The 72,089-nt window shown below is 28.7% G+C and overlaps 1 protein-coding gene and 6 long non-coding RNA genes across 11 annotated transcripts; 1 reads left to right on the top strand and 6 right to left on the bottom strand.

Moving 5' to 3' along the window:
- Positions 1 to 26,123: 26,123 nt before the first annotated feature.
- On the bottom strand, positions 26,124 to 27,665 carry LOC136079615 (uncharacterized). 3 transcript variants are annotated; one of them, XR_010638083.1, is made up of 7 exons: positions 27,519 to 27,665; positions 27,231 to 27,296; positions 27,021 to 27,109; positions 26,831 to 26,936; positions 26,477 to 26,581; positions 26,287 to 26,375; positions 26,124 to 26,207 (listed from the first exon to the last, which is right to left on the bottom strand). It is a non-coding gene; the product is annotated as an uncharacterized LOC136079615 (long non-coding RNA). The 3 variants fall into 3 exon arrangements; XR_010638082.1 differs by having other exon boundaries at positions 26,180 to 26,375; positions 27,519 to 27,652; XR_010638081.1 differs by having other exon boundaries at positions 26,202 to 26,581; positions 27,519 to 27,642.
- Positions 27,666 to 34,630: 6,965 nt separating this feature from the next.
- LOC136079616 (sentrin-specific protease 2-like) lies at positions 34,631 to 36,823 on the bottom strand. 2 transcript variants are annotated; one of them, XM_065795666.1, is made up of 8 exons: positions 36,688 to 36,808; positions 36,570 to 36,615; positions 36,181 to 36,355; positions 35,950 to 36,036; positions 35,658 to 35,723; positions 35,448 to 35,536; positions 35,258 to 35,363; positions 34,631 to 34,992 (listed from the first exon to the last, which is right to left on the bottom strand). In XM_065795666.1, the coding sequence occupies exons 1-8, from the start codon at positions 36,758 to 36,760 to the stop codon at positions 34,909 to 34,911; spliced, it is 726 nt and encodes a 241-aa protein (XP_065651738.1). In that variant the 5' UTR covers positions 36,761 to 36,808; the 3' UTR covers positions 34,631 to 34,908. The 2 variants fall into 2 exon arrangements, with proteins under 2 accessions (XP_065651738.1, XP_065651739.1); XM_065795667.1 differs by lacking the exon at positions 34,631 to 34,992 and having other exon boundaries at positions 35,130 to 35,363; positions 36,688 to 36,823.
- Positions 35,030 to 36,179, top strand: LOC136079617 (uncharacterized). Its single transcript, XR_010638084.1, has 2 exons — positions 35,030 to 35,547; positions 35,932 to 36,179. It is a non-coding gene; the product is annotated as an uncharacterized LOC136079617 (long non-coding RNA).
- A 1,661-nt stretch (positions 36,824 to 38,484) lies between the features above and the next one.
- LOC136079618 (uncharacterized) lies at positions 38,485 to 39,079 on the bottom strand. The gene is made up of 3 exons (XR_010638085.1): positions 39,043 to 39,079; positions 38,830 to 38,901; positions 38,485 to 38,702 (listed from the first exon to the last, which is right to left on the bottom strand). It is a non-coding gene; the product is annotated as an uncharacterized LOC136079618 (long non-coding RNA).
- A 6,070-nt stretch (positions 39,080 to 45,149) lies between these two features.
- LOC136079619 (uncharacterized) lies at positions 45,150 to 46,469 on the bottom strand. Of its 2 annotated transcripts, XR_010638087.1 has the most exons (8): positions 46,338 to 46,469; positions 46,140 to 46,198; positions 45,992 to 46,045; positions 45,866 to 45,919; positions 45,750 to 45,794; positions 45,620 to 45,676; positions 45,502 to 45,547; positions 45,212 to 45,287 (listed from the first exon to the last, which is right to left on the bottom strand). It is a non-coding gene; the product is annotated as an uncharacterized LOC136079619 (long non-coding RNA). The 2 variants fall into 2 exon arrangements; XR_010638086.1 differs by having other exon boundaries at positions 45,150 to 45,547.
- A 6,979-nt stretch (positions 46,470 to 53,448) lies between these two features.
- LOC136079012 (uncharacterized) lies at positions 53,449 to 54,118 on the bottom strand. The gene is made up of 3 exons (XR_010637860.1): positions 54,074 to 54,118; positions 53,685 to 53,859; positions 53,449 to 53,539 (listed from the first exon to the last, which is right to left on the bottom strand). It is a non-coding gene; the product is annotated as an uncharacterized LOC136079012 (long non-coding RNA).
- A 39-nt stretch (positions 54,119 to 54,157) lies between these two features.
- Positions 54,158 to 55,037, bottom strand: LOC136079013 (uncharacterized). Its single transcript, XR_010637861.1, has 6 exons — positions 54,906 to 55,037; positions 54,707 to 54,765; positions 54,560 to 54,613; positions 54,436 to 54,489; positions 54,320 to 54,364; positions 54,158 to 54,246 (listed from the first exon to the last, which is right to left on the bottom strand). It is a non-coding gene; the product is annotated as an uncharacterized LOC136079013 (long non-coding RNA).
- Between the last annotated feature and the right edge of the window lie 17,052 nt (positions 55,038 to 72,089).

The raw sequence follows: 72,089 nt of genomic DNA on the forward strand, positions 1-72,089 counted from the left end.
AATACTTTGCAGTATTTTAAATGTTGCATAGGGGGATGTAATATTTTAGAAGCCTGAATAAGGGGGATAAGATATTTTACGTAGGAATTTCAGCTTCTTATTGTGATATATATACAGATTACACATGGGGGATATGATATTTTAGATACCAAATACTATTACCTTGCAGTATTTAAATAGTAACATAGGGGTATGTAATATTTTAGAAGCCTAAATAAGGGGGATGTGATATTTTACGTAGGAATTTCAGCTTCTTATTGTGATATATATACAGATTGCACATGGGGGATGTGATATTTTAGATACGAAATACTAATACCTTGCAGTATTTAAATAGTAACATAGGGGTATGTAATATTTTAGAAGCCTAAATAAGGGGGATGTGATATTTTACGTAGGAATTTCAGCTTCTTATTGTGATATATATACAGATTGCACATGGGGGATGTAATATTTTAGATACGAAATACTAATACTTTGCTGTATTTAAAAGGTTACATAGGGGGATGTAATATTTTAGAAGCCTAAATAAGGGGGATGTGATATTTTACGTAGGAATTTCAGCTTCTTATTGTGATTTATATACAGATTGCACATGGGGGATGTGATATTTTAGATACGAAATACTAATACCTTGCAGTATTTAAATAGTAACATAGGGGTATGTAATATTTTAGAAGTCTAAATAAGTTGGATGTGATATTTTACGTAGGAATTTCAGCTTCTTATTGTGATATATATACAGATTGCACATGGGGGATGTGATATTTTAGATACGAAATACTAATACTTTGCAGTATTTAAAAGGTTACATAGGGGGATGTAATATTTTAGAAGCCTGAATAAGGGGGATAAGATATTTTACGTAGGAATTTCAGCTTCTTATTGTGATATTTATACAGATTACACATGGGGGATGTGATATTTTAGATACCAAATACTAATACTTTGCAGTATTTTAAATGTTGCATAGGGGTATGTAATATTTTAGAAGCCTGAATAAGGGGGATTAGATATTTTACGTAGGAATTTCAGCTTCTTATTGTGATATATATACAGATTACACATGTGGGATGTGATATTTTAGATACCAAATACTAATACTTTGCAGTATTTTAAATGTTGCATAGGGGGATGTAATATTTTAGAAGCCGGAATAAGGGGGATGAGATATTTTATGTAGGAATTTCAGCTTCTTATTGTGATATATATACAGATTACACATGGGGGATGTGATATTTTAGATACCAAATACTAATACCTTGCAGTATTTAAATAGTAACATAGGGGTATGTAATATTTTATAAGCCTAAGTAAGGGGGATGTGATATTTTACGTAGGACTTTCAGCTTCTTATTGTGATATATATACAGATTACACATGGGGGATGTGATATTTTAGATACCAAATACTAATACTTTGCAGTATTTTAAATGTTGCATAGGGGTATGTAATATTTTAGAAGCCTGAATAAGGGGGATGAGATATTTTACGTAGGAATTTCAGCTTCTTATTGTGATATATATACAGATTACACATGTGGGATGTGATATTTTAGATACCAAATACTAATACTTTGCAGTATTTTAAATGTTGCATAGGGGGATGTAATATTTTAGAAGCCGGAATAAGGGGGATGAGATATTTTATGTAGGAATTTCAGCTTCTTATTGTGATATATATACAGATTACACATGGGGGATGTGATATTTTAGATACCAAATAGTAATACTTTTCATTATTTTAAATGTTGCATAGGGGGATGTAATATTTTAGAAGCCTAAATAAGGGGGATGAGATATTTTATGTAGGAATTTCAGCTTCTTATTGTGATATATATACAGATTGCACATGGGGGATGTGATATTTTAGATACGAAATACTAATACCTTGCAGTATTTAAATAGTAACATAGGGGTATGTAATATTTTAGAAGTCTAAATAAGGGCGATGTGATATTTTACGTAGGAATTTCAGCTTCTTATTGTGATATATATACAGATTGCACATGGGGGATGTGATATTTTAGATACGAAATACTAATACTTTGCTGTATTTAAAAGGTTACATAGGGGGATGTAATATTTTAGAAGCCTGAATAAGGGGGATAAGATATTTTACGTAGGAATTTCAGCTTCTTATTGTGATTTATATACAGATTACACATGGGGGATGTGATATTTTAGATACCAAATACTAATACCTTGCAGTATTTAAATAGTAACATAGGGGTATGTAATATTTTAGAAGCCTAAATAAGGGGGATGTGATATTTTACGTAGGAATTTCAGCTTCTTATTGTGATATATATACAGATTACACATGGGGGATGTGATATTTTAGATACCAAATAGTAATACTTTGCAGTATTTTAAATGTTGCATAGGGGGATGTAATATTTTAGAAGCCTGAATAAGGGGGATAAGATATTTTACGTAGGAATTTCAGCTTCTTATTGTGATATATATACAGATTACACATGGGGGATATGATATTTTAGATACCAAATACTATTACCTTGCAGTATTTAAATAGTAACATAGGGGTATGTAATATTTTAGAAGCCTAAATAAGGGGGATGTGATATTTTACGTAGGAATTTCAGCTTCTTATTGTGATATATATACAGATTGCACATGGGGGATGTGATATTTTAGATACGAAATACTAATACCTTGCAGTATTTAAATAGTAACATAGGGGTATGTAATATTTTAGAAGCCTAAATAAGGGGGATGTGATATTTTACGTAGGAATTTCAGCTTCTTATTGTGATATATATACAGATTGCACATGGGGGATGTAATATTTTAGATACGAAATACTAATACTTTGCTGTATTTAAAAGGTTACATAGGGGGATGTAATATTTTAGAAGCCTAAATAAGGGGGATGTGATATTTTACGTAGGAATTTCAGCTTCTTATTGTGATTTATATACAGATTGCACATGGGGGATGTGATATTTTAGATACGAAATACTAATACCTTGCAGTATTTAAATAGTAACATAGGGGTATGTAATATTTTAGAAGTCTAAATAAGTTGGATGTGATATTTTACGTAGGAATTTCAGCTTCTTATTGTGATATATATACAGATTGCACATGGGGGATGTGATATTTTAGATACGAAATACTAATACTTTGCTGTATTTAAAAGGTTACATAGGGGGATGTAATATTTTAGAAGCCTGAATAAGGGGGATAAGATATTTTACATAGGAATTTCAGCTTCTTATTGTGATTTATATACAGATTACACATGGGGGATGTGATATTTTAGATACCAAATACTAATACCTTGCAGTATTTAAATAGTAACATAGGGGTATGTAATATTTTAGAAGCCTAAATAAGGGGGATGTGATATTTTACGTAGGAATTTCAGCTTCTTATTGTGATATATATACAGATTGCACATGGGGGATGTGATATTTTAGATACGAAATACTAATACTTTGCTGTATTTAAAAGGTTACATAGGGGGATGTAATATTTTAGAAGCCTGAATAAGGGGGATAAGATATTTTAGGTAGGAATTTCAGCTTCTTATTGTGATATATATACAGATTACACATGGGGGATGTGATATTTTAGATACCAAATAGTAATACTTTTCATTATTTTAAATGTTACATAGGGGGATGTAATATTTTAGAAGCCTGAATAAGGGGGATAAGATATTTTACGTAGGAATTTCAGCTTCTTATTGTGATATATATACAGATTGCACATGGGGGATGTGATATTTTAGATACGAAATACTAATACCTTGCAGTATTTAAATAGTAACATAGGGGTATGTAATATTTTAGAAGCCTAAATAAGGGGGATGTGATATTTTACGTAGGAATTTCAGCTTCTTATTGTGATATATATACAGATTGCACATGGGGGATGTGATATTTTAGATACGAAATACTAATACTTTGCTGTATTTAAAAGGTTACATAGGGGGATGTAATATTTTAGAAGCCTGAATAAGGGGGATAAGATATTTTACGTAGGAATTTCAGCTTCTTATTGTGATTTATATACAGATTACACATGGGGGATGTGATATTTTAGATACCAAATACTAATACCTTGCAGTATTTAAATAGTAACATAGGGGTATGTAATATTTTAGAAGCCTAAATAAGGGGGATGTGATATTTTACGTAGGAATTTCAGCTTCTTATTGTGATATATATACAGATTGCACATGGGGGATGTGATATTTTAGATACGAAATACTAATACTTTGCTGTATTTAAAAGGTTACATAGGGGGATGTAATATTTTAGAAGCCTGAATAAGGGGGATAAGATATTTTACGTAGGAATTTCAGCTTCTTATTGTGATATATATACAGATTACACATGGGGGATGTGATATTTTAGATACCAAATAGTAATACTTTTCATTATTTTAAATGTTACATAGGGGGATGTAATATTTTAGAAGCCTGAATAAGGGGGATAAGATATTTTACGTAGGAATTTCAGCTTCTTATTGTGATATATATACAGATTACACATGGGGGATGTGATATTTTAGATACCAAATAGTAATACTTTGCAGTATTTTAAATGTTGCATAGGGGGATGTAATATTTTAGAAGCCTGAATAAGGGGGATAAGATATTTTACGTAGGAATTTCAGCTTCTTATTGTGATATATATACAGATTACACATGGGGGATATGATATTTTAGATACCAAATACTAATACCTTGCAGTATTTAAATAGTAACATAGGGGTATGTAATATTTTAGAAGCCTAAATAAGGGGGATGTGATATTTTACGTAGGAATTTCAGCTTCTTATTGTGATATATATACAGATTGCACATGGGGGATGTGATATTTTAGATACGAAATACTAATACTTTGCTGTATTTAAAAGGTTACATAGGGGGATGTAATATTTTAGAAGCCTGAATAAGGGGGATAAGATATTTTACGTAGGAATTTCAGCTTCTTATTGTGATATATATACAGATTGCACATGGGGGATGTGATATTTTAGATACGAAATACTAATACTTTGCTGTATTTAAAAGGTTACATAGGGGGATGTAATATTTTAGAAGCCTGAATAAGGGGGATAAGATATTTTACGTAGGAATTTCAGCTTCTTATTGTGATATATATACAGATTACACATGGGGGATATGATATTTTAGATACCAAATACTAATACCTTGCAGTATTTAAATAGTAACATAGGGGTATGTAATATTTTAGAAGCCTAAATAAGGGGGATGTGATATTTTACGTAGGAATTTCAGCTTCTTATTGTGATATATATACAGATTGCACATGGGGGATGTGATATTTTAGATACGAAATACTAATACCTTGCAGTATTTAAATAGTAACATAGGGGTATGTAATATTTTAGAAGCCTAAATAAGGGGGATGTGATATTTTACGTAGGAATTTCAGCTTCTTATTGTGATATATATACAGATTGCACATGGGGGATGTGATATTTTAGATACGAAATACTAATACTTTGCTGTATTTAAAAGGTTACATAGGGGGATGTAATATTTTAGAAGCCTGAATAAGGGGGATAAGATATTTTACGTAGGAATTTCAGCTTCTTATTGTGATTTATATACAGATTACACATGGGGGATGTGATATTTTAGATACCAAATACTAATACCTTGCAGTATTTAAATAGTAACATAGGGGTATGTAATATTTTAGAAGCCTAAATAAGGGGGATGTGATATTTTACGTAGGATTTTCAGCTTCTTATTGTGATATATATACAGATTGCACATGGGGGATGTGATATTTTAGATACGAAATACTAATACTTTGTTGTATTTAAAAGGTTACATAGGGGGATGTAATATTTTAGAAGCCTGAATAAGGGGGATAAGATATTTTACGTAGGAATTTCAGCTTCTTATTGTGATATATATACAGATTACACATGGGGGATGTGATATTTTAGTTACCAAATAGTAATACTTTGCAGTATTTTAAATGTTGCATAGGGGGATGTAATATTTTAGAAGCCTGAATAAGGGGGATAAGATATTTTACGTAGGAATTTCAGCTTCTTATTGTGATATATATACAGATTGCACATGGGGGATGTGATATTTTAGATACGAAATACTAATACCTTGCAGTATTTAAATAGTAACATAGGGGTATGTAATATTTTAGAAGTCTAATTAAGGGCGATGTGATATTTTACGTAGGAATTTCAGCTTCTTATTGTGATATATATACAGATTGCACATGGGGGATGTGATATTTTAGATACGAAATACTAATACTTTGCTGTATTTAAAAGGTTACATAGGGGGATGTAATATTTTAGAAGCCTGAATAAGGGGGATAAGATATTTTACGTAGGAATTTCAGCTTCTTATTGTGATTTATATACAGATTACACATGGGGGATGTGATATTTTAGATACCAAATACTAATACCTTGCAGTATTTAAATAGTAACATAGGGGTATGTAATATTTTAGAAGCCTAAATTAGGGGGATGTGATATTTTACGTAGGAATTTCAGCTTCTTATTGTGATATATATACAGATTGCACATGGGGGATGTGATATTTTAGATACGAAATACTAATACTTTGCTGTATTTAAAAGGTTACATAGGGGGATGTAATATTTTAGAAGCCTGAATAAGGGGGATAAGATATTTTACGTAGGAATTTCAGCTTCTTATTGTGATATATATACAGATTACACATGGGGGATGTGATATTTTAGATACCAAATAGTAATACTTTTCACTATTTTAAATGTTACATAGGGGGATGTAATATTTTAGAAGCCTGAATAAGGGGGATAAGATATTTACGTAGGAATTTCAGCTTCTTATTGTGATATATATACAGATTACACATGGGGGATGTGATATTTTAGATACCAAATAGTAATACTTTGCAGTATTTTAAATGTTGCATAGGGGGATGTAATATTTTAGAAGCCTGAATAAGGGGGATAAGATATTTTACGTAGGAATTTCAGCTTCTTATTGTGATATATATACAGATTGCACATGGGGGATGTGATATTTTAGATATGAAATACTAATACCTTGCAGTATTTAAATAGTAACATAGGGGTATGTAATATTTTAGAAGCCTAAATAAGGGGGATGTGATATTTTACGTAGGAATTTCAGCTTCTTATTGTGATATATATACAGATTGCACATGGGGGATGTGATATTTTAGATACGAAATACTAATACTTTGCTGTATTTAAAAGGTTACATAGGGGGATGTAATATTTTAGAAGCCTAAATAAGGGGGATGAGATATTTTATGTAGGAATTTCAGCTTCTTATTGTGATATATATACAGATTACACATGGGGGATGTGATATTTTAGATACCAAATAGTAATACTTTGCAGTATTTTAAATGTTGCATAGGGGGATGTAATATTTTAGAAGCCGGAATAAGCGGGATGAGATATTTTATGTAGGAATTTCAGCTTCTTATTGTGATATATATACAGATTACACATGGGGGATGTGATATTTTAGATACCAAATACTAATACTTTGCTGTATTTAAAAGGTTACATAGGGGGATGTAATATTTTAGAAGCCTGAATAAGGGGGATAAGATATTTTACGTAGGAATTTCAGCTTCTTATTGTGATATATATACAGATTACACATGGGGGATGTGATATTTTAGATACCAAATACTAATACCTTGCAGTATTTAAATAGTAACATAGGGGTATGTAATATTTTAGAAGCCTAAATAAGGGGGATGTGATATTTTACGTAGGAATTTTAGCTTCTTATTGTGATATATATACAGATTGCACATGGGGGATGTGATATTTTAGATACGAAATACTAATACTTTGCTGTATTTAAAAGGTTACATAGGGGGATGTAATATTTTAGAAGCCTGAATAAGGGGGATAAGATATTTTACGTAGGAATTTCAGCTTCTTATTGTGATATATATACAGATTACACATGGGGGATGTGATATTTTAGATACCAAATAGTAATACTTTTCATTATTTTAAATGTTACATAGGGGGATGTAATATTTTAGAAGCCTGAATAAGGGGGATAAGATATTTTACGTAGGAATTTCAGCTTCTTATTGTTATATATATACAGATTACACATGGGGGATATGATATTTTAGATACCAAATACTAATACCTTGCAGTATTTAAATAGTAACATAGGGGTATGTAATATTTAAGAAGCCTAAATAAGGGGGATATGATATTTTACGAAGGAATTTCAGCTTCTTATTGTGATATATATACAGATTGCACATGGGGGATGTGATATTTTAGATACGAAATACTAATACCTTGCAGTATTTAAATAGTAACATAGGGGTATGTAATATTTTAGAAGACTAAATAAGGGGGATGTGATATTTTACGTAGGAATTTCAGCTTCTTATTGTGATATATATACAGATTGCACATGGGGGATGTGATATTTTAGATACGAAATACTAATACTTTGCTGTATTTAAAAGGTTACATAGGGGGATGTAATATTTTAGAAGCCTGAATAAGGGGGATAAGATATTTTACGTAGGAATTTCAGCTTCTTATTGTGATTTATATACAGATTACACATGGGGGATGTGATATTTTAGATACCAAATACTAATACCTTGCAGTATTTAAATAGTAACATAGGGGTATGTAATATTTTAGAAGCCTAAATAAGGGGGATGTGATATTTTACGTAGGAATTTCAGCTTCTTATTGTGATATATATACAGATTGCACATGGGGGATGTGATATTTTAGATACGAAATACTAATACTTTGCTGTATTTAAAAGGTTACATAGGGGGATGTAATATTTTAGAAGCCTGAATAAGGGGGATAAGATATTTTACGTAGGAATTTCAGCTTCTTATTGTGATATATATACAGATTACACATGGGGGATGTGATATTTTAGATACCAAATAGTAATACTTTTCATTATTTTAAATGTTACATAGGGGGATGTAATATTTTAGAAGCCTGAATAAGGGGGATAAGATATTTTACGTAGGAATTTCAGCTTCTTATTGTGATATATATACAGATTACACATGGGGGATGTGATATTTTAGATACCAAATACTAATACTTTGCAGTATTTTAAATGTTGCATAGGGGTATGTAATATTTTAGAAGCCTGAATAAGGGGGATGAGATATTTTATGTAGGAATTTCAGCTTCTTATTGTGATATATATACAGATTACACATGTGGGATGTGATATTTTAGATACCAAATACTAATACTTTGCAGTATTTTAAATGTTGCATAGGGGGATGTAATATTTTAGAAGCCGGAATAAGGGGGATGAGATATTTTATGTAGGAATTTCAGCTTCTTATTGTGATATATATACAGATTACACATGGGGGATGTGATATTTTAGATACCAAATAGTAATACTTTGCAGTATTTTAAATGTTGCATAGGGGGATGTAATATTTTAGAAGCCTGAATAAGGGGGATAAGATATTTTACGTAGGAATTTCAGCTTCTTATTGTGATATATATACAGATTGCACATGGGGGATGTGATATTTTAGATACGAAATACTAATACTTTGCTGTATTTAAAAGGTTACATAGGGGGATGTAATATTTTAGAAGCCTAAATAAGGGGGATGAGATATTTTATGTAGGAATATCAGCTTCTTATTGTGATATATATACAGATTACACATGGGGGATGTGATATTTTAGATACCAAATAGTAATACTTTGCAGTATTTTAAATGTTGCATAGGGGGATGTAATATTTTAGTAGCCGGAATAAGCGGGATGAGATATTTTATGTAGGAATTTCAGCTTCTTATTGTGATATATATACAGATTACACATGGGGGATGTGATATTTTAGATACCAAATACTAATACTTTGCTGTATTTAAAAGGTTACATAGGGGGATGTAATATTTTAGAAGCCTGAATAAGGGGGATAAGATATTTTACGTAGGAATTTCAGCTTCTTATTGTGATATATATACAGATTACACATGGGGGATGTGATATTTTAGATACCAAATACTAATACCTTGCAGTATTTAAATAGTAACATAGGGGTATGTAATATTTTAGAAGCCTAAATAAGGGGGATGTGATATTTTACGTAGGAATTTTAGCTTCTTATTGTGATATATATACAGATTGCACATGGGGGATGTGATATTTTAGATACGAAATACTAATACTTTGCTGTATTTAAAAGGTTACATAGGGGGATGTAATATTTTAGAAGCCTGAATAAGGGGGATAAGATATTTTACGTAGGAATTTCAGCTTCTTATTGTGATATATATACAGATTACACATGGGGGATGTGATATTTTAGATACCAAATAGTAATACTTTTCATTATTTTAAATGTTACATAGGGGGATGTAATATTTTAGAAGCCTGAATAAGGGGGATAAGATATTTTACGTAGGAATTTCAGCTTCTTATTGTTATATATATACAGATTACACATGGGGGATATGATATTTTAGATACCAAATACTAATACCTTGCAGTATTTAAATAGTAACATAGGGGTATGTAATATTTAAGAAGCCTAAATAAGGGGGATATGATATTTTACGAAGGAATTTCAGCTTCTTATTGTGATATATATACAGATTGCACATGGGGGATGTGATATTTTAGATACGAAATACTAATACCTTGCAGTATTTAAATAGTAACATAGGGGTATGTAATATTTTAGAAGACTAAATAAGGGGGATGTGATATTTTACGTAGGAATTTCAGCTTCTTATTGTGATATATATACAGATTGCACATGGGGGATGTGATATTTTAGATACGAAATACTAATACTTTGCTGTATTTAAAAGGTTACATAGGGGGATGTAATATTTTAGAAGCCTGAATAAGGGGGATAAGATATTTTACGTAGGAATTTCAGCTTCTTATTGTGATTTATATACAGATTACACATGGGGGATGTGATATTTTAGATACCAAATACTAATACCTTGCAGTATTTAAATAGTAACATAGGGGTATGTAATATTTTAGAAGCCTAAATAAGGGGGATGTGATATTTTACGTAGGAATTTCAGCTTCTTATTGTGATATATATACAGATTGCACATGGGGGATGTGATATTTTAGATACGAAATACTAATACTTTGCTGTATTTAAAAGGTTACATAGGGGGATGTAATATTTTAGAAGCCTGAATAAGGGGGATAAGATATTTTACGTAGGAATTTCAGCTTCTTATTGTGATATATATACAGATTACACATGGGGGATGTGATATTTTAGATACCAAATAGTAATACTTTTCATTATTTTAAATGTTACATAGGGGGATGTAATATTTTAGAAGCCTGAATAAGGGGGATTAGATATTTTACGTAGGAATTTCAGCTTCTTATTGTGATATATATACAGATTACACATGGGGGATGTGATATTTTAGATACCAAATACTAATACTTTGCAGTATTTTAAATGTTGCATAGGGGTATGTAATATTTTAGAAGCCTGAATAAGGGGGATGAGATATTTTATGTAGGAATTTCAGCTTCTTATTGTGATATATATACAGATTACACATGTGGGATGTGATATTTTAGATACCAAATACTAATACTTTGCAGTATTTTAAATGTTGCATAGGGGGATGTAATATTTTAGAAGCCGGAATAAGGGGGATGAGATATTTTATGTAGGAATTTCAGCTTCTTATTGTGATATATATACAGATTACACATGGGGGATGTGATATTTTAGATACCAAATAGTAATACTTTGCAGTATTTTAAATGTTGCATAGGGGGATGTAATATTTTAGAAGCCTGAATAAGGGGGATAAGATATTTTACGTAGGAATTTCAGCTTCTTATTGTGATATATATACAGATTACACATGGGGGATATGATATTTTAGATACCAAATACTAATACCTTGCAGTATTTAAATAGTAACATAGGGGTATGTAATATTTTAGAAGCCTAAATAAGGGGGATGTGATATTTTACGTAGGAATTTTAGCTTCTTATTGTGATATATATACAGATTGCACATGGGGGATGTGATATTTTAGATACGAAATACTAATACCTTGCAGTATTTAAATAGTAACATAGGGGTATGTAATATTTTAGAAGCCTAAATAAGGGGGATGTGATATTTTACGTAGGAATTTCAGCTTCTTATTGTGATATATATACAGATTGCACATGGGGGATGTGATATTTTAGATACGAAATACTAATACTTTGCAGTATTTAAAAGGTTACATAGGGGGATGTAATATTTTAGAAGCCTGAATAAGGGGGATAAGATATTTTACGTAGGAATTTCAGCTTCTTATTGTGATATTTATACAGATTACACATGGGGGATGTGATATTTTAGATACCAAATACTAATACTTTGCAGTATTTTAAATGTTGCATAGGGGTATGTAATATTTTAGAAGCCTGAATAAGGGGGATTAGATATTTTACGTAGGAATTTCAGCTTCTTATTGTGATATATATACAGATTACACATGTGGGATGTGATATTTTAGATACCAAATACTAATACTTTGCAGTATTTTAAATGTTGCATAGGGGGATGTAATATTTTAGAAGCCGGAATAAGAGGGATGAGATATTTTATGTAGGAATTTCAGCTTCTTATTGTGATATATATACAGATTACACATGGGGGATGTGATATTTTAGATACCAAATACTAATACCTTGCAGTATTTAAATAGTAACATAGGGGTATGTAATATTTTATAAGCCTAAGTAAGGGGGATGTGATATTTTACGTAGGAATTTCAGCTTCTTATTGTGATATATATACAGATTACACATGGGGGATGTGATATTTTAGATACCAAATAGTAATACTTTTCATTATTTTAAATGTTGCATCGGGGGATGTAATATTTTAGAAGCCGGAATAAGGGGGATGAGATATTTTATGTAGGAATTTCAGCTTCTTATTGTGATATATATACAGATTACACATGGGGGATGTGATATTTTAGATACCAAATAGTAATACTTTGCAGTATTTTAAATGTTGCATAGGGGGATGTAATATTTTAGAAGCCGGAATAAGCAGGATGAGATATTTTATGTAGGAATTTCAGCTTCTTATTGTGATATATATACAGATTGCACATGGGGGATGTGATATTTTAGATACGAAATACTAATACTTTGCTGTATTTAAAAGGTTACATAGGGGGATGTAATATTTTAGAAGCCTGAATAAGGGGGATAAGATATTTTACGTAGGAATTTCAGCTTCTTATTGTGATATATATACAGATTACACATGGGGGATGTGATATTTTAGATACCAAATACTAATACCTTGCAGTATTTAAATAGTAACATAGGGGTATGTAATATTTTAGAAGCCTAAATAAGGGGGATGTGATATTTTACGTAGGAATTTCAGCTTCTTATTGTGATATATATACAGATTGCACATGGGGGATGTGATATTTTAGATACGAAATACTAATACTTTGCTGTATTTAAAAGGTTACATAGGGGGATGTAATATTTTAGAAGCCTGAATAAGGGGGATAAGATATTTTACGTAGGAATTTCAGCTTCTTATTGTGATATATATACAGATTACACATGGGGGATGTGATATTTTAGATACCAAATAGTAATACTTTTCATTATTTTAAATGTTACATAGGGGGATGTAATATTTTAGAAGCCTGAATAAGGGGGATAAGATATTTTACGTAGGAATTTCAGCTTCTTATTGTTATATATATACAGATTACACATGGGGGATATGATATTTTAGATACCAAATACTAATACCTTGCAGTATTTAAATAGTAACATAGGGGTATGTAATATTTAAGAAGCCTAAATAAGGGGGATATGATATTTTACAAAGGAATTTCAGCTTCTTATTGTGATATATATACAGATTGCACATGGGGGATGTGATATTTTAGATACGAAATACTAATACCTTGCAGTATTTAAATAGTAACATAGGGGTATGTAATATTTTAGAAGACTAAATAAGGGGGATGTGATATTTTACGTAGGAATTTCAGCTTCTTATTGTGATATATATACAGATTGCACATGGGGGATGTGATATTTTAGATACGAAATACTAATACTTTGCTGTATTTAAAAGGTTACATAGGGGGATGTAATATTTTAGAAGCCTGAATAAGGGGGATAAGATGTTTTACGTAGGAATTTCAGCTTCTTATTGTGATTTATATACAGATTACACATGGGGGATGTGATATTTTAGATACCAAATACTAATACCTTGCAGTATTTAAATAGTAACATAGGGGTATGTAATATTTTAGAAGCCTAAATAAGGGGGATGTGATATTTTACGTAGGAATTTCAGCTTCTTATTGTGATATATATACAGATTGCACATGGGGGATGTGATATTTTAGATACGAAATACTAATACTTTGTTGTATTTAAAAGGTTACATAGGGGGATGTAATATTTTAGAAGCCTGAATAAGGGGGATAAGATATTTTACGTAGGAATTTCAGCTTCTTATTGTGATATATATACAGATTACACATGGGGGATGTGATATTTTAGATACCAAATAGTAATACTTTTCATTATTTTAAATGTTACATAGGGGGATGTAATATTTTAGAAGCCTGAATAAGGGGGATAAGATATTTTACGTAGGAATTTCAGCTTCTTATTGTGATATATATACAGATTACACATGGGGGATGTGATATTTTAGATACCAAATACTAATACTTTGCAGTATTTTAAATGTTGCATAGGGGTATGTAATATTTTAGAAGCCTGAATAAGGGGGATGAGATATTTTATGTAGGAATTTCAGCTTCTTATTGTGATATATATACAGATTACACATGTGGGATGTGATATTTTAGATACCAAATACTAATACTTTGCAGTATTTTAAATGTTGCATAGGGGGATGTAATATTTTAGAAGCCGGAATAAGGGGGATGAGATATTTTATGTAGGAATTTCAGCTTCTTATTGTGATATATATACAGATTACACATGGGGGATGTGATATTTTAGATACCAAATAGTAATACTTTGCAGTATTTTAAATGTTGCATAGGGGGATGTAATATTTTAGAAGCCTGAATAAGGGGGATAAGATATTTTACGTAGGAATTTCAGCTTCTTATTGTGATATATATACAGATTACACATGGGGGATATGATATTTTAGATACCAAATACTAATACCTTGCAGTATTTAAATAGTAACATAGGGGTATGTAATATTTTAGAAGCCTAAATAAGGGGGATGTGATATTTTACGTAGGAATTTCAGCTTCTTATTGTGATATATATACAGATTGCACATGGGGGATGTGATATTTTAGATACGAAATACTAATACCTTGCAGTATTTAAATAGTAACATAGGGGTATGTAATATTTTAGAAGCCTAAATAAGGGGGATGTGATATTTTACGTAGGAATTTCAGCTTCTTATTGTGATATATATACAGATTGCACATGGGGGATGTGATATTTTAGATACGAAATACTAATACTTTGCTGTATTTAAAAGGTTACATAGGGGGATGTAATATTTTAGAAGCCTGAATAAGGGGGATAAGATATTTTACGTAGGAATTTCAGCTTCTTATTGTGATTTATATACAGATTACACATGGGGGATGTGATATTTTAGATACCAAATACTAATACCTTGCAGTATTTAAATAGTAACATAGGGGTATGTAATATTTTAGAAGCCTAAATAAGGGGGATGTGATATTTTACGTAGGAATTTCAGCTTCTTATTGTGATATATATACAGATTGCACATGGGGGATGTGATATTTTAGATACGAAATACTAATACTTTGCTGTATTTAAAAGGTTACATAGGGGGATGTAATATTTTAGAAGCCTGAATAAGGGGGATAAGATATTTTACGTAGGAATTTCAGCTTCTTATTGTGATATATATACAGATTACACATGGGGGATGTGATATTTTAGATACCAAATAGTAATACTTTTCATTATTTTAAATGTTACATAGGGGGATGTAATATTTTAGAAGCCTGAATAAGGGGGATAAGATATTTTACGTAGGAATTTCAGCTTCTTATTGTGATATATATACAGATTACACATGGGGGATATGATATTTTAGATACCAAATACTAATACTTTGCAGTATTTTAAATGTTGCATAGGGGTATGTAATATTTTAGAAGCCTGAATAAGGGGGATGAGATATTTTATGTAGGAATTTCAGCTTCTTATTGTGATATATATACAGATTACACATGTGGGATGTGTCATTTTAGATACCAAATACTAATACTTTGCAGTATTTTAAATGTTGCATAGGGGGATGTAATATTTTAGAAGCCGGAATAAGGGGGATGAGATATTTTATGTAGGAATTTCAGCTTCTTATTGTGATATATATACAGATTACACATCGGGGATGTGATATTTTAGATACCAAATAGTAATACTTTGCAGTATTTTAAATGTTGCATAGGGGGATGTAATATTTTAGAAGCCTGAATAAGGGGGATAAGATATTTTACGTAGGAATTTCAGCTTCTTATTGTGATATATATACAGATTACACATGGGGGATATGATATTTTAGATACCAAATACTAATACCTTGCAGTATTTAAATAGTAACATAGGGGTATGTAATATTTTAGAAGCCTAAATAAGGGGGATGTGATATTTTACGTAGGAATTTCAGCTTCTTATTGTGATATATATACAGATTGCACATGGGGGATGTGATATTTTAGATACGAAATACTAATACCTTGCAGTATTTAAATAGTAACATAGGGGTATGTAATATTTTAGAAGCCTAAATAAGGGGGATGTGATATTTTACGTAGGAATTTCAGCTTCTTATTGTGATATATATACAGATTGCACATGGGGGATGTGATATTTTAGATACGAAATACTAATACTTTGCAGTATTTAAAAGGTTACATAGGGGGATGTAATATTTTAGAAGCCTGAATAAGGGGGATAAGATATTTTACGTAGGAATTTCAGCTTCTTATTGTGATATTTATACAGATTACACATGGGGGATGTGATATTTTAGATACCAAATACTAATACTTTGCAGTATTTTAAATGTTGCATAGGGGTATGTAATATTTTAGAAGCCTGAATAAGGGGGATTAGATATTTTACGTAGGAATTTCAGCTTCTTATTGTGATATATATACAGATTACACATGTGGGATGTGATATTTTAGATACCAAATACTAATACTTTGCAGTATTTTAAATGTTGCATAGGGGGATGTAATATTTTAGAAGCCGGAATAAGGGGGATGAGATATTTTATGTAGGAATTTCAGCTTCTTATTGTGATATATATACAGATTACACATGGGGGATGTGATATTTTAGATACCAAATACTAATACCTTGCAGTATTTAAATAGTAACATAGGGGTATGTAATATTTTATAAGCCTAAGTAAGGGGGATGTGATATTTTACGTAGGAATTTCAGCTTCTTATTGTGATATATATACAGATTACACATGGGGGATGTGATATTTTAGATACCAAATAGTAATACTTTTCATTATTTTAAATGTTGCATCGGGGGATGTAATATTTTAGAAGCCGGAATAAGGGGGATGAGATATTTTATGTAGGAATTTCAGCTTCTTATTGTGATATATATACAGATTACACATGGGGGATGTGATATTTTAGATACCAAATAGTAATACTTTGCAGTATTTTAAATGTTGCATAGGGGGATGTAATATTTTAGAAGCCGGAATAAGCAGGATGAGATATTTTATGTAGGAATTTCAGCTTCTTATTGTGATATATATACAGATTGCACATGGGGGATGTGATATTTTAGATACGAAATACTAATACTTTGCTGTATTTAAAAGGTTACATAGGGGGATGTAATATTTTAGAAGCCTGAATAAGGGGGATAAGATATTTTACGTAGGAATTTCAGCTTCTTATTGTGATATATATACAGATTACACATGGGGGATGTGATATTTTAGATACCAAATACTAATACCTTGCAGTATTTAAATAGTAACATAGGGGTATGTAATATTTTAGAAGCCTAAATAAGGGGGATGTGATATTTTACGTAGGAATTTCAGCTTCTTATTGTGATATATATACAGATTGCACATGGGGGATGTGATATTTTAGATACGAAATACTAATACTTTGCTGTATTTAAAAGGTTACATAGGGGGATGTAATATTTTAGAAGCCTGAATAAGGGGGATAAGATATTTTACGTAGGAATTTCAGCTTCTTATTGTGATATATATACAGATTACACATGGGGGATGTGATATTTTAGATACCAAATAGTAATACTTTTCATTATTTTAAATGTTACATAGGGGGATGTAATATTTTAGAAGCCTGAATAAGGGGGATAAGATATTTTACGTAGGAATTTCAGCTTCTTATTGTTATATATATACAGATTACACATGGGGGATATGATATTTTAGATACCAAATACTAATACCTTGCAGTATTTAAATAGTAACATAGGGGTATGTAATATTTAAGAAGCCTAAATAAGGGGGATATGATATTTTACAAAGGAATTTCAGCTTCTTATTGTGATATATATACAGATTGCACATGGGGGATGTGATATTTTAGATACGAAATACTAATACCTTGCAGTATTTAAATAGTAACATAGGGGTATGTAATATTTTAGAAGACTAAATAAGGGGGATGTGATATTTTACGTAGGAATTTCAGCTTCTTATTGTGATATATATACAGATTGCACATGGGGGATGTGATATTTTAGATACGAAATACTAATACTTTGCTGTATTTAAAAGGTTACATAGGGGGATGTAATATTTTAGAAGCCTGAATAAGGGGGATAAGATGTTTTACGTAGGAATTTCAGCTTCTTATTGTGATTTATATACAGATTACACATGGGGGATGTGATATTTTAGATACCAAATACTAATACCTTGCAGTATTTAAATAGTAACATAGGGGTATGTAATATTTTAGAAGCCTAAATAAGGGGGATGTGATATTTTACGTAGGAATTTCAGCTTCTTATTGTGATATATATACAGATTGCACATGGGGGATGTGATATTTTAGATACGAAATACTAATACTTTGCTGTATTTAAAAGGTTACATAGGGGGATGTAATATTTTAGAAGCCTGAATAAGGGGGATAAGATATTTTACGTAGGAATTTCAGCTTCTTATTGTGATATATATACAGATTACACATGGGGGATGTGATATTTTAGATACCAAATAGTAATACTTTTCATTATTTTAAATGTTACATAGGGGGATGTAATATTTTAGAAGCCTGAATAAGGGGGATAAGATATTTTACGTAGGAATTTCAGCTTCTTATTGTGATATATATACAGATTACACATGGGGGATGTGATATTTTAGATACCAAATACTAATACTTTGCAGTATTTTAAATGTTGCATAGGGGTATGTAATATTTTAGAAGCCTGAATAAGGGGGATGAGATATTTTATGTAGGAATTTCAGCTTCTTATTGTGATATATATACAGATTACACATGTGGGATGTGATATTTTAGATACCAAATACTAATACTTTGCAGTATTTTAAATGTTGCATAGGGGGATGTAATATTTTAGAAGCCTAAATAAGGGGGATGTGATATTTTACGTAGGAATTTCAGCTTCTTATTGTGATATATATACAGATTGCACATGGGGGATGTAATATTTTAGATACGAAATACTAATACTTTGCTGTATTTAAAAGGTTACATAGGGGGATGTAATATTTTAGAAGCCTGAATAAGGGGGATAAGATATTTTACGTAGGAATTTCAGCTTCTTATTGTGATTTATATACAGATTGCACATGGTGGATGTGATATTTTAGATACGAAATACTAATACCTTGCAGTATTTAAATAGTAACATAGGGGTATGTAATATTTTAGAAGTCTAAATAAGTTGGATGTGATATTTTACGTAGGAATTTCAGCTTCTTATTGTGATATATATACAGATTGCACATGGGGGATGTGATATTTTAGATACGAAATACTAATACTTTGCTGTATTTAAAAGGTTACATAGGGGGATGTAATATTTTAGAAGCCTGAATAAGGGGGATAAGATATTTTACGTAGGAATTTCAGCTTCTTATTGTGATTTATATACAGATTACACATGGGGGATGTGATATTTTAGATACCAAATACTAATACCTTGCAGTATTTAAATAGTAACATAGGGGTATGTAATATTTTAGAAGCCTAAATAAGAGGGATGTGATATTTTACGTAGGAATTTCAGCTTCTTATTGTGATATATATACAGATTGCACATGGGGGATGTGATATTTTAGATACGAAATACTAATACTTTGCTGTATTTAAAAGGTTACATAGGGGGATGTATTATTTTAGAAGCCTGAATAAAGGGGATAAGATATTTTACGTAGGAATTTCAGCTTCTTATTGTGATATATATACAGATTACACATGGGGGATGTGATATTTTAGATACCAAATAGTAATACTTTTCATTATTTTAAATGTTACATAGGGGGATGTAATATTTTAGAAGCCTGAATAAGGGGGATAAGATATTTTATGTAGGAATTTCAGCTTCTTATTGTGATATATATACAGATTACACATGGGGGATGTGATATTTTAGATACCAAATAGTAATACTTTGCAGTATTTTAAATGTTGCATAGGGGGATGTAATATTTTAGAAGCCTGAATAAGGGGGATAAGATATTTTACGTAGGAATTTCAGCTTCTTATTGTGATATATATACAGATTACACATGGGGGATATGATATTTTAGATACCAAATACTAATACCTTGCAGTATTTAAATAGTAACATAGGGGTATGTAATATTTTAGAAGCCTAAATAAGGGGGATGTGATATTTTACGTAGGAATTTCAGCTTCTTATTGTGATTTATATACAGATTACACATGGGGGATGTGATATTTTAGATACCAAATACTAATACCTTGCAGTATTTAAATAGTAACATAGGGGTATGTAATATTTTAGAAGCCTAAATAAGGGGGATGTGATATTTTACGTAGGAATTTCAGCTTCTTATTGTGATATATATACAGATTACACATGGGGGATGTGATATTTTAGATACCAAATAGTAATACTTTGCAGTATTTTAAATGTTGCATAGGGGGATGTAATATTTTAGAAGCCTGAATAAGGGGGATAAGATATTTTACGTAGGAATTTCAGCTTCTTATTGTGATATATATACAGATTACACATGGGGGATATGATATTTTAGATACCAAATACTATTACCTTGCAGTATTTAAATAGTAACATAGGGGTATGTAATATTTTAGAAGCCTAAATAAGGGGGATGTGATATTTTACGTAGGAATTTCAGCTTCTTATTGTGATATATATACAGATTGCACATGGGGGATGTGATATTTTAGATACGAAATACTAATACCTTGCAGTATTTAAATAGTAACATAGGGGTATGTAATATTTTAGAAGCCTAAATAAGGGGGATGTGATATTTTACGTAGGAATTTCAGCTTTTTATTGTGATATATATACAGATTGCACATGGGGGATGTAATATTTTAGATACGAAATACTAATACTTTGCTGTATTTAAAAGGTTACATAGGGGGATGTAATATTTTAGAAGCCTGAATAAGGGGGATAAGATATTTTACGTAGGAATTTCAGCTTCTTATTGTGATTTATATACAGATTGCACATGGGGGATGTGATATTTTAGATACGAAATACTAATACCTTGCAGTATTTAAATAGTAACATAGGGGTATGTAATATTTTAGAAGTCTAAATAAGTTGGATGTGATATTTTACGTAGGAATTTCAGCTTCTTATTGTGATATATATACAGATTGCACATGGGGGATGTGATATTTTAGATACGAAATACTAATACTTTGCTGTATTTAAAAGGTTACATAGGGGGATGTAATATTTTAGAAGCCTGAATAAGGGGGATAAGATATTTTACGTAGGAATTTCAGCTTCTTATTGTGATTTATATACAGATTACACATGGGGGATGTGATATTTTAGATACCAAATACTAATACCTTGCAGTATTTAAATAGTAACATAGGGGTATGTAATATTTTAGAAGCCTAAATAAGGGGGATGTGATATTTTACGTAGGAATTTCAGCTTCTTATTGTGATATATATACAGATTGCACATGGGGGATGTGATATTTTAGATACGAAATACTAATACTTTGCTGTATTTAAAAGGTTACATAGGGGGATGTAATATTTTAGAAGCCTGAATAAGGGGGATAAGATATTTTACGTAGGAATTTCAGCTTCTTATTGTGATATATATACAGATTACACATGGGGGATGTGATATTTTAGATACCAAATAGTAATACTTTTCATTATTTTAAATGTTACATAGGGGGATGTAATATTTTAGAAGCCTGAATAAGGGGGATAAGATATTTTATGTAGGAATTTCAGCTTCTTATTGTGATATATATACAGATTACACATGGGGGATGTGATATTTTAGATACCAAATAGTAATACTTTGCAGTATTTTAAATGTTGCATAGGGGGATGTAATATTTTAGAAGCCTGAATAAGGGGGATAAGATATTTTACGTAGGAATTTCAGCTTCTTATTGTGATATATATACAGATTACACATGGGGGATATGATATTTTAGATACCAAATACTAATACCTTGCAGTATTTAAATAGTAACATAGGGGTATGTAATATTTTAGAAGCCTAAATAAGGGGGATGTGATATTTTACGTAGGAATTTCAGCTTCTTATTGTGATATATATACAGATTGCACATGGGGGATGTGATATTTTAGATACCAAATACTAATACCTTGCAGTATTTAAATAGTAACATAGGGGTATGTAATATTTTAGAAGCCTAAATAAGGGGGATGTGATATTTTACGTAGGAATTTCAGCTTCTTATTGTGATATATATACAGATTGCACATGGGGGATGTGATATTTTAGATACGAAATACTAATACTTTGCTGTATTTAAAAGGTTACATAGGGGGATGTAATATTTTAGAAGCCTGAATAAGGGGGATAAGATATTTTACGTAGGAATTTCAGCTTCTTATTGTGTTTTATATACAGATTGCACATGGGGGATGTGATATTTTAGATACGAAATACTAATACCTTGCAGTATTTAAATAGTAACATAGGGGTATGTAATATTTTAGAAGTCTAAATAAGTTGGATGTGATATTTTACGTAGGAATTTCAGCTTCTTATTGTGATATATATACAGATTGCACATGGGGGATGTGATATTTTAGATACGAAATACTAATACTTTGCTGTATTTAAAAGGTTACATAGGGGGATGTAATATTTTAGAAGCCTGAATAAGGGGGATAAGATATTTTACGTAGGAATTTCAGCTTCTTATTGTGATTTATATACAGATTACACATGGGGGATGTGATATTTTAGATACCAAATACTAATACCTTGCAGTATTTAAATAGTAACATAGGGGTATGTAATATTTTAGAAGCCTAAATAAGGGGGATGTGATATTTTACGTAGGAATTTCAGCTTCTTATTGTGATATATATACAGATTGCACATGGGGGATGTGATATTTTAGATACGAAATACTAATACTTTGTTGTATTTAAAAGGTTACATAGGGGGATGTAATATTTTAGAAGCCTGAATAAGGGGGATAAGATATTTTACGTAGGAATTTCAGCTTCTTATTGTGATATATATACAGATTACACATGGGGGATGTGATATTTTAGATACCAAATAGTAATACTTTGCAGTATTTTAAATGTTGCATAGGGGGATGTAATATTTTAGAAGCCTGAATAAGGGGGATAAGATATTTTACGTAGGAATTTCAGCTTCTTATTGTGATATATATACAGATTACACATGGGGGATATGATATTTTAGATACCAAATACTAATACCTTGCTGTATTTAAATAGTAACATAGGGGTATGTAATATTTTAGAAGCCTAAATAAGGGGGATGTGATATTTTACTTAGGAATTTCAGCCTCTTATTGTGATATATATACAGATTGCACATGGGGGATGTGATATTTTAGATACGAAATACTAATACCTTGCAGTATTTAAATAGTAACATAGGGGTATGTAATATTTTAGAAGCCTAAATAAGGGGGATGTGATATTTTACGTAGGAATTTCAGCTTCTTATTGTGATATATATACAGATTGCACATGGGGGATGTGATATTTTAGATACGAAATACTAATACTTTGCTGTATTTAAAAGGTTACATAGGGGGATGTAATATTTTAGAAGCCTGAATAAGGGGGATAAGATATTTTACGTAGGAATTTCAGCTTCTTATTGTGATTTATATACAGATTACACATGGGGGATGTGATATTTTAGATACCAAATACTAATACCTTGCAGTATTTAAATAGTAACATAGGGGTATGTAATATTTTAGAAGCCTAAATAAGGGGGATGTGATATTTTACGTAGGAATTTCAGCTTCTTATTGTGATATATATACAGATTGCACATGGGGGATGTGATATTTTAGATACGAAATACTAATACTTTGCTGTATTTAAAAGGTTACATAGGGGGATGTAATATTTTAGAAGCCTGAATAAGGGGGATAAGATATTTTACGTAGGAATTTCAGCTTCTTATTGTGATATATATACAGATTACACATGGGGGATGTGATATTTTAGATACCAAATAGTAATACTTTTCATTATTTTAAATGTTACATAGGGGGATGTAATATTTTAGAAGCCTGAATAAGGGGGATAAGATATTTTACGTAGGAATTTCAGCTTCTTATTGTGATATATATACAGATTACACATGTGGGATGTGATATTTTAGATACCAAATACTAATACTTTGCAGTATTTTAAATGTTGCATAGGGGTATGTAATATTTTAGAAGCCTGAATAAGGGGGATGAGATATTTTATGTAGGAATTTCAGCTTCTTATTGTGATATATATACAGATTACACATGTGGGATGTGATATTTTAGATACCAAATACTAATACTTTGCAGTATTTTAAATGTTGCATAGGGGGATGTAATATTTTAGAAGCCGGAATAAGGGGGATGAGATATTTTATGTAGGAATTTCAGCTTCTTATTGTGATATATATACAGATTACACATGGGGGATGTGATATTTTAGATACCAAATACTAATACCTTGCATTATTTAAATAGTAACATAGGGGTATGTAATATTTTAGAAGCCTAAATAAGGGGGATGTGATATTTTACGTAGGAATTTCAGCTTCTTATTGTGATATATATACAGATTACACATGGGGGATGTGATATTTTAGATACGAAATACTAATACTTTGCAGTATTTAAAAGGTTACATAGGGGGATGTATTTTCTAGAAACCTGGATAAGGGGGATGTGATATTTTACATAGGAATTTCAGCTTCTTATTGTGATATATATACAGATTACACATGGGGGATGTAATATTTTAGATACCAAATACTAATACTTTTCATTATTTTAAATGTTACATAGGGGGATCTCTTTCGCACACTATTTTATAAGCAAATTCTTTTTTTTAACTGATATTTAACTTTTTGAACTCTAATGTAATTTGTTATACAATTTTATTGAATGCAAATTTGTTTTTTATTTACTTTAATGTCTATAGTCAATTACTATATTTTACTTATTTTGACTTTTGATAATTTGTGAAATTAAACTTAAAATAAAGTTTGTTTATGCGTTTAATAATATATTTTAAAACTTTTATGTGCTACAAATTTTTGCATGTTAATTTATATATTTTTATATATTTATTTATATATATATATATAGAGATAGATTTCTTCTTTTCTTTTTAAACTTCTAGGGGTGTTTTGCGGAAAACCTAAATAAATTGTATAAATTTATTTATTATGTTATAATATGTATTTATTAAAGTTATAAATATTGTATTAGTTAATTTTTTACACAAATTATTATGTAATAAATGTTATATTATTTATTATTAATTTTACTTTTTAGTAATAAATTTGATCGCAACAAAATAAAGTTTCATTTTTAAAAACAATGCATCCAATATGGTACCATCGATTCGGGATGCAAAAGTCACATTTTATCTAAAAATAAATATTTAAGGTTAAATCATTTTTCTATTTGAAAATAATGTTTAAAAGTAATTGAAATATTTCTTAATACCCATTTATCTTTTTTTTGATTTTTTCTAGTTTTTGGACCAGTTTCACTTCCGCAAATACGACACAAACTATCCTGCCAACATTTTTGACCTATTGATTTAGCTTTATCATTTTTTTTTTGTTTCTTTTTAAATGTAATTTTATATAAAAGTAATATAAATATTTTTAACACTATAAACAACCTTACTAACCTCCTTCATCTAATAGTAGTTGCACCACTTTCTTCCTATATGCATTCACTTCTTCAATTGGAAAGGTGTCACCAATTCTTCTCCATTTATATAATTTTCAGCAAACTAAAATAGGTCTGCATATATATATATATATATATATATATATATATATATATATATATATATATATATATATATATATATATATATATATATATATCACAAACGAGAAAATTCACACACATTTTGAAACTCAACTGATGATGTTGTAAATGCCAAGGTTACTTGTTGACATAATGATAATAATAATATAAGAATAAAAACAATATTATATAAAATATATCATTTTTTCGTTTAGTTAAATAATGTTACCTTAAGGCAAAATACTCCGCATGATATACTGTCAGCTTGTTTAGCATGTGGCGATGTTAATATTTTAAACTTTTCAATAATACTATATCTCTGTTGTAAGTAACGACTGAAGTATAATAGTAGAAAAATTATAAAAGATGTAAAAACAAAATTTTGAGATACCAATCACTAGATTAAAAAGTCATCATACTTCCATTTGGATTCTTCTTTTTTTATGGAATTAATCGGCTCTCCCATAGGGTTTATATAATGAATGGTTTTATCATCTGGTTTAATTATCTAAAACAGAAGTAAGTTTCAATGTTAAATTTTAACTTTGGTTCCCTGTAAAAAAGCTTACTGAAAATTAGGTTTCTTGAACTCAAAGAAGTTAACTATTTCAAAAAACTATTTTACATACAGCCAGCGTCCAATGGAATTTTGCCACCATGCAGCATATTAACATTTCTAATTTAAAGAGCTCTTTCTGTAAATAAATTTGTATTAATTAAATTATATATATAAATATATATATATATATATATATATATATATATATATATATATATATATATATATATATATATATATATATATATATATATATATATATATATATATATATACACATATATATATTTATATATAATTTAATTAATAACTATCATTAATTATTTGCACTATTTTTTAGCTAAAAGTTTGTGATTACCTCATGCCGTCTTTGTATTAAATCAGTATTAATTGGCAACTCGTCCAGTGAGAGCAACCCAGCTGGTGACAATACTTCGATTTGATTCTTCACAGCATTAATAAATGGAATGACATTCAATTTATTGTTTTATATTTAAATTAAAATTTTTTTAATTTAAATAAAGACAAATTATTAATACTGTTTGTTTTGTACAAAAATTCAATTTTGAATATATTCATTAATCATACTTTTTTTTTACTGTTTACTAGTAGTTTTAGATAAATATAAACAACTTCGTCACTGAGACATTCGTTTAAAGTGTCTTGTAATGAATAATCATATATCTTGCAGCCACCTAAATCTGGATATATACCCATAATGGCTTTTACAGGGTTTACAATACGGAGATATTGTATTATTGACCTATTAATAAAATGTAATAATAATTAATTATTCAAGCACAGATTCATCAAATAAAATAACGACAGTATTACATTTACAGAAGATAACATAATGTTATAAATTTTTAGACCTTCTATTTTTTCACCGGGTAGGGATAATGTTTAAAATTGATTTTATTTAGGTAAGTTTACATAGAAATCTTCAGTTTACTAGTGCGCCACTGAATAATATATACCTTTCACTATCTTCAACTATGCAGCTTTTTTTTGTATAAAACATCTCTAGAAAATTGCACATAAATTAAAATAAAAAGCCAACATGAAGGTATTTGAAGAAAATTTTTTAATACATACCTTCACTATCTTCAACGACAGAGCTTTTTATTGTCTCCTCTGCCTTATTTGTCTCGTCTATAAAATTGAACATAAATATAAAATGATAGGATAACAAATATAAATGAAACTGTAATTATTTAATACATACCTTCACTGTCATTAACTACGAAGCTTTTTATTGAATCTGCCTCCTCTACAAAAACAAACCATACATTAAATAAAACGTTAACACTTATAAATAAAAAGGTAGTTTTTTATTACATACCTTCACTATCTTTAACTAGAAAGCTATTTATTGTCTCCTCTGCCTTATTTGCCTCTAAAAAATTGGATAGAAATTAAAATAAAAAGATAACAAATATAAATGTAAAGGTAATTTTTTAAGACATACCTTCACTATCTTTAACTACAAAGCTTTTAATTATCTGCTCTGCCTTATTTGCTTCTAGAAAATTGAACAAAAAATAAAATATGGAAAAAAAATGCTTAAGCAGACCAAAAGTTGAAACATAAACAGAAAATCTGTTGTTACTATTTACCCTTTATGCTTTCCACCAATGAATGTTTTTTTTGATTTCTATTTCATTTTTTGTTGTTTCTAAAGTAGAAGGTACAAAAGTCTTTCAAATTAGAAAAAATTGGTTGTTTAGCAATAATATTCATGAAACTCTTTAGCTTTCTTTTTAAAAGTTAAAAAAAGTAGTTATTGGAAAACTTGTATATAAGTTGTGCGCATACCTTTATCACAAATGCCTTCGAGAAATTTCTTAGCATGGGCTCTTTTCGTGGGTTCCTTTTATAATAACTTTATTACTGCTCAGTTTGTAATTTCCACATTTTGTAATATTGCTTACTTCATAAGGTCCTTTAAACCGTGGCTTGAAAGCTGCGCCTTTGCTTCTCCTCCCTCTAATATCAAGTAACAAAACTTTGTCCCCAATTTCAATGCATTCTTCATTAGATTTGATATTTTTTGAAACTCTTTTATCGTAATATTTTTTTTGTTTCATTTGAGCTTCTGTAATGTTCTAAAATTTATAACTATTGTAATTAGAAAAAAATAAAAAAAAAGAGGGTATCTTAAAAATTAAATTAAAGTTAAGTGGTATAAGTGATTACTTTAGTGACCAAATTGGTTAAGTTTTCAATATGAATTTTATTTTTTTCGATTTCAGCTTTAACTTCATCTTCATTTGCGGGGAAAATGCCGACCTCCTAAATAACAATGCATACTGGAATTGGTATACTAAATTATGAGTGTAAATATAATTGCTTAAAATGATATCCAAATATACTTACTTCTTTGAACTCACTTTTGCAAACAGGTGAACGACCACCAAACATCAACTCAAAAGGTGACACTTTTGTAGACGTTTGTCTTTCAATTCGTAATGGATATAAAACTATATCGAGAAACTCATCCCAGTTTGACTGGTTTTCGTCGACAAGTTTTCTGATTTTTCTAATTAACGTAATTTCAAAATAATGATGTTATTATCATTATTTTATTTTGAACTTAAACAATGATAAAATAATGCACACCTTTTTATATTTTTATTTGTATTTTCATCTTGTCCATTTGTTTGAGGGTGATAAACAGCAGTTCTTCGTCGTTCGATACCCAAGATCTTATATACCTCATCGTTTAACTAATTAAATAACGGAAAAAAATGAATTATTTTTATTACTTGCTATCGTAAATGCTGTATTATACAAAATCAAAAGGTTTTATTCTAATTCATCCTTAAAGGATTCGACCTAATGTTGTTCCTACGGGTCTGCATTATATAAAAAAATTAAAAAATACCTCATTGCAAAACTCAGTTCCATTGTCAGTAAGTATGACGGATGGAAAACCAAAGGTTGTAACTAAATTAATAATCGCTCTTGCTACCGTTATTGCTTCCTTATTTGGTAATGCGTAAGCAATAGGCCATTTGGAAAATAAATCGGTGCAACTCATGAAGTATTAGTTACCCATTGATGTTTTAGTAAATGGTCCGGCGAAGTCTAAACCAATAATTTCCCAAACTCTTGTGGTCTAAACACAAAATTTCAACATAATGCAACTTAACAAAGTAAACATAATACATTATACATTCGTATAATATACTAAATTAAAGATTCCGAATTCTAGAAAGATATTTAAAAACACTTTATTAAGTTACCTTTATGGAATGTAAAGGTTCGGATGCGGAAAGCAGTTGACCCGATGTTTGACATTGAATACATTGTTTTATCTATTAAAAGAGTTATTTTTTTATTCCTTTTTTAACCTTTTATCTTATTTTCCCAAGGCCGATGGTAGTGGTTTTACAACTTACTATGACAATAAAATAAAAATAATGCAATTAAATAAATTTAAAAGCAAAATACTTTACCCATTTTTTAATATCTCCGGTAATATTGGGCCAATAATGTTTTTCCATTATTTTCATTATTGTTTTGTTTGTGCCACCATGACCCCCTAAAGGACTGTCATGTTCCGCAGCAAAGATTTTTTTTTGCTCTTCCGTATCCACAACAATATCCGCATAATATAAGTTTCCACATATCTTTACTCTACGCTTCAACTTGTTATCTAAGGATAGTAAATATTGAACAAGTATACTTTTAATTTCATTTATTTCAATGAAATATTTGAATTTTAGTTTGTTTTTTTTATTACCAGTACCTAGCACACAATAACTTTTTGACACATTTCTCAAACTTCGTTTTTCATCTTTTCGAAAACCAGCTGGATAAGTGCTCTCTGTTAAATATGCTAAAATATTTTTAAAGTAATGTTCGTTTTTTTCCACCTTTTCCATTTTTAACTTTTGCAGTTTTTCAAAATTGTAATCAGTATATCAAACCTGTTTACATATTTTGAGTTAGGGACTATTTATATACATACATAATCGTAAGAAAATCAATAAGTATGTCTTAATGGCTCATACGGAAAGCAGTTTGGCTACATATACAATATACGATAAATGTGCTGCACACGCTTGACTTTTATTATACTAAATTATGTCTTTCGTACGGAAAAAACACAACATTTAATATCATTTATTTTGTAGAGAAATTTATTGTTTTCTTTTAGTTTTGTCTTTTAAAATGAGCGTTCTGTCTCCTTTCTGTATGCCTATCTTTGTAACGCTTATATTTCTATTTTCTAATACTAATGTTTTTTTCTTCTAAAAACGTCTATTTCCACATGCAAGGGTTGCTGACGGCTTCGCCGAAAGATTGTGACTTATGTTGTGGTCTGGAGAGGCTTTTTGTTGACTAACCTGTACAACTAGCCTTGGTAGGTAAAGTGTGACTCGGTAAGGCAAGTAGTAGAAGGGGGATAAATTTCAATGCCTACTTTGTATTAAGATTACACGTAGAAAATTAAACTACTTAGATTAAATTAAGTTGAAGAAAAGTTAAAATACTTAATTAGTAGAATAGAAACTTTTGAATAAAAAAGTAACAAAAATATTATTTAAATATTTTCAATGTTTTTTAAAGATGTTTTGAGACCAGTATTATGCGTAATAAAATTTGAATAGCTCTGGGTTTCTGACACGTCAGACGAAGGTGTATTCAAAACAAAAATTTGTGCGCTCAACTTTTAACCTCAAATAATAAATATTTACTAATATAATTTCACTTCACTTTGCTTAAACACAGTCCTTTCCTGAACTGCTCAAGTCGAACTGTTTGACAAATATTATAATTACCGGCAATTTATGTTCGGAATTTTGTTACCACGGCTACGTGTTTGTACTCGACTCGTTGAATTGAAATTAAAAAGTCTTTCATATGCCAATCGATATAGTCAATTTTATTATCTAACTTAATCATTTTAATTAAACCACCACGCTTTCATCCTTATTTTAAACTTGTCAAATTCCTCGCTATCTGGCTGTCATTATAAGCACGATTTTTAATTGTTGTTGAAATCCTCGTCGTACAATGTGGGACACGGTGTAAAGCATTTGTATCATTAAGTAAATAAAGAAACCAAATATTATAAGTGTGTACAAATAGAAATTTTTTATTATTGCTCAATTGTTTTGTTGTCGAAATGATTAAAATATTCGCGAAAGCATTTCGATGTCGCAGTGGGCTTAAAACAACAATAATCAACATGCTGTTTTGATTTCAAATTAGTTAACAGTAAATAATCGCAATTCCCAAATTTTTTATGTTCGTCTTTTCCATAATATTATACAGTACTATAAATATACTACAATGCACATACAGTATTGGTACAGTATTCTTTATCATTACACATTGGTATTTAATGTTTCTTAATAAAAAATTCACAATGATTTTACATTTATCATTATAAATATATATATAAATCGATTTCTAAACTGGACTTGAGAAGGTTCAAAAATGATTCAAGAATCAGAGGCACCTTCTCTCATACCACCCACAAAAAAATGTTAATTTAATCATATTCTAAAATTGTTACTGCATTGGGGAAATAAAGAAGCTTCTTTTATTTAATAAAAGATTCCAAATATTTTCTAGCCCTCTCTCCTTAAATTTTTAAACATACAAAAAAAGAAACAACAATGACAAACAGTATTTATTTCTTTTCCTTAAATGTTTATGCACTAACACATAAAAATACAAGCATAAAAATGTTACATCCCCCTATGTAACATTTAAAATAATGAAAAGTATTAGTATTTGGTATATTTATTATGTGATATTTTAGATACCAAATAGTAATACTTTGCAGTATTTTAAATGTTGCATAGGGGGATGTAATATTTTAGAAGCCTGAATAAGGGGGATAAGATATTTTACATAGGAATTTCAGCTTCTTATTGTGATATATATACAGATTACACATGGGGGATGTGATATTTTAGATACCAAATACTAATACTTTGCAGTATTTTAAATGTTGCATAGGGGGATGTAATATTTTAGAAGCCTGAATAAGGGGGATAAGATATTTTACGTAGGAATTTCAGCTTCTTATTGTGATATATATACAGATTACACATGGGGGATATGATATTTTAGATACCAAATACTAATACCTTGCAGTATTTAAATAGTAACATAGGGGTATGTAATATTTTAGAAGCCTAAATAAGGGGGGTGTAATATTTTACGTAGGAATTTCAGCTTCTTATTGTGATATATATACAGATTGCACATGGAGGATGTGATATTTTAGATACGAAATACTAATACCTTGCAGTATTTAAATAGTAACATAGGGGTATGTAATATTTTAGAAGCCTAAATAAGGGGGATGTGATATTTTACGTAGGAATTTCAGCTTCTCATTGTGATATATATACAGATTGCACATGGGGGATGTGATATTTTAGATACGAAATAGTAATACTTTGCAGTATTTTAAATGTTGCATAGGGGGATGTAATATTTTAGAAGCCTGAATAAGGGGGATAAGATATTTTACGTAGGAATTTCAGCTTCTTATTGTGATATATATACAGATTACACATGGGGGATATGATATTTTAGATACCAAATACTAATACCTTGCAGTATTTAAATAGTAACATAGGGGTATGTAATATTTTAGAAGCCTAAATAAGGGGGATGTGATATTTTACGTAGGAATTTCAGCTTCTTATTGTGATATATATAGAGATTGCACATGGGGGATGTGATATTTTAGATACGAAATACTAATACCTTGCAGTATTTAAATAGTAACATAGGGGTATGTAATATTTTAGAAGCCTAAATAAGGGGGATGAGATATTTTACTTATGAATTTCAGCTTCTTATTGTGATATATATACAGATTGCACATGGGGGATGTGATATTTTAGATACGAAATACTAATACTTTGCAGTATTTAAAAGGTTACATAGGGGGATGTAATATTTTAGAAGCCTGAATAAGGGGGATAAGATATTTTACTACAGCTATGCAACATTTAAAATACTGCAAAGTATTAGTATTTGGTATCTAAAATATCACATCCCACATGTGTAATCTGTATATATATCACAATAAGAAGCTGAAATTCCTACGTAAAATATCTCATCCCCCTTATTCAGGCTTCTAAAATATTACATCCCCCTATGCAACATTTAAAATACTGCAAAGTATTACTATTTGGTATCTAAAATATCACATCCCCCATGTGTAATCTGTATATATATCACAATAAGAAGCTGAAATTCCTACATAAAATATCTCATCCCCCTTATTCCGGCTTCTAAAATATTACATCCCCCTATGCAACATTTAAAATACTGCAAAGTATTAGTATTTGGTATCTAAAATATCACATCCTACATGTGTAATCTGTATATATATCACAATAAGAAGCTGAAATTCCTACGTAAAATATCTCATCCCCCTTATTCAGGCTTCTAAAATATTACATACCCCTATGCAACATTTAAAATACTGCAAAGTATTAGTATTTGGTATCTAAAATATCACATCCCCCATGTGTAATCTATATAATTATTGTCACGCAATATATTAAGATCAAAATTTCATAACTATGAATTTAAAATATATTACCATTTAATGCTAACTTCATTTGTAGTATATTATTTACAAACCACTTTATGAATCTTGATCGTTGCGCTTTTAATTTTATTGTTTTTGTAGATAATAAATATTTCGGACGTACTAGATACACTTCTAAGTGCAATAACTTGAAAACGCATTCTCGATTTCGGTTTTTCTATGGGGGATGTGATATTTTAGGAGGATGTGATATTTTATTACAGGTCACCAATTCTTCTCCATTTATATAATTTTCAGCAAACTAAAATAGGTCTGCATATATATATATATATATATATATATATATATATATATATATATATATATATATATATATATATATATATATATATATATATATATATATATATATATCACAAGTGAGAAAATTCACACACATTTTGAAACTCAACTGATGATGTTGTAAATGCCAAGGTTACTTGTTGACATAATGATAATAATAATATAAGAATAAAAACAATATTATATAAAATATATCATTTTTTCGTTTAGTTAAATAATGTTACCTTAAGGCAAAATACTCCGCATGATATACTGTCAGCTTGTTTAGCATGTGGCGATGTTAATATTTTAAACTTTTCAATAATACCATATCTCTGTTGTAAGTAACGACTGAAGTATAATAGTAGAAAAATTATAAAAGATGTAAAAACAAAATTTTGAGATACCAATCACTAGATTAAAAAGTCATCATACTTCCATTTGGATTCTTCTTTTTTTATGGAATTAATCGGCTCTCCCATAGGGTTTATATAATGAATGGTTTTATCATCTGGTTTAATTATCTAAAACAGAAGTAAGTTTCAATGTTAAATTTTAACTTTGGTTCCCTGTAAAAAAGCTTACTGAAAATTAGGTTTCTTGAACTCAAAGAAGTTAACTATTTCAAAAAACTATTTTACATACAGCCAGCGTCCAATGGAATTTTGCCACCATGCAGCATATTAACATTTCTAATTTAAAGAGCTCTTTCTGTAAATTAATTTGTATTAATTAAATTATATATATAAATATATATATATATATATATATATATATATATATATATATATATATATATATATATATATATATATATATATGTATATATATATATATATATATATATATATATACACATATATATATTTATATATAATTTAATTAATAACTATCATTAATTATTTGCACTATTTTTTAGCTAAAAGTTTGTGATTACCTCATGCCGTCTTTGTATTAAATCAGTATTAATTGGCAACTCGTCCAGTGAGAGCAACCCAGCTGGTGACAATACTTCGATTCGATTCTTCACAGCATTAATAAATGGAATGACATTCAATTTATTGTTTTATATTTAAATTAAAATTTTTTTAATTTAAATAAAGACAAATTATTAATACTGTTTGTTTTGTACAAAAATTCAATTTTGAAGTATATTCATTAATCATACTTTTTTTTTACTGTTTACTAGTAGTTTTAGATAAATATAAACAACTTCGTCACTGAGACATTCGTTTAAAGTGTCTTGTAATGAATAATCATATATCTTGCAGCCACCTAAATCTGGATATATACCCATAATGGCTTTTACAGGGTTTACAATACGGAGATATTGTATTATTGACCTATTAATAAAATTTAATAATAATTAATTATTCAAGAACATATTAATAAAATAAAATAACGACAGTATTACATTTACAGAAGATAACATAATGTTATAAATTTTTAGACCTTCTATTTTTTCACCGGGTAGGGATAATGTTTAAAATTGATTTTATTTAGGTAAGTTTACATAGAAATCTTCAGTTTACTAGTGCGCCACTGAATAATATATACCTTTCACTATCTTCAACTATGCAGCTTTTTTTTGTATAAAACATCTCTAGAAAATTGCACATAAATTAAAATAAAAAGCCAACATGAAGGTATTTGAAGAAAATTTTTTAATACATACCTTCACTATCTTCAACGACATAACTTTCTATTGTCTCCTCTGCCTTATTTGTCTCGTCTATAAAATTGAACATAAATATAAAATGATAGGATAACAAATATAAATGAAACTGTAATTATTTAATACATACCTTCACTGTCATTAACTACGAAGCTTTTTATTGAATCTGCCTCCTACAAACAAACCATACATTAAATAAAACGTTAACACTTATAAATAAAAAGGTAGTTTTTTATTACATACCTTCACTATCTTTAACTAGAAAGCTATTTATTGTCTCCTCTGCCTTATTTGCCTCTAAAAAATTGGATAGAAATTAAAATAAAAAGATAACAAATATAAATGTAAAGGTAATTTTTTAAGACATACCTTCACTATCTTTAACTACAAAGCTTTTAATTATCTGCTCTGCCTTATTTGCTTCTAGAAAATTGAACAAAAAATAAAATATGGAAAAAAAATGCTTAAGCAGACCAAAAGTTGAAACATAAACAGAAAATCTGTTGTTACTATTTACCCTTTATGCTTTCCACCAATGAATGTTTTTTTTGATTTCTATTTCATTTTTTGTTGTTTCTAAAGTAGAAGGTACAAAAGTCTTTCAAATTAGAAAAAATTGGTTGTTTAGCAATAATATTCATGAAACTCTTTAGCTTTCTTTTTAAAAGTTAAAAAAGTAGTTATTGGAAAACTTGTATATAAGTTGTGCGCATACCTTTATCACAAATGCCTTCGAGAAATTTCTTAACATGGGCTCTTTTGTGGGTTCCTTTTATAATAACTTTATTACTGCTCAGTTTGTAATTTCCACATTTTGTAATATTGCTTACTTCATAAGGTCCTTTAAACCGTGGCTTGAAAGCTGCGCCTTTGCTTCTCCTCCCTCTAATATCAAGTAACAAAACTTTGTCCCCAATTTCAATGCATTCTTCATTAGATTTGATATTTTTTGAAACTCTTTTATCGTAATATTTTTTTTGTTTCATTTGAGCTTCTGTAATGTTCTAAAATTTATAACTATTGTAATTAGAAAAAAATAAAAAAAAAAGAGGGTATCTTAAAAATTAAATTAAAGTTAAGTGGTATAAGTGATTACTTTAGTGACCAAATTGGTTAAGTTTTCAATATGAATTTTATTTTTTTCGATTTCAGCTTTAACTTCATCTTCATTTGCGGGGAAAATGCCGACCTCCTAAATAACAATGCATACTGGAATTGGTATACTAAATTATGAGTGTAAATATAATTGCTTAAAATGATATCCAAATATACTTACTTCTTTGAACTCACTTTTGCAAACAGGTGAACGACCACCAAACATCAACTCAAAAGGTGACACTTTTGTAGACGTTTGTCTTTCAATTCGTAATGGATATAAAACTATATCGAGAAACTCATCCCAGTTTGACTGGTTTTCGTCGACAAGTTTTCTGATTTTTCTAATTAACGTAATTTCAAAATAATGATGTTATTATCATTATTTTATTTTGAACTTAAACAATGATAAAATAATGCACACCTTTTTATATTTTTATTTGTATTTTCATCTTGTCCATTTGTTTGAGGGTGATAAAAAGCAGTTCTTCGTCGATAACCCAATATCTATATACCTCATCGTTTAACTAATTAAATAACGGAAAAAAATGAATTATTTTTATTACTTGCTATCGTAAATGCTGTATTATACAAAATCAAAAGGTTTTATTCTAATTCATCCTTAAAGGATTCGACCTAATGTTGTTCCTACGGGTCTGCATTATATAAAAAAATTAAAAAATACCTCCATTGCAAAACTCAGTTCCATTGTCAGTAAGTATGACGGATGGAAAACCAAAGGTTGTAACTAAATTAATAATCGCTCTTGCTACCGTTATTGCTTCCTTATTTGGTAATGCGTAAGCAATAGGCCATTTGGAAAATAAATCGGTGCAACTCATGAAGTATCTGTTACCCATTGATGTTTTAGTAAATGGTCCGGCGAAGTCTAAACCAATAATTTCCCAAACTCTTGTGGTCTAAACACAAAATTTCAACATAATGCAACTTAACAAAGTAAACATAATACATTATACATTCGTATAATATACTAAATTAAAGATTCCGAATTCTAGAAAGATATTTAAAAACACTTTATTAAGTTACCTTTATGGAATGTAAAGGTTCGGATGCGGAAAGCAGTTGACCCGATGTTTGACATTGAATACATTGTTTTATCTATTAAAAGAGTTATTTTTTTATTCCTTTTTTAACCTTTTATCTTATTTTCCCAAGGCCGATGGTAGTGGTTTTACAACTTACTATGACAATAAAATAAAAATAATGCAATTAAATAAATTTAAAAGCAAAATACTTTACCCATTTTTTAATATCTCCGGTAATATTGGGCCAATAGTTTTTCCATTATTTTCATTATTGTTTTGTTTGTGCCACCATGACCCCCTAAAGGACTGTCATGTTCCGCAGCAAAGATTTTTTTTTGCTCTTCCGTATCCACAACAATATCCGCATAATATAAGTTTCCACATATCTTTACTCTACGCTTCAACTTGTTATCTAAGGATAGTAAATATTGAACAAGTATACTTTTAATTTCATTTATTTCAATGAAATATTTGAATTTTAGTTTGTTTTTTTTATTACCAGTACCTAGCACACAATAACTTTTTGACACATTTCTCAAACTTCGTTTTTCATCTTTTCGAAAACCAGCTGGATAAGTGCTCTCTGTTAAATATGCTAAAATATTTTTAAAGTAATGTTCGTTTTTTTCCACCTTTTCCATTTTTAACTTTTAAGTTTTTCAAAATTGTAATGAGTATATCAAACCTGTTTACATATTTTGAGTTAGGGACTATTTATATACATACATAATCGTAAGAAAATCAATAAGTATGTCTTAATGGCTCATACGGAAAGCAGTTTGGCTACATATACAATATACGATAAATGTGCTGCACACGTTTGACTTTTATTATACTAAATTATGTCTTTCGTACGGAAAAAACACAACATTTAATATCATTTATTTTGTAGAGAAATTTATTGTTTTCTTTTAGTTTTGTCTTTTAAAATGAGCGTTCTGTCTCCTTTCTGTATGCCTATCTTTGTAACGCTTATATTTCTATTTTCTAATACTAATGTTTTTTTCTTCTAAAAACGTCTATTTCCACATGCAAGGGTTGCTGAAACCGGCTTCGCCGAAAGATTGTGACTTATGTTGTGGTCTGGAGAGGCTTTTTGTTGACTAACCTGTACAACTAGCCTTGGTAGGTAAAGTGTGACTCGGTAAGGCAAGTAGTAGAAGGGGGATAAATTTCAATGCCTACTTTGTATTAAGATTACACGTAGAAAATTAAACTACTTAGATTAAATTAAGTTGAAGAAAAGTTAAAATACTTAATTAGTAGAATAGAAACTTTTGAATAAAAAAGTAACAAAAATATTATTTAAATATTTTCAATGTTTTTTAAAGATGTTTTGAGACCAGTATTATGCGTAATAAAATTTGAATAGCTCTGGGTTTCTGACACGTCAGACGAAGGTGTATTCAAAACAAAAATTTGTGCGCTCAACTTTTAACCTCAAATAATAAATATTTACTAATATAATTTCACTTCACTTTGCTAAACACAGTCCTTTCCTGAACTGCTCAAGTCGAACTGTTTGACAAATATTATAATTACCGGCAATTTATGTTCGGAATTTTGTTACCACGGCTACGTGTTTGTACTCGACTCGTTGAATTGAAATTAAAAAAGTCTTTCATATGCCAATCGATATAGTCAATTTTATTATCTAACTTAATCATTTTAATTAAACCACCACGCTTTCATCCTTATTTTAAACTTGTCAAATTCCTCGCTATCTGGCTGTCATTATAAGCACGATTTTTAATTGTTGTTGAAATCCTCGTCGTACAATGTGGGACACGGTGTAAAGCATTTGTATCATTAAGTAAATAAAGAAACCAAATATTATAAGTGTGTACAAATAGAAATTTTTTATTATTGCTCAATTGTTTTGTTGTCGAAATGATTAAAATATTCGCGAAAGCATTTCGATGTCGCAGTGGGCTTAAAACAACAATAATCAACATGCTGTTTTGATTTCAAATTAGTTAACAGTAAATAATCGCAATTCCCAAATTTTTTATGTTCGTCTTTTCCATAATATTATACAGTACTATAAATATACTACAATGCACATACAGTATTGGTACAGTATTCTTTATCATTACACATTGGTATTTAATGTTTCTTAATAAAAAAATTCACAATGATTTTACATTTATCATTATAAATATATATATAAATCGATTTCTAAACTGGACTTGAGAAGGTTCAAAAATGATTCAAGAATCAGAGGCACCTTCTCTCATACCACCCACAAAAAAATGTTAATTTAATCATATTCTAAAATTGTTACTGCATTGGGGAAATAAAGAAGCTTCTTTTATTTAATAAAAGATTCCAAATATTTTCTAGCCCTCTCTCCTTAAATTTTTAAACATACAAAAAAAGAAACAACAATGACAAACAGTATTTATTTCTTTTCCTTAAATGTTTATGCACTAACACATAAAAATACAAGCATAAAAATGTGTTAGCTGTGTTCTTTTTGAATCTTTAGAACTCATTAACTTGTTCAAAGCCTTATGCATTTTAAAAAGCTTTTTCAAAGTCTTGGTTGAACAATTTTGCATTTTTTAATTGTTAGCTCAATCGCATCTAAATTTAATAGAAGATTTAATTAAAAATTAAAAAGCTAAAAAAAATAATGAAAATAAAGAATACAAAAAATTGTAAATTTATTATAAGCTTTGTAAATAAACATAAATTGTATACTTATATATTTCATATATTTTTAAACATATTCCAACAAAGCTAAAAGAAATAAAAAAGTGCTACCACTATTTCAGTATATGTGGTGACTAATTATCACAACAAAAAGCCCTAAATTCCTACGTAAAATATCACATCACTATCTATGCTTCTAAAATATTTCATCTCCCTATGTAATATTTTAAATACTGCAAAGTATTAGTATTTGGTATCTAAAATATCACATCCCCCATGTGTAATCTGTATACATATCACAATAAGAAGCTGAAATTCCTACGTAAAATATCTTATCCCCCTTATTCAGGCTTCTAAAATATTACATCTCCCTATGTAACATTTAAAATAATGAAAAGTATTAGTATTTGGTATATTTATTATGTGATATTTTAGATACCAAATAGTAATACTTTGCAGTATTTTAAATGTTGCATAGGGGGATGTAATATTTTAGAAGCCTGAATAAGGGGGATAAGATATTTTACATAGGAATTTCAGCTTCTTATTGTGATATATATACAGATTACACATGGGGGATGTGATATTTTAGATACCAAATACTAATACTTTGCAGTATTTTAAATGTTGCATAGGGGGATGTAATATTTTAGAAGCCTGAATAAGGGGGATAAGATATTTTACGTAGGAATTTCAGCTTCTTATTGTGATATATATACAGATTACACATGGGGGATATGATATTTTAGATACCAAATACTAATACCTTGCAGTATTTAAATAGTAACATAGGGGTATGTAATATTTTAGAAGCCTAAATAAGGGGGGTGTAATATTTTACGTAGGAATTTCAGCTTCTTATTGTGATATATATACAGATTGCACATGGAGGATGTGATATTTTAGATACGAAATACTAATACCTTGCAGTATTTAAATAGTAACATAGGGGTATGTAATATTTTAGAAGCCTAAATAAGGGGGATGTGATATTTTACGTAGGAATTTCAGCTTCTCATTGTGATATATATACAGATTGCACATGGGGGATGTGATATTTTAGATACGAAATAGTAATACTTTGCAGTATTTTAAATGTTGCATAGGGGGATGTAATATTTTAGAAGCCTGAATAAGGGGGATAAGATATTTTACGTAGGAATTTCAGCTTCTTATTGTGATATATATACAGATTACACATGGGGGATATGATATTTTAGATACCAAATACTAATACCTTGCAGTATTTAAATAGTAACATAGGGGTATGTAATATTTTAGAAGCCTAAATAAGGGGGATGTGATATTTTACGTAGGAATTTCAGCTTCTTATTGTGATATATATAGAGATTGCACATGGGGGATGTGATATTTTAGATACGAAATACTAATACCTTGCAGTATTTAAATAGTAACATAGGGGTATGTAATATTTTAGAAGCCTAAATTAGGGGGATGTGATATTTTACGTAGGAATTTCAGCTTCTTATTGGGTTATATATACAGATTGCACGAGGGGGCTGTGAGATTGTTGATACGAAATACTCATACTGTGCGGTAGTTAAAAGGTGACATAGGGGGATGTAATATTTTAGAAGCCTGAATAAGGGGGATAAGATATTTTACTACAGCTATGCAACATTTAAAATACTGCAAAGTATTAGTATTTGGTATCTAAAATATCACATCCCACATGTGTAATCTGTATATATATCACAATAAGAAGCTGAAATTCCTACGTAAAATATCTCATCCCCCTTATTCAGGCTTCTAAAATATTACATCCCCCTATGCAACATTTAAAATACTGCAAAGTATTACTATTTGGTATCTAAAATATCACATCACCCATGTGTAATCTGTATATATATCACAATAAGAAGCTGAAATTCCTACATAAAATATCTCATCCCCCTTATTCCGGCTTCTAAAATATTACATCCCCCTATGCAACATTTAAAATACTGCAAAGTATTAGTATTTGGTATCTAAAATATCACATCCCACATGTGTAATCTGTATATATATCACAATAAGAAGCTGAAATTCCTACGTAAAATATCTCATCCCCCTTATTCAGGCTTCTAAAATATTACATACCCCTATGCAACATTTAAAATACTGCAAAGTATTAGTATTTAGATTTAAAATATCACATCCCCCATGTGTAATCTATATAATTATTGTCACGCAATATATTAAGATCAAAATTTCATAACTATGAATTTAAAATATATTACCATTTAATGCTAACTTCATTTGTAGTATATTATTTACAAACCACTTTATGAATCTTGATCGTTGCGCTTTTAATTTTATTGTTTTTGTAGATAATAAATATTTCGGACGTACTAGATACACTTCTAAGTGCAATAACTTGAAAACGCATTCTCGATTTCGGTTTTTCTATGGGGGATGTGATATTTTAGGAGGATGTGATATTTTATTACAGGTCACCAATTCTTCTCCATTTATATAATTTTCAGCAAACTAAAATAGGTCTGCATATATATATATATATATATATATATATATATATATATATATATATATATATATATATATATATATATATATATATATCACAAGTGAGAAAATTCACACACATTTTGAAACTCAACTGATGATGTTGTAAATGCCAAGGTTACTTGTTGACATAATGATAATAATAATATAAGAATAAAAACAATATTATATAAAATATATCATTTTTTCGTTTAGTTAAATAATGTTACCTTAAGGCAAAATACTCCGTATCATACTGTCAGCTTGTTTAGCATGTGGCGATGTTAATATTTTAAACTTTTCAATAATACCATATCTCTGTTGTAAGTAACGACTGAAGTATAATAGTAGAAAAATTATAAAAGATGTAAAATCAAAATTTTGAGATACCAATCACTAGATTATATAGTCATCATACTTCCATTTGGATTCTTCTTTTTTTATGGAATTAATCGGCTTTCCCACATAGGGTTTATATAATGAATGGTTTTATCATCTGGTTTAATTATCTAAAACAGAAGTAAGTTTCAATGTTAAATTTTAACTTTGGTTCCCTGTAAAAAAGCTTACTGAAAATTAGGTTTCTTGAACTAAAGAAGTTAACTATTTCAAAAAACTATTTTACATACAGCCAGCGTCCAATGGAATTTTGCCACCATGCAGCATATTAACATTTCTAATTTAAAGAGCTCTTTGTAAATAAATTTGTATTAATTAAATTATATATATAAATATATATATATATATATATATATATATATATATATATATATATATGTATATATATATATATATATATATATATATATACACATATATATATTTATATATAATTTAATTAATAACTATCATTAATTATTTGCACTATTTTTTAGCTAAAAGTTTGTGATTACCTCATGCCGTCTTTGTATTAAATCAGTATTAATTGGCAACTCGTCCAGTGAGAGCAACCCAGCTGGTGACAATACTTCGATTCGATTCTTCACAGCATTAATAAATGGAATGACATTCAATTTATTGTTTTATATTTAAATTAAAATTTTTTTAATTTAAATAAAGACAAATTATTAATACTGTTTGTTTTGTACAAAAATTCAATTTTGAAGTATATTCATTAATCATACTTTTTTTTTACTGTTTACTAGTAGTTTTAGATAAATATAAACAACTTCGTCACTGAGACATTCGTTTAAAGTGTCTTGTAATGAATAATCATATATCTTGCAGCCACCTAAATCTGGATATATACCCATAATGGCTTTTACAGGGTTTACAATACGGAGATATTGTATTATTGACCTATTAATAAAATGTAATAATAATTAATTATTCAAGCACAGATTCATCAAATAAAATAACGACAGTATTACATTTACAGAAGATAACATAATGTTATAAATTTTTAGACCTTCTATTTTTTCACCGGGTAGGGATAATGTTTAAAATTGATTTTATTTAGGTAAGTTTACATAGAAATCTTCAGTTTACTAGTGCGCCACTGAATAATATATACCTTTCACTATCTTCAACTATGCAGCTTTTTTTTGTATAAAACATCTCTAGAAAATTGCACATAAATTAAAATAAAAAGCCAACATGAAGGTATTTGAAGAAAATTTTTTAATACATACCTTCACTATCTTCAACGACAGAGCTTTTTATTGTCTCCTCTGCCTTATTTGTCTCGTCTATAAAATTGAACATAAATATAAAATGATAGGATAACAAATATAAATGAAACTGTAATTATTTAATACATACCTTCACTGTCATTAACTACGAAGCTTTTTATTGAATCTGCCTCCTCTACAAAACAAACCATACATTAAATAAAACGTTAACACTTATAAAAAAAAAGGTAGTTTTTTATTACATACCTTCACTATCTTTAACTAGAAAGCTATTTATTGTCTCCTCTGCCTTATTTGCCTCTAAAAAATTGGATAGAAATTAAAATAAAAAGATAACAAATATAAATGTAAAGGTAATTTTTTAAGACATACCTTCACTATCTTTAACTACAAAGCTTTTAATTATCTGCTCTGCCTTATTTGCTTCTAGAAAATTGAACAAAAAATAAAATATGGAAAAAAAATGCTTAAGCAGACCAAAAGTTGAAACATAAACAGAAAATCTGTTGTTACTATTTACCCTTTATGCTTTCCACCAATGAATGTTTTTTTTGATTTCTATTTCATTTTTTGTTGTTTCTAAAGTAGAAGGTACAAAAGTCTTTCAAATTAGAAAAAATTGGTTGTTTAGCAATAATATTCATGAAACTCTTTAGCTTTCTTTTTAAAGTTAAAAAAAGTAGTTATTGGAAAACTTGTATATAAGTTGTGCGCATACCTTTATCACAAATGCCTTCGAGAAATTTCTTAACATGGGCTCTTTTGTGGGTTCCTTTTATAATAACTTTATTACTGCTCAGTTTGTAATTTCCACATTTTGTAATATTGCTTACTTCATAAGGTCCTTTAAACCGTGGTCTGAAAGCTGCGCCTTTGCTTCTCCTCCCTCTAATATCAAGTAACAAAACTTTGTCCCCAATTTCAATGCATTCTTCATTAGATTTGATATTTTTTGAAACTCTTTTATCGTAATATTTTTTTTGTTTCATTTGAGCTTCTGTAATGTTCTAAAATTTATAACTATTGTAATTAGAAAAAAATAAAAAAAAGAGGGTATCTTAAAAATTAAATTAAAGTTAAGTGGTATAAGTGATTACTTTAGTGACCAAATTGGTTAAGTTTTCAATATGAATTTTATTTTTTTCGATTTCAGCTTTAACTTCATCTTCATTTGCGGGGAAAATGCCGACCTCCTAAATAACAATGCATACTGGAATTGATATACTAAATTATGAGTGTAAATATAATTGCTTAAAATGATATCCAAATATACTTACTTCTTTGAACTCACTTTTGCAAACAGGTGAACGACCACCAAACATCAACTCAAAAGGTGACACTTTTGTAGACGTTTGTCTTTCAATTCGTAATGGATATAAAACTATATCGAGAAACTCATCCCAGTCTGAATGGACTTTTTCGTCGACAAGTTTTCTGATTTTTCTAATTAACGTAATTTCAAAATAATGATGTTATTATCATTATTTTATTTTGAACTTAAACAATGATAAAATAATGCACACCTTTTTATATTTTTATTTGTATTTTCATCTTGTCCATTTGTTTGAGGGTGATAAACAGCAGTTCTTCGTCGTTCGATACCCAAGATCTTATATACCTCATCGTTTAACTAATTAAATAACGGAAAAAAATGAATTATTTTTATTACTTGCTATCGTAAATGCTGTATTATACAAAATCAAAAGGTTTTATTCTAATTCATCCTTAAAGGATTCGACCTAATGTTGTTCCTACGGGTCTGCATTATATAAAAAAATTAAAAAATACCTCATTGCAAAACTCAGTTCCATTGTCAGTAAGTATGACGGATGGAAAACCAAAGGTTGTAACTAAATTAATAATCGCTCTTGCTACCGTTATTGCTTCCTTATTTGGTAATGCGTAAGCAATAGGCCATTTGGAAAATAAATCGGTGCAACTCATGAAGTATCTGTTACCCATTGATGTTTTAGTAAATGGTCCGGCGAAGTCTAAACCAATAATTTCCCAAACTCTTGTGGTCTAAACACAAAATTTCAACATAATGCAACTTAACAAAGTAAACATAATACATTATACATTCGTATAATATACTAAATTAAAGATTCCGAATTCTAGAAAGATATTTAAAAACACTTTATTAAGTTACCTTTATGGAATGTAAAGGTTCGGATGCGGAAAGCAGTTGACCCGATGTTTGACATTGAATACATTGTTTTATCTATTAAAAGAGTTATTTTTTTATTCCTTTTTTAACCTTTTATCTTATTTTCCCAAGGCCGATGGTAGTGGTTTTACAACTTACTATGACAATAAAATAAAAATAATGCAATTAAATAAATTTAAAAGCAAAATACTTTACCCATTTTTTAATATCTCCGGTAATATTGGGCCAATAATGTTTTTCCATTATTTTCATTATTGTTTTGTTTGTGCCACCATGACCCCCTAAAGGACTGTCATGTTCCAGCAAGATTTTTTTTTGCTCTTCCGTATCCACAACAATATCCGCATAATATAAGTTTCCACATATCTTTACTCTACGCTTCAACTTGTTATCTAAGGATAGTAAATATTGAACAAGTATACTTTTAATTTCATTTATTTCAATGAAATATTTGAATTTTAGTTTGTTTTTTTTATTACCAGTACCTAGCACACAATAACTTTTTGACACATTTCTCAAACTTCGTTTTTCATCTTTTCGAAAACCAGCTGGATAAGTGCTCTCTGTTAAATATGCTAAAATATTTTTAAAGTAATGTTCGTTTTTTTCCACCTTTTCCATTTTTAACTTTTAAGTTTTTCAAAATTGTAATGAGTATATCAAACCTGTTTACATATTTTGAGTTAGGGACTATTTATATACATACATAATCGTAAGAAAATCAATAAGTATGTCTTAATGGCTCATACGGAAAGCAGTTTGGCTACATATACAATATACGATAAATGTGCTGCACACGTTTGACTTTTATTATACTAAATTATGTCTTTCGTACGGAAAAAACACAACATTTAATATCATTTATTTTGTAGAGAAATTTATTGTTTTCTTTTAGTTTTGTCTTTTAAAATGAGCGTTCTGTCTCCTTTCTGTATGCCTATCTTTGTAACGCTTATATTTCTATTTTCTAATACTAATGTTTTTTTCTTCTAAAAACGTCTATTTCCACATGCAAGGGTTGCTGACGGCTTCGCCGAAAGATTGTGACTTATGTTGTGGTCTGGAGAGGCTTTTTGTTGACTAACCTGTACAACTAGCCTTGGTAGGTAAAGTGTGACTCGGTAAGGCAAGTAGTAGAAGGGGGATAAATTTCAATGCCTACTTTGTATTAAGATTACACGTAGAAAATTAAACTACTTAGATTAAATTAAGTTGAAGAAAAGTTAAAATACTTAATTAGTAGAATAGAAACTTTTGAATAAAAAAGTACAAAAAATATTATTTAAATATTTTCAATGTTTTTTAAAGATGTTTTGAGACCAGTATTATGCGTAATAAAATTTGAATAGCTCTGGGTTTCTGACACGTCAGACGAAGGTGTATTCAAAACAAAAATTTGTGCGCTCAACTTTTAACCTCAAATAATAAATATTTACTAATATAATTTCACTTCACTTTGCTTAAACACAGTCCTTTCCTGAACTGCTCAAGTCGAACTGTTTGACAAATATTATAATTACCGGCAATTTATGTTCGGAATTTTGTTACCACGGCTACGTGTTTGTACTCGACTCGTTGAATTGAAATTAAAAAGTCTTTCATATGCCAATCGATATAGTCAATTTTATTATCTAACTTAATCATTTTAATTAAACCACCACGCTTTCATCCTTATTTTAAACTTGTCAAATTCCTCGCTATCTGGCTGTCATTATAAGCACGATTTTTAATTGTTGTTGAAATCCTCGTCGTACAATGTGGGACACGGTGTAAAGCATTTGTATCATTAGTAAATAAAGAAACCAAATATTATTAGTGTGTACAAATAGAAATTTTTTATTATTGCTCAATTGTTTTGTTGTCGAAATGATTAAAATATTCGCGAAAGCATTTCGATGTCGCAGTGGGCTTAAAACAACAATAATCAACATGCTGTTTTGATTTCAAATTAGTTAACAGTAAATAATCGCAATTCCCAAATTTTTTATGTTCGTCTTTTCCATAATATTATACAGTACTATAAATATACTACAATGCACATACAGTATTGGTACAGTATTCTTTATCATTACACATTGGTATTTAATGTTTCTTAATAAAAAAATTCACAATGATTTTACATTTATCATTATAAATATATATATAAATCGATTTCTAAACTGGACTTGAGAAGGTTCAAAAATGATTCAAGAATCAGAGGCACCTTCTCTCATACCACCCACAAAATAAAATGTTAATTTAATCATATTCTAAAATTGTTACTGCATTGGGGAAATAAAGAAGCTTCTTTTATTTAATAAAAGATTCCAAATATTTTCTAGCCCTCTCTCCTTAAATTTTTAAACATACAAAAAAAGAAACAACAATGACAAACAGTATTTATTTCTTTTCCTTAAATGTTTATGCACTAACACATAAAAATACAAGCATAAAAATGTTACATCCCCCTATGCCAACATTTAAAATAATGAAAAAGTATTAGTATTTGGTATATTTATTATGTGATATTTTAGATACCAAATAGTAATACTTTGCAGTATTTTAAATGTTGCAAAGGGGGATGTAATATTTTAGAAGCCTGAATAAAGGGGGATAAGATATTTTACATAGGAATTTCAGCTTCTTATTGTGATATATATACAGATTACACATGGGGGATGTGATATTTTAGATACCAAATACTAATACTTTGCAGTATTTTAAATGTTGCATAGGGGGATGTAATATTTTAGAAGCCTGAATAAGGGGGATAAGATATTTTACGTAGGAATTTCAGCTTCTTATTGTGATATATATACAGATTACACATGGGGGATATGATATTTTAGATACCAAATACTAATACCTTGCAGTATTTAAATAGTAACATAGGGGTATGTAATATTTTAGAAGCCTAAATAAGGGGGGTGTAATATTTTACGTAGGAATTTCAGCTTCTTATTGTGATATATATACAGATTACACATGGGGGATATGATATTTTAGATACCAAATACTAATACCTTGCAGTATTTAAATAGTAACATAGGGGTATGTAATATTTTAGAAGCCTAAATAAGGGGGGTGTAATATTTTACGTAGGAATTTCAGCTTCTTATTGTGATATATATACAGATTGCACATGGAGGATGTGATATTTTAGATACGAAATACTAATACCTTGCAGTATTTAAATAGTAACATAGGGGTATGTAATATTTTAGAAGCCTAAATAAGGGGGATGTGATATTTTACGTAGGAATTTCAGCTTCTCATTGTGATATATATACAGATTGCACATGGGGGATGTGATATTTTAGATACGAAATAGTAATACTTTGCAGTATTTTAAATGTTGCATAGGGGGATGTAATATTTTAGAAGCCTGAATAAGGGGGATAAGATATTTTACGTAGGAATTTCAGCTTCTTATTGTGATATATATACAGATTACACATGGGGGATATGATATTTTAGATACCAAATACTAATACCTTGCAGTATTTAAATAGTAACATAGGGGTTATTAATATTTTAGAAGCCTAAATAAGGGGGATGTGATATTTTACGTAGGAATTTCAGCTTCTTATTGTGATATATATAGAGATTGCACATGGGGGATGTGATATTTTAGATACGAAATACTAATACCTTGCAGTATTTAAATAGTAACATAGGGGTATGTAATATTTTAGAAGCCTAAATTAGGGGGATGTGATATTTTACGTAGGAATTTCAGCTTCTTATTGTGATATATATACAGATTGCACATGGGGGATGTGATATTTTAGATACGAAATACTAATACTTTGCAGTATTTAAAAGGTTACATAGGGGGATGTAATATTTTAGAAGCCTGAATAAGGGGGATAAGATATTTTACTACAGCTATGCAACATTTAAAATACTGCAAAGTATTAGTATTTGGTATCTAAAATATCACATCCCACATGTGTAATCTGTATATATATCACAATAAGAAGCTGAAATTCCTACGTAAAATATCTCATCCCCCTTATTCAGGCTTCTAAAATATTACATCCCCCTATGCAACATTTAAAATACTGCAAAGTATTACTATTTGGTATCTAAAATATCACATCCCCCATGTGTAATCTGTATATATATCACAATAAGAAGCTGAAATTCCTACATAAAATATCTCATCCCCCTTATTCCGGCTTCTAAAATATTACATCCCCCTATGCAACATTTAAAATACTGCAAAGTATTAGTATTTGGTATCTAAAATATCACATCCCACATGTGTAATCTGTATATATATCACAATAAGAAGCTGAAATTCCTACGTAAAATATCTCATCCCCCTTATTCAGGCTTCTAAAATATTACATACCCCTATGCAACATTTAAAATACTGCAAAGTATTAGTATTTGGTATCTAAAATATCACATCCCCCATGTGTAATCTATATAATTATTGTCACGCAATATATTAAGATCAAAATTTCATAACTATGAATTTAAAATATATTACCATTTAATGCTAACTTCATTTGTAGTATATTATTTACAAACCACTTTATGAATCTTGATCGTTGCGCTTTTAATTTTATTGTTTTTGTAGATAATAAATATTTCGGACGTACTAGATACACTTCTAAGTGCAATAACTTGAAAACGCATTCTCGATTTCGGTTTTTCTATGGGGGATGTGATATTTTAGGAGGATGTGATATTTTATTACAGGTCACCAATTCTTCTCCATTTATATAATTTTCAGCAAACTAAAATAGGTCTGCATATATATATATATATATATATATATATATATATATATATATATATATATATATATATATATATATATATATATATATATATATATCACAAGTGAGAAAATTCACACACATTTTGAAACTCAACTGATGATGTTGTAAATGCCAAGGTTACTTGTTGACATAATGATAATAATAATATAAGAATAAAAACAATATTATATAAAATATATCATTTTTTCGTTTAGTTAAATAATGTTACCTTAAGGCAAAATACTCCGCATGATATACTGTCAGCTTGTTTAGCATGTGGCGATGTTAATATTTTAAACTTTTCAATAATACCATATCTCTGTTGTAAGTAACGACTGAAGTATAATAGTAGAAAAATTATAAAAGATGTAAAAACAAAATTTTGAGATACCAATCACTAGATTAAAAAGTCATCATACTTCCATTTGGATTCTTCTTTTTTTATGGAATTAATCGGCTCTCCCATAGGGTTTATATAATGAATGGTTTTATCATCTGGTTTAATTATCTAAAACAGAAGTAAGTTTCAATGTTAAATTTTAACTTTCTTTGGTTCCCTGTAAAAAAGCTTACTGAAAATTAGGTTTCTTGAACTCAAAGAAGTTAACTATTTCAAAAAACTATTTTACATACAGCCAGCGTCCAATGGAATTTTGCCACCATGCAGCATATTAACATTTCTAATTTAAAGAGCTCTTTCGGTAAATAAATTTGTATTAATTAAATTATATATATATATATATATATATATATATATATATATATATATATATATATATATATATATATATATATATATATATATATATATATATATATATATATATATATATACACATATATATATTTATATATAATTTAATTAATAACTATCATTAATTATTTGCACTATTTTTTAATAAAGTTTGTGATTACCTCATGCCGTCTTTGTATTAAATCAGTATTAATTGGCAACTCGTCCAGTGAGAGCAACCCAGCTGGTGACAATACTTCGATTCGATTCTTCACAGCATTAATAAATGGAATGACATTCAATTTATTGTTTTATATTTAAATTAAAATTTTTTTAATTTAAAATAAAGACAAATTATTAATACTGTTTGTTTTGTACAAAAATTCAATTTTGAAGTATATTCATTAATCATACTTTTTTTTTACTGTTTACTAGTAGTTTTAGATAAATATAAACAACTTCGTCACTGAGACATTCGTTTAAAGTGTCTTGTAATGAATAATCATATATCTTGCAGCCACCTAAATCTGGATATATACCCATAATGGCTTTTACAGGGTTTACAATACGGAGATATTGTATTATTGACCTATTAATAAAATGTAATAATAATTAATTATTCAAGCACAGATTCATCAAATAAAATAACGACAGTATTACATTTACAGAAGATAACATAATGTTATAAATTTTTAGACCTTCTATTTTTTCACCGGGTAGGGATAATGTTTAAAATTGATTTTATTTAGGTAAGTTTACATAGAAATCTTCAGTTTACTAGTGCGCCACTGAATAATATATACCTTTCACTATCTTCAACTATGCAGCTTTTTTTTGTATAAAACATCTAGAAAATTGCACACAAATTAAAATAAAAAGCCAACATGAAGGTATTTGAAGAAAATTTTTTAATACATACCTTCACTATCTTCAACGACAGAGCTTTTTATTGTCTCCTCTGCCTTATTTGTCTCGTCTATAAAATTGAACATAAATATAAAATGATAGGATAACAAATATAAATGAAACTGTAATTATTTAATACATACCTTCACTGTCATTAACTACGAAGCTTTTTATTGAATCTGCCTCCTCTACAAAACAAACCATACATTAAATAAAACGTTAACACTTATAAAAAAAAAGGTAGTTTTTTATTACATACCTTCACTATCTTTAACTAGAAAGCTATTTATTGTCTCCTCTGCCTTATTTGCCTCTAAAAAATTGGATAGAAATTAAAATAAAAAGATAACAAATATAAATGTGAATAATTTTTTAAGACATACCTTCACTATCTTTAACTACAAAGCTTTTAATTATCTGCTCTGCCTTATTTGCTTCTAGAAAATTGAACAAAAAATAAAATATGGAAAAAAATGCTTAAGCAGACCAAAAGTTGAAACATAAACAGAAAATCTGTTGTTACTATTTACCCTTTATGCTTTCCACCAATGAATGTTTTTTTTGATTTCTATTTCATTTTTTGTTGTTTCTAAAGTAGAAGGTACAAAAGTCTTTCAAATTAGAAAAAATTGGTTGTTTAGCAATAATATTCATGAAACTCTTTAGCTTTCTTTTTAAAAGTTAAAAAAAGTAGTTATTGGAAAACTTGTATATAAGTTGTGCGCATACCTTCATCACAAATGCCTTCGAGAAATTTCTTAACATGGGCTCTTTTGTGGGTTCCTTTTATAATAACTTTATTACTGCTCAGTTTGTAATTTCCACATTTTGTAATATTGCTTACTTCATAAGGTCCTTTAAACCGTGGCTTGAGCTGCGCCTTTGCTTCTCCTCCCTCTAATATCAAGTAACAAAACTTTGTCCCCAATTTCAATGCATTCTTCATTAGATTTGATATTTTTTGAAACTCTTTTATCGTAATATTTTTTTTGTTTCATTTGAGCTTCTGTAATGTTCTAAAATTTATAACTATTGTAATTAGAAAAAAATAAAAAAAAAGAGGGTATCTTAAAAATTAAATTAAAGTTAAGTGGTATAAGTGATTACTTTAGTGACCAAATTGGTTAAGTTTTCAATATGAATTTTATTTTTTTCGATTTCAGCTTTAACTTCATCTTAATTTGCGGGGAAATGCGACTCCTAAATAACAATGCATACTGGAATTGGTATACTAAATTATGAGTGTAAATATAATTGCTTAAAATGATATCCAAATATACTTACTTCTTTGAACTCACTTTTGCAAACAGGTGAACGACCACCAAACATCAACTCAAAAGGTGACACTTTTGTAGACGTTTGTCTTTCAATTCGTAATGGATATAAAACTATATCGACAAACTCATCCCAGTTTGACTGGTTTTCGTCGACAAGTTTTCTGATTTTTCTAATTAACGTAATTTCAAAATAATGATGTTATTATCATTATTTTATTTTGAACTTAAACAATGATAAAATAATGCACACCTTTTTATATTTTTATTTGTATTTTCATCTTGTCCATTTGTTTGAGGGTGATAAACAGCAGTTCTTCGTCGTTCGATACCCAAGATCTTATATACCTCATCGTTTAACTAATTAAATAACGGAAAAAAATGAATTATTTTTATTACTTGCTATCGTAAATGCTGTATTATACAAAATCAAAAGGTTTTATTCTAATTCATCCTTAAAGGATTCGACCTAATGTTGTTCCTACGGGTCTGCATTATATAAAAAAATTAAAAAATACCTCATTGCAAAACTCAGTTCCATTGTCAGTAAGTATGACGGATGGAAAACCAAAGGTTGTAACTAAATTAATAATCGCTCTTGCTACCGTTATTGCTTCCTTATTTGGTAATGCGTAAGCAATAGGCCATTTGGAAAATAAATCGGTGCAACTCATGAAGTATCTGTTACCCATTGATGTTTTAGTAAATGGTCCGGCGAAGTCTAAACCAATAATTTCCCAAACTCTTGTGGTCTAAACACAAAATTTCAACATAATGCAACTTAACAAAGTAAACATAATACATTATACATTCGTATAATATACTAAATTAAAGATTCCGAATTCTAGAAAGATATTTAAAAACACTTTATTAAGTTACCTTTATGGAATGTAAAGGTTCGGATGCGGAAAGCAGTTGACCCGATGTTTGACATTGAATACATTGTTTTATCTATTAAAAGAGTTATTTTTTTATTCCTTTTTTAACCTTTTATCTTATTTTCCCAAGGCCGATGGTAGTGGTTTTACAACTTACTATGACAATAAAATAAAAATAATGCAATTAAATAAATTTAAAAGCAAAATACTTTACCCATTTTTTAATATCTCCGGTAATATTGGGCCAATAATGTTTTTCCATTATTTTCATTATTGTTTTGTTTGTGCCACCATGACCCCCTAAAGGACTGTCATGTTCCGCAGCAAAGATTTTTTTTTGCTCTTCCGTATCCACAACAATATCCGCATAATATAAGTTTCCACATATCTTTACTCTACGCTTCAACTTGTTATCTAAGGATAGTAAATATTGAACAAGTATACTTTTAATTTCATTTATTTCAATGAAATATTTGAATTTTAGTTTGTTTTTTTTATTACCAGTACCTAGCACACAATAACTTTTTGACACATTTCTCAAACTTCGTTTTTCATCTTTTCGAAAACCCAGCTGGATAAGTGCTCTCTGTTAAATATGCTAAAATATTTTTAAAGTAATGTTCGTTTTTTTCCACCTTTTCCATTTTTAACTTTTAAGTTTTTCAAAATTGTAATGAGTATATCAAACCTGTTTACATATTTTGAGTTAGGGACTATTTATATACATACATAATCGTAAGAAAATCAATAAGTATGTCTTAATGGCTCATACGGAAAGCAGTTTGGCTACATATACAATATACGATAAATGTGCTGCACACGTTTGACTTTTATTATACTAAATTATGTCTTTCGTACGGAAAAAACACAACATTTAATATCATTTATTTTGTAGAGAAATTTATTGTTTTCTTTTAGTTTTGTCTTTTAAAATGAGCGTTCTGTCTCCTTTCTGTATGCCTATCTTTGTAACGCTTATATTTCTATTTTCTAATACTAATGTTTTTTTCTTCTAAAAACGTCTATTTCCACATGCAAGGGTTGCTGACGGCTTCGCCGAAAGATTGTGACTTATGTTGTGGTCTGGAGAGGCTTTTTGTTGACTAACCTGTACAACTAGCCTTGGTAGGTAAAGTGTGACTCGGTAAGGCAAGTAGTAGAAGGGGGATAAATTTCAATGCCTACTTTGTATTAAGATTACACGTAGAAAATTAAACTACTTAGATTAAATTAAGTTGAAGAAAAGTTAAAATACTTAATTAGTAGAATAGAAACTTTTGAATAAAAAAGTAACAAAAATATTATTTAAATATTTTCAATGTTTTTTAAAGATGTTTTGAGACCAGTATTATGCGTAATAAAATTTGAATAGCTCTGGGTTTCTGACACGTCAGACGAAGGTGTATTCAAAACAAAAATTTGTGCGCTCAACTTTTAACCTCAAATAATAAATATTTACTAATATAATTTCACTTCACTTTGCTTAAACACAGTCCTTTCCTGAACTGCTCAAGTCGAACTGTTTGACAAATATTATAATTACCGGCAATTTATGTTCGGAATTTTGTTACCACGGCTACGTGTTTGTACTCGACTCGTTGAATTGAAATTAAAAAGTCTTTCATATGCCAATCGATATAGTCAATTTTATTATCTAACTTAATCATTTTAATTAAACCACCACGCTTTCATCCTTATTTTAAACTTGTCAAATTCCTCGCTATCTGGCTGTCATTATAAGCACGATTTTTAATTGTTGTTGAAATCCTCGTCGTACAATGTGGGACACGGTGTAAAGCATTTGTATCATTAAGTAAATAAAGAAACCAAATATTATAAGTGTGTACAAATAGAAATTTTTTATTATTGCTCAATTGTTTTGTTGTCGAAATGATTAAAATATTCGCGAAAGCATTTCGATGTCGCAGTGGGCTTAAAACAACAATAATCAACATGCTGTTTTGATTTCAAATTAGTTAACAGTAAATAATCGCAATTCCCAAATTTTTTATGTTCGTCTTTTCCATAATATTATACAGTACTATAAATATACTACAATGCACATACAGTATTGGTACAGTATTCTTTATCATTACACATTGGTATTTAATGTTTCTTAATAAAAAAATTCACAATGATTTTACATTTATCATTATAAATATATATATAAATCGATTTCTAAACTGGACTTGAGAAGGTTCAAAAATGATTCAAGAATCAGAGGCACCTTCTCTCATACCACCCACAAAAAAATGTTAATTTAATCATATTCTAAAATTGTTACTGCATTGGGGAAATAAAGAAGCTTCTTTTATTTAATAAAAGATTCCAAATATTTTCTAGCCCTCTCTCCTTAAATTTTTAAACATACAAAAAAAGAAACAACAATGACAAACAGTATTTATTTCTTTTCCTTAAATGTTTATGCACTAACACATAAAAATACAAGCATAAAAATGTGTTAGCTGTGTTCTTTTTGAATCTTTAGAACTCATTAACTTGTTCAAAGCCTTATGCATTTTAAAAAGCTTTTTCAAAGTCTTGGTTGAACAATTTTGCATTTTTTAATTGTTAGCTCAATCGCATCTAAATTTAATAGAAGATTTAATTAAAAATTAAAAAGCTAAAAAAAATAATGAAAATAAAGAATACAAAAAATTGTAAATTTATTATAAGCTTTGTAAATAAACATAAATTGTATACTTATATATTTCATATATTTTTAAACATATTCCAACAAAGCTAAAAGAAATAAAAAAGTGCTACCACTATTTCAGTATATGTGGTGACTAATTATCACAACAAAAAGCCGAAATTCCTACGTAAAATATCACATCCGCCTTATCTATGCTTCTAAAATATTTCATCTCCCTATGTAATATTTTAAATACTGCAAAGTATTAGTATTTGGTATCTAAAATATCACATCCCCCATGTGTAATCTGTATACATATCACAATAAGAAGCTGAAATTCCTACGTAAAATATCTTATCCCCCTTATTCAGGCTTCTAAAATATTACATCTCCCTATGTAACATTTAAAATAATGAAAAGTATTAGTATTTGGTATATTTATTATGTGATATTTTAGATACCAAATAGTAATACTTTGCAGTATTTTAAATGTTGCATAGGGGGATGTAATATTTTAGAAGCCTGAATAAGGGGGATAAGATATTTTACATAGGAATTTCAGCTTCTTATTGTGATATATATACAGATTACACATGGGGGATGTGATATTTTAGATACCAAATACTAATACTTTGCAGTATTTTAAATGTTGCATAGGGGGATGTAATATTTTAGAAGCCTGAATAAGGGGGATAAGATATTTTACGTAGGAATTTCAGCTTCTTATTGTGATATATATACAGATTACACATGGGGGATATGATATTTTAGATACCAAATACTAATACCTTGCAGTATTTAAATAGTAACATAGGGGTATGTAATATTTTAGAAGCCTAAATAAGGGGGGTGTAATATTTTACGTAGGAATTTCAGCTTCTTATTGTGATATATATACAGATTGCACATGGAGGATGTGATATTTTAGATACGAAATACTAATACCTTGCAGTATTTAAATAGTAACATAGGGGTATGTAATATTTTAGAAGCCTAAATAAGGGGGATGTGATATTTTACGTAGGAATTTCAGCTTCTCATTGTGATATATATACAGATTGCACATGGGGGATGTGATATTTTAGATACGAAATAGTAATACTTTGCAGTATTTTAAATGTTGCATAGGGGGATGTAATATTTTAGAAGCCTGAATAAGGGGGATAAGATATTTTACGTAGGAATTTCAGCTTCTTATTGTGATATATATACAGATTACACATGGGGGATATGATATTTTAGATACCAAATACTAATACCTTGCAGTATTTAAATAGTAACATAGGGGTATGTAATATTTTAGAAGCCTAAATAAGGGGGATGTGATATTTTACGTAGGAATTTCAGCTTCTTATTGTGATATATATAGAGATTGCACATGGGGGATGTGATATTTTAGATACGAAATACTAATACCTTGCAGTATTTAAATAGTAACATAGGGGTATGTAATATTTTAGAAGCCTAAATTAGGGGGATGTGATATTTTACGTAGGAATTTCAGCTTCTTATTGTGATATATATACAGATTGCACATGGGGGATGTGATATTTTAGATACGAAATACTAATACTTTGCAGTATTTAAAAGGTTACATAGGGGGATGTAATATTTTAGAAGCCTGAATAAGGGGGATAAGATATTTTACTACAGCTATGCAACATTTAAAATACTGCAAAGTATTAGTATTTGGTATCTAAAATATCACATCCCACATGTGTAATCTGTATATATATCACAATAAGAAGCTGAAATTCCTACGTAAAATATCTCATCCCCCTTATTCAGGCTTCTAAAATATTACATCCCCCTATGCAACATTTAAAATACTGCAAAGTATTACTATTTGGTATCTAAAATATCACATCCCCCATGTGTAATCTGTATATATATCACAATAAGAAGCTGAAATTCCTACATAAAATATCTCATCCCCCTTATTCCGGCTTCTAAAATATTACATCCCCCTATGCAACATTTAAAATACTGCAAAGTATTAGTATTTGGTATCTAAAATATCACATCCCACATGTGTAATCTGTATATATATCACAATAAGAAGCTGAAATTCCTACGTAAAATATCTCATCCCCCTTATTCAGGCTTCTAAAATATTACATCCCCCTATGCAACATTTAAAATACTGCAAAGTATTAGTATTTGGTATCTAAAATATCACATCCCCCATGTGTAATCTATATAATTATTGTCACGCAATATATTAAGATCAAAATTTCATAACTATGAATTTAAAATATATTACCATTTAATGCTAACTTCATTTGTAGTATATTATTTACAAACCACTTTATGAATCTTGATCGTTGCGCTTTTAATTTTATTGTTTTTGTAGATAATAAATATTTCGGACGTACTAGATACACTTCTAAGTGCAATAACTTGAAAACGCATTCTCGATTTCGGTTTTTCTATGGGGGATGTGATATTTTAGGAGGATGTGATATTTTATTACAGGTCACCAATTCTTCTCCATTTATATAATTTTCAGCAAACTAAAATAGGTCTGCATATATATATATATATATATATATATATATATATATATATATATATATATATATATATATATATATATATATATATATCACAAGTGAGAAAATTCACACACATTTTGAAACTCAACTGATGATGTTGTAAATGCCAAGGTTACTTGTTGACATAATGATAATAATAATATAAGAATAAAAACAATATTATATAAAATATATCATTTTTTCGTTTAGTTAAATAATGTTACCTTAAGGCAAAATACTCCGCATGATATACTGTCAGCTTGTTTAGCATGTGGCGATGTTAATATTTTAAACTTTTCAATAATACCATATCTCTGTTGTAAGTAACGACTGAAGTATAATAGTAGAAAAATTATAAAAGATGTAAAAACAAAATTTTGAGATACCAATCACTAGATTAAAAAGTCATCATACTTCCATTTGGATTCTTCTTTTTTTATGGAATTAATCGGCTCTCCCATAGGGTTTATATAATGAATGGTTTTATCATCTGGTTTAATTATCTAAAACAGAAGTAAGTTTCAATGTTAAATTTTAACTTTGGTTCCCTGTAAAAAAGCTTACTGAAAATTAGGTTTCTTGAACTCAAAGAAGTTAACTATTTCAAAAAACTATTTTACATACAGCCAGCGTCCAATGGAATTTTGCCACCATGCAGCATATTAACATTTCTAATTTAAAGAGCTCTTTCTGTAAATAAATTTGTATTAATTAAATTATATATATAAATATATATATATATATATATATATATATATATATATATATATATATATATATATGTATATATATATATATATATATATATATATATATACACATATATATATTTATATATAATTTAATTAATAACTATCATTAATTATTTGCACTATTTTTTAGCTAAAAGTTTGTGATTACCTCATGCCGTCTTTGTATTAAATCAGTATTAATTGGCAACTCGTCCAGTGAGAGCAACCCAGCTGGTGACAATACTTCGATTCGATTCTTCACAGCATTAATAAATGGAATGACATTCAATTTATTGTTTTATATTTAAATTAAAATTTTTTTAATTTAAATAAAGACAAATTATTAATACTGTTTGTTTTGTACAAAAATTCAATTTTGAAGTATATTCATTAATCATACTTTTTTTTTACTGTTTACTAGTAGTTTTAGATAAATATAAACAACTTTGTCACTGAGACATTCGTTTAAAGTGTCTTGTAATGAATAATCATATATCTTGCAGCCACCTAAATCTGGATATATACCCATAATGGCTTTTACAGGGTTTACAATACGGAGATATTGTATTATTGACCTATTAATAAAATGTAATAATAATTAATTATTCAAGCACAGATTCATCAAATAAAATAACGACAGTATTACATTTACAGAAGATAACATAATGTTATAAATTTTTAGACCTTCTATTTTTTCACCGGGTAGGGATAATGTTTAAAATTGATTTTATTTAGGTAAGTTTACATAGAAATCTTCAGTTTACTAGTGCGCCACTGAATAATATATACCTTTCACTATCTTCAACTATGCAGCTTTTTTTTGTATAAAACATCTCTAGAAAATTGCACATAAATTAAAATAAAAAGCCAACATGAAGGTATTTGAAGAAAATTTTTTAATACATACCTTCACTATCTTCAACGACAGAGCTTTTTATTGTCTCCTCTGCCTTATTTGTCTCGTCTATAAAATTGAACATAAATATAAAATGATAGGATAACAAATATAAATGAAACTGTAATTATTTAATACATACCTTCACTGTCATTAACTACGAAGCTTTTTATTGAATCTGCCTCCTCTACAAAACAAACCATACATTAAATAAAACGTTAACACTTATAAAAAAAAAGGTAGTTTTTTATTACATACCTTCACTATCTTTAACTAGAAAGCTATTTATTGTCTCCTCTGCCTTATTTGCCTCTAAAAAATTGGATAGAAATTAAAATAAAAAGATAACAAATATAAATGTAAAGGTAATTTTTTAAGACATACCTTCACTATCTTTAACTACAAAGCTTTTAATTATCTGCTCTGCCTTATTTGCTTCTAGAAAATTGAACAAAAAATAAAATATGGAAAAAAAATGCTTAAGCAGACCAAAAGTTGAAACATAAACAGAAAATCTGTTGTTACTATTTACCCTTTATGCTTTCCACCAATGAATGTTTTTTTTGATTTCTATTTCATTTTTTGTTGTTTCTAAAGTAGAAGGTACAAAAGTCTTTCAAATTAGAAAAAATTGGTTGTTTAGCAATAATATTCATGAAACTCTTTAGCTTTCTTTTTAAAAGTTAAAAAAAGTAGTTATTGGAAAACTTGTATATAAGTTGTGCGCATACCTTTATCACAAATGCCTTCGAGAAATTTCTTAACATGGGCTCTTTTGTGGGTTCCTTTTATAATAACTTTATTACTGCTCAGTTTGTAATTTCCACATTTTGTAATATTGCTTACTTCATAAGGTCCTTTAAACCGTGGCTTGAAAGCTGCGCCTTTGCTTCTCCTCCCTCTAATATCAAGTAACAAAACTTTGTCCCCAATTTCAATGCATTCTTCATTAGATTTGATATTTTTTGAAACTCTTTTATCGTAATATTTTTTTTGTTTCATTTGAGCTTCTGTAATGTTCTAAAATTTATAACTATTGTAATTAGAAAAAAATAAAAAAAAAGAGGGTATCTTAAAAATTAAATTAAAGTTAAGTGGTATAAGTGATTACTTTAGTGACCAAATTGGTTAAGTTTTCAATATGAATTTTATTTTTTTCGATTTCAGCTTTAACTTCATCTTCATTTGCGGGGAAAATGCCGACCTCCTAAATAACAATGCATACTGGAATTGGTATACTAAATTATGAGTGTAAATATAATTGCTTAAAATGATATCCAAATATACTTACTTCTTTGAACTCACTTTTGCAAACAGGTGAACGACCACCAAACATCAACTCAAAAGGTGACACTTTTGTAGACGTTTGTCTTTCAATTCGTAATGGATATAAAACTATATCGAGAAACTCATCCCAGTTTGACTGGTTTTCGTCGACAAGTTTTCTGATTTTTCTAATTAACGTAATTTCAAAATAATGATGTTATTATCATTATTTTATTTTGAACTTAAACAATGATAAAATAATGCACACCTTTTTATATTTTTATTTGTATTTTCATCTTGTCCATTTGTTTGAGGGTGATAAACAGCAGTTCTTCGTCGTTCGATACCCAAGATCTTATATACCTCATCGTTTAACTAATTAAATAACGGAAAAAAATGAATTATTTTTATTACTTGCTATCGTAAATGCTGTATTATACAAAATCAAAAGGTTTTATTCTAATTCATCCTTAAAGGATTCGACCTAATGTTGTTCCTACGGGTCTGCATTATATAAAAAAATTAAAAAATACCTCATTGCAAAACTCAGTTCCATTGTCAGTAAGTATGACGGATGGAAAACCAAAGGTTGTAACTAAATTAATAATCGCTCTTGCTACCGTTATTGCTTCCTTATTTGGTAATGCGTAAGCAATAGGCCATTTGGAAAATAAATCGGTGCAACTCATGAAGTATCTGTTACCCATTGATGTTTTAGTAAATGGTCCGGCGAAGTCTAAACCAATAATTTCCCAAACTCTTGTGGTCTAAACACAAAATTTCAACATAATGCAACTTAACAAAGTAAACATAATACATTATACATTCGTATAATATACTAAATTAAAGATTCCGAATTCTAGAAAGATATTTAAAAACACTTTATTAAGTTACCTTTATGGAATGTAAAGGTTCGGATGCGGAAAGCAGTTGACCCGATGTTTGACATTGAATACATTGTTTTATCTATTAAAAGAGTTATTTTTTTATTCCTTTTTTAACCTTTTATCTTATTTTCCCAAGGCCGATGGTAGTGGTTTTACAACTTACTATGACAATAAAATAAAAATAATGCAATTAAATAAATTTAAAAGCAAAATACTTTACCCATTTTTTAATATCTCCGGTAATATTGGGCCAATAATGTTTTTCCATTATTTTCATTATTGTTTTGTTTGTGCCACCATGACCCCCTAAAGGACTGTCATGTTCCGCAGCAAAGATTTTTTTTTGCTCTTCCGTATCCACAACAATATCCGCATAATATAAGTTTCCACATATCTTTACTCTACGCTTCAACTTGTTATCTAAGGATAGTAAATATTGAACAAGTATACTTTTAATTTCATTTATTTCAATGAAATATTTGAATTTTAGTTTGTTTTTTTTATTACCAGTACCTAGCACACAATAACTTTTTGACACATTTCTCAAACTTCGTTTTTCATCTTTTCGAAAACCAGCTGGATAAGTGCTCTCTGTTAAATATGCTAAAATATTTTTAAAGTAATGTTCGTTTTTTTCCACCTTTTCCATTTTTAACTTTTAAGTTTTTCAAAATTGTAATGAGTATATCAAACCTGTTTACATATTTTGAGTTAGGGACTATTTATATACATACATAATCGTAAGAAAATCAATAAGTATGTCTTAATGGCTCATACGGAAAGCAGTTTGGCTACATATACAATATACGATAAATGTGCTGCACACGTTTGACTTTTATTATACTAAATTATGTCTTTCGTACGGAAAAAACACAACATTTAATATCATTTATTTTGTAGAGAAATTTATTGTTTTCTTTTAGTTTTGTCTTTTAAAATGAGCGTTCTGTCTCCTTTCTGTATGCCTATCTTTGTAACGCTTATATTTCTATTTTCTAATACTAATGTTTTTTTCTTCTAAAAACGTCTATTTCCACATGCAAGGGTTGCTGACGGCTTCGCCGAAAGATTGTGACTTATGTTGTGGTCTGGAGAGGCTTTTTGTTGACTAACCTGTACAACTAGCCTTGGTAGGTAAAGTGTGACTCGGTAAGGCAAGTAGTAGAAGGGGGATAAATTTCAATGCCTACTTTGTATTAAGATTACACGTAGAAAATTAAACTACTTAGATTAAATTAAGTTGAAGAAAAGTTAAAATACTTAATTAGTAGAATAGAAACTTTTGAATAAAAAAGTAACAAAAATATTATTTAAATATTTTCAATGTTTTTTAAAGATGTTTTGAGACCAGTATTATGCGTAATAAAATTTGAATAGCTCTGGGTTTCTGACACGTCAGACGAAGGTGTATTCAAAACAAAAATTTGTGCGCTCAACTTTTAACCTCAAATAATAAATATTTACTAATATAATTTCACTTCACTTTGCTTAAACACAGTCCTTTCCTGAACTGCTCAAGTCGAACTGTTTGACAAATATTATAATTACCGGCAATTTATGTTCGGAATTTTGTTACCACGGCTACGTGTTTGTACTCGACTCGTTGAATTGAAATTAAAAAGTCTTTCATATGCCAATCGATATAGTCAATTTTATTATCTAACTTAATCATTTTAATTAAACCACCACGCTTTCATCCTTATTTTAAACTTGTCAAATTCCTCGCTATCTGGCTGTCATTATAAGCACGATTTTTAATTGTTGTTGAAATCCTCGTCGTACAATGTGGGACACGGTGTAAAGCATTTGTATCATTAAGTAAATAAAGAAACCAAATATTATAAGTGTGTACAAATAGAAATTTTTTATTATTGCTCAATTGTTTTGTTGTCGAAATGATTAAAATATTCGCGAAAGCATTTCGATGTCGCAGTGGGCTTAAAACAACAATAATCAACATGCTGTTTTGATTTCAAATTAGTTAACAGTAAATAATCGCAATTCCCAAATTTTTTATGTTCGTCTTTTCCATAATATTATACAGTACTATAAATATACTACAATGCACATACAGTATTGGTACAGTATTCTTTATCATTACACATTGGTATTTAATGTTTCTTAATAAAAAAATTCACAATGATTTTACATTTATCATTATAAATATATATATAAATCGATTTCTAAACTGGACTTGAGAAGGTTCAAAAATGATTCAAGAATCAGAGGCACCTTCTCTCATACCACCCACAAAAAAATGTTAATTTAATCATATTCTAAAATTGTTACTGCATTGGGGAAATAAAGAAGCTTCTTTTATTTAATAAAAGATTCCAAATATTTTCTAGCCCTCTCTCCTTAAATTTTTAAACATACAAAAAAAGAAACAACAATGACAAACAGTATTTATTTCTTTTCCTTAAATGTTTATGCACTAACACATAAAAATACAAGCATAAAAATGTGTTAGCTGTGTTCTTTTTGAATCTTTAGAACTCATTAACTTGTTCAAAGCCTTATGCATTTTAAAAAGCTTTTTCAAAGTCTTGGTTGAACAATTTTGCATTTTTTAATTGTTAGCTCAATCGCATCTAAATTTAATAGAAGATTTAATTAAAAATTAAAAAGCTAAAAAAAATAATGAAAATAAAGAATACAAAAAATTGTAAATTTATTATAAGCTTTGTAAATAAACATAAATTGTATACTTATATATTTCATATATTTTTAAACATATTCCAACAAAGCTAAAAGAAATAAAAAAGTGCTACCACTATTTCAGTATATGTGGTGACTAATTATCACAACAAAAAGCCGAAATTCCTACGTAAAATATCACATCCGCCTTATCTATGCTTCTAAAATATTTCATCTCCCTATGTAATATTTTAAATACTGCAAAGTATTAGTATTTGGTATCTAAAATATCACATCCCCCATGTGTAATCTGTATACATATCACAATAAGAAGCTGAAATTCCTACGTAAAATATCTTATCCCCCTTATTCAGGCTTCTAAAATATTACATCTCCCTATGTAACATTTAAAATAATGAAAAGTATTAGTATTTGGTATATTTATTATGTGATATTTTAGATACCAAATAGTAATACTTTGCAGTATTTTAAATGTTGCATAGGGGGATGTAATATTTTAGAAGCCTGAATAAGGGGGATAAGATATTTTACATAGGAATTTCAGCTTCTTATTGTGATATATATACAGATTACACATGGGGGATGTGATATTTTAGATACCAAATACTAATACTTTGCAGTATTTTAAATGTTGCATAGGGGGATGTAATATTTTAGAAGCCTGAATAAGGGGGATAAGATATTTTACGTAGGAATTTCAGCTTCTTATTGTGATATATATACAGATTACACATGGGGGATATGATATTTTAGATACCAAATACTAATACCTTGCAGTATTTAAATAGTAACATAGGGGTATGTAATATTTTAGAAGCCTAAATAAGGGGGGTGTAATATTTTACGTAGGAATTTCAGCTTCTTATTGTGATATATATACAGATTGCACATGGAGGATGTGATATTTTAGATACGAAATACTAATACCTTGCAGTATTTAAATAGTAACATAGGGGTATGTAATATTTTAGAAGCCTAAATAAGGGGGATGTGATATTTTACGTAGGAATTTCAGCTTCTCATTGTGATATATATACAGATTGCACATGGGGGATGTGATATTTTAGATACGAAATAGTAATACTTTGCAGTATTTTAAATGTTGCATAGGGGGATGTAATATTTTAGAAGCCTGAATAAGGGGGATAAGATATTTTACGTAGGAATTTCAGCTTCTTATTGTGATATATATACAGATTACACATGGGGGATATGATATTTTAGATACCAAATACTAATACCTTGCAGTATTTAAATAGTAACATAGGGGTATGTAATATTTTAGAAGCCTAAATAAGGGGGATGTGATATTTTACGTAGGAATTTCAGCTTCTTATTGTGATATATATAGAGATTGCACATGGGGGATGTGATATTTTAGATACGAAATACTAATACCTTGCAGTATTTAAATAGTAACATAGGGGTATGTAATATTTTAGAAGCCTAAATTAGGGGGATGTGATATTTTACGTAGGAATTTCAGCTTCTTATTGTGATATATATACAGATTGCACATGGGGGATGTGATATTTTAGATACGAAATACTAATACTTTGCAGTATTTAAAAGGTTACATAGGGGGATGTAATATTTTAGAAGCCTGAATAAGGGGGATAAGATATTTTACTACAGCTATGCAACATTTAAAATACTGCAAAGTATTAGTATTTGGTATCTAAAATATCACATCCCACATGTGTAATCTGTATATATATCACAATAAGAAGCTGAAATTCCTACGTAAAATATCTCATCCCCCTTATTCAGGCTTCTAAAATATTACATCCCCCTATGCAACATTTAAAATACTGCAAAGTATTACTATTTGGTATCTAAAATATCACATCACCCATGTGTAATCTGTATATATATCACAATAAGAAGCTGAAATTCCTACATAAAATATCTCATCCCCCTTATTCCGGCTTCTAAAATATTACATCCCCCTATGCAACATTTAAAATACTGCAAAGTATTAGTATTTGGTATCTAAAATATCACATCCCACATGTGTAATCTGTATATATATCACAATAAGAAGCTGAAATTCCTACGTAAAATATCTCATCCCCCTTATTCAGGCTTCTAAAATATTACATACCCCTATGCAACATTTAAAATACTGCAAAGTATTAGTATTTGGTATCTAAAATATCACATCCCCCATGTGTAATCTATATAATTATTGTCACGCAATATATTAAGATCAAAATTTCATAACTATGAATTTAAAATATATTACCATTTAATGCTAACTTCATTTGTAGTATATTATTTACAAACCACTTTATGAATCTTGATCGTTGCGCTTTTAATTTTATTGTTTTTGTAGATAATAAATATTTCGGACGTACTAGATACACTTCTAAGTGCAATAACTTGAAAACGCATTCTCGATTTCGGTTTTTCTATGGGGGATGTGATATTTTAGGAGGATGTGATATTTTATTACAGGTCACCAATTCTTCTCCATTTATATAATTTTCAGCAAACTAAAATAGGTCTGCATATATATATATATATATATATATATATATATATATATATATATATATATATATATATATATATATATATATATATATATATATATATCACAAACGAGAAAATTCACACACATTTTGAAACTCAACTGATGATGTTGTAAATGCCAAGGTTACTTGTTGACATAATGATAATAATAATATAAGAATAAAAACAATATTATATAAAATATATCATTTTTTCGTTTAGTTAAATAATGTTACCTTAAGGCAAAATACTCCGCATGATATACTGTCAGCTTGTTTAGCATGTGGCGATGTTAATATTTTAAACTTTTCAATAATACCATATCTCTGTTGTAAGTAACGACTGAAGTATAATAGTAGAAAAATTATAAAAGATGTAAAAACAAAATTTTGAGATACCAATCACTAGATTAAAAAGTCATCATACTTCCATTTGGATTCTTCTTTTTTTATGGAATTAATCGGCTCTCCCATAGGGTTTATATAATGAATGGTTTTATCATCTGGTTTAATTATCTAAAACAGAAGTAAGTTTCAATGTTAAATTTTAACTTTGGTTCCCTGTAAAAAAGCTTACTGAAAATTAGGTTTCTTGAACTCAAAGAAGTTAACTATTTCAAAAAACTATTTTACATACAGCCAGCGTCCAATGGAATTTTGCCACCATGCAGCATATTAACATTTCTAATTTAAAGAGCTCTTTCTGTAAATAAATTTGTATTAATTAAATTATATATATAAATATATATATATATATATATATATATATATATATATATATATATATATATATATATATATGTATATATATATATATATATATATATATATATATATATATATATATATATATATATACACATATATATATTTATATATAATTTAATTAATAACTATCATTAATTATTTGCACTATTTTTTAGCTAAAAGTTTGTGATTACCTCATGCCGTCTTTGTATTAAATCAGTATTAATTGGCAACTCGTCCAGTGAGAGCAACCCAGCTGGTGACAATACTTCGATTCGATTCTTCACAGCATTAATAAATGGAATGACATTCAATTTATTGTTTTATATTTAAATTAAAATTTTTTTAATTTAAATAAAGACAAATTATTAATACTGTTTGTTTTGTACAAAAATTCAATTTTGAAGTATATTCATTAATCATACTTTTTTTTTACTGTTTACTAGTAGTTTTAGATAAATATAAACAACTTCGTCACTGAGACATTCGTTTAAAGTGTCTTGTAATGAATAATCATATATCTTGCAGCCACCTAAATCTGGATATATACCCATAATGGCTTTTACAGGGTTTACAATACGGAGATATTGTATTATTGACCTATTAATAAAATGTAATAATAATTAATTATTCAAGCACAGATTCATCAAATAAAATAACGACAGTATTACATTTACAGAAGATAACATAATGTTATAAATTTTTAGACCTTCTATTTTTTCACCGGGTAGGGATAATGTTTAAAATTGATTTTATTTAGGTAAGTTTACATAGAAATCTTCAGTTTACTAGTGCGCCACTGAATAATATATACCTTTCACTATCTTCAACTATGCAGCTTTTTTTTGTATAAAACATCTCTAGAAAATTGCACATAAATTAAAATAAAAAGCCA

Source organism: Hydra vulgaris, chromosome 04, assembly GCF_038396675.1.
Source record: "Hydra vulgaris chromosome 04, alternate assembly HydraT2T_AEP".
NCBI classification, from domain to species: domain Eukaryota; kingdom Metazoa; phylum Cnidaria; class Hydrozoa; order Anthoathecata; family Hydridae; genus Hydra; species Hydra vulgaris.

What these genes read in the sequence shown, in the direction of transcription:
- LOC136079616 (XM_065795666.1), bottom strand. Translation starts at nt 36,760, where the DNA reads ATGTTCAATTTTATAGACGAGACAAATAAGGCAGAGGAGACAATAGAA. An exon ending in TGTCGTTGAAGATAGTGAAG is followed by an intron (nt 36,616 to 36,687) that starts GTATGTATTAAA and finishes GCAATTTTCTAG; the next exon opens with AGATGTTTTATACAAAAAAA. An exon ending in ATAGTTGAAGATAGTGAAAG is followed by an intron (nt 36,356 to 36,569) that starts GTATATATTATT and finishes TTTTATTAATAG; the next exon opens with GTCAATAATACAATATCTCC.